This window comes from Molossus molossus, unplaced genomic scaffold, assembly GCF_014108415.1.
Source record: "Molossus molossus isolate mMolMol1 unplaced genomic scaffold, mMolMol1.p scaffold_m16_p_4, whole genome shotgun sequence".
Lineage (NCBI taxonomy): Eukaryota > Metazoa > Chordata > Mammalia > Chiroptera > Molossidae > Molossus > Molossus molossus.
In genome coordinates, this window is record NW_023425377.1 from 47822317 (window position 1) to 47891064 (window position 68748).

The 68748-nt window shown below is 49.8% G+C and overlaps 6 protein-coding genes and 1 non-coding gene across 11 annotated transcripts; 3 read left to right on the top strand and 4 right to left on the bottom strand.

The window, feature by feature from the left end:
- The first annotated feature begins 3261 nt into the window (after nt 1-3261).
- Nucleotides 3262-16954, top strand: RGS14 (regulator of G protein signaling 14). 4 transcript variants are annotated; one of them, XM_036241186.1, is made up of 16 exons: nt 3262-3441; nt 9929-9950; nt 10228-10237; nt 10383-10561; nt 10887-10979; nt 11066-11209; nt 11590-11733; nt 11852-11963; nt 12290-12402; nt 12807-13010; nt 14852-14928; nt 15140-15284; nt 15373-15454; nt 15559-15605; nt 15693-15807; nt 16071-16954. In XM_036241186.1, exons 2-16 carry the CDS (start codon nt 9945-9947, stop codon nt 16271-16273), a joined length of 1674 nt encoding a protein of 557 aa, XP_036097079.1. In that variant the 5' UTR covers nt 3262-3441; nt 9929-9944; the 3' UTR covers nt 16274-16954. The 4 variants fall into 4 exon arrangements, with proteins under 4 accessions (XP_036097079.1, XP_036097076.1, XP_036097077.1 ...); XM_036241183.1 differs by lacking the exon at nt 10228-10237 and having other exon boundaries at nt 16071-16953; XM_036241184.1 differs by lacking the exon at nt 10228-10237 and having other exon boundaries at nt 15158-15284; nt 16071-16953.
- An 11955-nt stretch (nt 16955-28909) lies between these two features.
- On the top strand, nt 28910-39921 carry SLC34A1 (solute carrier family 34 member 1). Of its 2 annotated transcripts, none has more exons than XM_036241057.1 (12): nt 28910-29021; nt 29162-29311; nt 29397-29525; nt 29597-29740; nt 30740-30851; nt 30974-31169; nt 31257-31352; nt 36743-36812; nt 37029-37196; nt 38405-38521; nt 38620-38744; nt 39418-39921. In XM_036241057.1, exons 1-12 carry the CDS (start codon nt 28913-28915, stop codon nt 39919-39921), a joined length of 1920 nt encoding a protein of 639 aa, XP_036096950.1. In that variant the 5' UTR covers nt 28910-28912. The 2 variants fall into 2 exon arrangements, with proteins under 2 accessions (XP_036096950.1, XP_036096948.1); XM_036241055.1 differs by having other exon boundaries at nt 28913-29021; nt 31257-31363; nt 36763-36812.
- Nucleotides 39922-41729: 1808 nt separating this feature from the next.
- On the bottom strand, nt 41730-42143 carry PFN3 (profilin 3). The gene has a single exon (XM_036242152.1). The coding sequence runs from the start codon at nt 42141-42143 to the stop codon at nt 41730-41732; it is 414 nt and encodes a 137-aa protein (XP_036098045.1).
- Nucleotides 42144-43433: 1290 nt separating this feature from the next.
- On the bottom strand, nt 43434-45363 carry F12 (coagulation factor XII). Its single transcript, XM_036282157.1, is given in 9 exon segments — nt 43434-43601; nt 43693-43841; nt 44381-44530; nt 44620-44658; nt 44661-44731; nt 44935-45026; nt 45028-45097; nt 45099-45241; nt 45244-45363. Coding segments are annotated over 9 exon segments (1002 nt in total).
- A 15331-nt stretch (nt 45364-60694) lies between these two features.
- LOC118643762 (60S ribosomal protein L32-like) lies at nt 60695-61346 on the bottom strand. Its single transcript, XM_036282158.1, has 2 exons — nt 61333-61346; nt 60695-61277 (listed from the first exon to the last, which is right to left on the bottom strand). The coding sequence occupies exons 1-2, from the start codon at nt 61344-61346 to the stop codon at nt 60695-60697; spliced, it is 597 nt and encodes a 198-aa protein (XP_036138051.1).
- Nucleotides 61347-62330: 984 nt separating this feature from the next.
- LOC118615303 (L-lactate dehydrogenase B chain-like) lies at nt 62331-63604 on the top strand. Its single transcript, XM_036240123.1, has one exon. The coding sequence runs from the start codon at nt 62383-62385 to the stop codon at nt 63385-63387; it is 1005 nt and encodes a 334-aa protein (XP_036096016.1). The 5' UTR covers nt 62331-62382; the 3' UTR covers nt 63388-63604.
- A 1728-nt stretch (nt 63605-65332) lies between these two features.
- LOC118616578 lies at nt 65333-65439 on the bottom strand. Its single transcript, XR_004956575.1, has one exon. It is a non-coding gene; the product is annotated as a U6 spliceosomal RNA (small nuclear RNA).
- Nucleotides 65440-68748: the final 3309 nt, after the last annotated feature.

The following is a 68748-nucleotide window of genomic DNA, read 5'->3' on the forward strand; positions in this document are numbered from 1 at the left end:
CAGGGAAGGATGCCTGAAAGTATAAGGCGTGCAAGCAGTTTGGAATGGCTGAAGAGTGGTGGGCAAGAGTTTGACTGAGGTCAGAACTCAAAAGGCCTTTAACTCCCAGCTAAGGAACATGACATTTTCCCAGAAGGCAATGGGATGGTTTTAAGCATGGGAGTGACCACTATGGGTTTTTCTTGCTATAGTGAGAAGAGACAGGTAACAGGTAGGGAGATCAAATAGGAGGTCATAGGAGATCAATAGGACCAGATGACAGAAGGCAAGGGCCTGAGCCAAGGAGGTCTACAAAGGAAAAGGGGATCAGAAGTCTCACAGGAAGGCTAGACATCAGTAACTGACCCCCTGTGGGAAGCCAGGGAGAGAGAAGTTGAGAACAGTATTCTGTGGAGTGAAGGTACCCCACCACATCCGTGGTGTGGAGAAAAGTAGATAAGGGCTAAGAGATGGGAAGTCCCAGGTTGTCTGGGGTCCCTGGGGTGAAGATGTGGTCAGAGCTAAAACTGGCATCCATGGTGGAGAGGTAGGGAGAGGTATCTCTCAGTAGCAGGAGAGGATGACCTTAGGAAGGGTTTCTAGGCAGAGCCTGTGATTAGGCCTTTGGGGGAGGAAGATGAACTGTTGGCATGTGGGCTGATGGTGTCCCAAGCTCCACTCCTAGCACTCCAAGCATGCATATTTACAGCTTAGCAGATCTCTAACTTGTTGTTAATTCTCACCAGAGGATATTTTTCCATTGATTTTTAAGGAGAGAGGGAGGGAGGGAGGGAGGGAGAGAGAAACATAATGTGAGAAAGACACATTGATTGGCTGCCTCCTGCATGACCCCAACCACTGCTGGGGATCGAACCTGCAACCCAGGTATGTGCCTTTGACTGGGAATCGAACCTTGACCTTTCAGTGTGAGGGCTGGCGCTCTAACAAATGAGTGACAGCAGCCAGGGCAGCAGATCTCTAATTTGATGTGAAACCTTGGGAAACTCATGTCTCTCTGAGTCTCAGTTCCCTGATCTGTAAAATGGGAATAATGAGAACCACTTACAATGAGGTTGTGAGGATCAAATAAGGTCAGGTTGCGATAAAACCCTATAAATTGTAAAGCCCCCTCTGAAGCCCAGGCCCAGATCCTTGGCACAGCAGACAGGCAGGCAGACTCCACTCACATCACACACTCTATACCCCCCTCACAGGCACATTTACACTATCATGTACCTTATTAAAATCAACATGGACAATACTCCAGGCTCAAAAACAACCCCCCATATTAACACCAAGTCTGAATAAATCCCTTGATCTGGGTAGCCTGGAGTAAGGTGTCTGGAAGGAGGTGAGTCAGAGCTGGATGAATAGGTGATTTAACTTGGATAATGCTAGCTGCTATAACAAATAGACCCTAATGTGTGTAATGGCTTACGTTTATTTCTCATTCATTGTAACAGTCCAAGACTGCTGTTTCTGATTGATGAGTAGCTTGCCTTTGAGCACTAATGCAGAGACCCAGGCTTCTTTATTCTTGTGGCTCCACAATCCCCTAGACTCCTAGAGCCTCATCATCTTCTATATCCAGGCAGCTAAAGGGAAAAGAGAATGTGGAGAGCATATACTACCTCAAAGCCTTGGTCCAGAAAGAGCATACATCATTCCACTAATATTCAATTGGTGGGAGCTAGTCACATGGCCACACCTGACTGCAAGGGAGCCTGGGAAATAAAAGTTTAGCTATGTGCCCAGGAAGAAAAGAACATGAATTTGTGGTGAAGAATTAGTGATTTTCTGCCACCAAAGGTTTGAAGTCACAGCCCTAGAAGGGGGCAGGGTGTAGAGAATAGAATATGGAAAAGGGGGTATCACCTTTTTTCTGTAGAGAGAAATGTCCAAACTGGAGTGATAAGTAACTTAAGGGCTCTAAGTCCATACTTAAAATAGTGGGTACATTCGGCTGCGATTTGTCCCCGGCCTCCAGCACATCCCCGGCCCTGGTTGGGGTTGTGCTGGAGGCAGCCACTCTATGTGTCCCCTTTCACCTAGGTGTTTCTCTCTCTTCCTCTCTCCCTCCCACTCTATCTGAACAAAAATGGAAAAATGTCCTCGGGTAAGGATTTTTTTAAAAAGTGTGTACATGCATGTTTAAGAAAGAGGCAAACTGCCCTGGCCAGTTTGGCTCAGTGGTTACAGCATTGGCCCACAGACCAATGAGTCGTGGGTTCAATTCCAGTGAAGGGTACATACTTTGGTAGCAGTTCCTCCCCAGCCCTGGTCGTGGTCATGCAGGAGGCAGCCAGTCGATGTGTCTCTCTCACATCAATGTTTCTCTCTCCCCTCACCCACCCACCTGCTCCCACTCTGAAGATAAATGGAAAAATATCCTCAGGTGAGGATAGAAAAAAAGAAAGAGGTGAACTGAGGATTCTGGCTAAAGAGCCCAAGTTCATCTGGGACTGGGCCAGGCTGAGAGGACAGGGTGGCACTCTTTAATTGGCAAGGCTATACCAGGTGGCATTTTTATGTGAGCAATGGGAGTGTGAATACATATGTGTCTTTGGGTATAGATGCACCTGATCCATGCCCCTGCCCTGTGTGGGCATACACATGTGCTTGTGTGCAGGTATACCTGTCACATGTACCTATTCACCGGATTGTGCATACATATGACTGAACACCAGGTGGCCCTTATGAGGGAGATACTGTGTGTTTATGACATGTACACTTGAATGGTCTATATGTGCCTGACCATACATGCAAGGTGTCCATCTGTCTGCACACTTGGGTACATGCCTGAGAAGTGTCTGGGGATAGAGTTAGTAACTGCATGGACACAACTGCTGGAGGAGGTGTACTGAGTATACACATGCCCGACATACAGAAGGTGTGAGATAAGTGTGTGCTAAGTAAGGTCCATATGTAGATACGTGCTACACATGTACACATGTCTATGGAAGCCCCTGCCGGTGTGTCCCAAGTTGTCTAGGTGTGTGAGTGTGCACTTCTGTGTGCCCAGACATGACCTCGGGCTCCCTGGGCTGGGCCAGACCAGGCTGAGCTCCTCTCTGGGCACATAGAGGCTTCTGCTGTGTATTGGTGCCTGCGTGGGTTGCTGCAAGGTTGCGTTGGTGGCATGTGTGTGTGTGTGTGCATGAATGTGTCTGTGTATGTGTAGGAAGAGGCCTTCACTCTCTTAGACCTTGCTTTTTTCTGCGGTTCCGTTTCTATAGAGACACTTCCTGTGGCAGAGAAAAGAGGTAGTGAGCTGGTGTTTCAGGATGTGAGGGCCCGCAGGAGTGGAGCTGGGCTCTCCGCCGTGCGCCTGCCACCCTACGAGCTCTGGCCTTCGGCGCTGCCCACAGTCCTCATGGTGGGCGCCCCCCAGGGAGGGCACCGGTGAACAGCAGAGGCATGCCAGGGAAGCCCAAGCACCTGGGCATCCCCAACGGGCGAATGGTGAGTGTAGGCTCCAGGCCAGGCCCATGGGGAGGGGTGGGCACACCCAGGGTGGAGCCCAGGAGCACACTAGGCAGAGCTGGGCAAGAAGAACCTGCGGGCTGCTCATGGGCAGAAGAAATTGGGTACAGACAGCAGTCAGTGGGACCTGGTGCCCTCACCCCAGCACCTTCCAGATTGGCCTGCTGGGGACCTGGGATGACCCCAGGGATCAGACTGGAGCACAGCAGGCATAGGCTTCTGGTTTAGCCCCCACTGCTCCCTCTCCTGCTACCTTGTCACCATCTGGGGCTGCCTGCATGCTAGGCCCTTGCCCCCTGTACACCCCCTTGGTGGCCCAAGCCCCCACATCTCATTTAACCTCAGCCCTCCCTTCCTTGTTCTGAAGCCCATGGTCAAGTAAGGGGCAGCCCTCACTGGGTCACTGCCCTGCAGCTCGTCCTGCTCCAGGCTTCCTGCCAGAACTGGCAGTCCTTGGGCAGCCTGGGATGGGTCAGCAGGGTCAGGCCAGGTTTGTGCAGCTTGTCTGTTCTATTCCAGGGCTACCAGGAAGGGTAAAGGTAGCTGGGCTCTAAGATGCCACTGGCTGCTGCTGATGCCCCACCTCCTAAACACTCTCCCTGCTGCTTGGCTTCTGGGTTAGAGCTACCCTTGGAAGGTATGGCTGCTTTATTCATGCAGCAGATGGGGCAGGCTGTGCTGGGCCTCTCTTATATCTCCAGAATAAGATGAGGCAGGTCCCTAGTCCTCCTAACAATCCCAGAAAGGCCAGACTGTGTCCTAGCCTCCCACCATGCCCCAGCCTAGTGTTGTGGGACAAAACCAATGGGTCTGGGGAGACCTGGGTTTCAGTCTTGGCTCTGTTCTCCCTTACCAGGGGGGGTCCTCTCAGACCCTCAGTTTCTTCATCTGTAAAATGAGGAGAATAGAACAGATCTCAAAGGCTCCATTTTTAAACCCCCCCCCTTCATTATCAGCCCCTCTTCAAGGATTCCCTGCCTCACCAAGAAACTGATCCACCCCCAACCCCACTCCTGCCCCCTAATTCTCAAGATCTCTCTCCATCTCTCCTTCCAGCATCTCTTTATTGCCCAGGCCCAGGCTAGCTGTGTGGGAGAGAGGCAGACTCCTTCAAGTTAGCCTAGTTGCCCACCTTACTGTTTCTATCATCAACCTAACTGAAAGTTCAAAAACCTATGGGCCTCACACCTCTACCCTGGAGGCATGACACTTGGGTGCCCAGGCCAAGGGGGAACATGCCCACTCCCATGCTCACCCCAAACAGCAGCTGAGGGGCCAGGAGACAGGCTCTGCCTCTGCCCTTCCCTCATCGACAATGTTATTTCTTTCCAACATCATTGAGAGCAAAGAGGGCACCCAAGCTATGCACCCAGCCCCAGCAAGCCCACGGGCTTTCCTCTCAGCAACCTGCACACACAGGTTTATCTTTGCCCTTCCTAGGCCTGTTCTCAATGTTCTGTGCCACCTTTGGATCCCAAAGGCCACATATTGGCCACTTGCTGGTCATCAGGAGCTTTCTGAGGCCATGCTCAGCTGAAACAGGTAGAGACAGACAGGCACTGGCATCTGTAGCAGGGATGGACACAGAGAGGCACCTGTGAGCTAGGTGTCTGCTCCTTCCATGAACTACCTCCCAATAAAGGGTCAGAGGAATAAATGACTTTCTGAGGGCAGCCGGTGGATAGAGGGGCCTGCATTTGAACCCAGCTAGTCTGACTCAATGCCAGGGCTCCTCCACCTCCCCAAACTGCCTGGCTCTGTCCTCCTCCACCTTCCCCTAGCTGTCACCCCATCATTCCCTGCAGAAGCAGTTTTATTTGTCAGCCTTGTCTTTCTGCCACTCAGCATGCCAGGCAGTTGCAATGAAACCTGTCACTTGCAGATGACCCCCCAGCCCTCCTCCCAGAGATGTCTTCACACAGCTCCAACTGCCACTTCATTTGTTCACTCATTCATTCATTCAACAACCCCTCCTTAGGGCCTGCTCTATGCCAGCCCTGTCCCAAGCACTCAAGACCCAAGCCCATCATCCTGTCCCCTGCCCTCAAGCAACTCCCAGTCTGGCAAGACACAAAAGACATGGGCACAAATACCAGAATAAAATTAAGGTTGGGTAAGAGTCACTGGTCAGGGATAGAGAAAGCGTAAGTGGGGCCTGGGAAGGAAGAACTAATCTCTTCTCTCACTTGGCACACTGGGGCATGGAAGATACCCTAAAAGTGTCTGGAGGAGGGCATGGCATGGGGAAAGGCCCAGAGGTGGGGAACACGGGGGATGGGCAACGATTGTGTTCTGTCAGTCTCCGAAAGCCTGGTTAATCTTCCACACCCTACAGGGAGACCTGCAGGGCAGAGCCCACTGTACCTCTGCGCCATCTCTCAGGGCCAGGTCTGAGGGCCAGGTGGCCGCACAGAGGGGCCAAGTCTGGGCTCAGCTCCACAGGGCTGGTTCAGGCTGAAGGGCTAGGCTCCTAGTGCTCTCTGTGGGTATCTCTGGGCTTCAGTGTCCCAGACTAGAATGAAATGAGACAATGGTACAGAGTGTCCAGCACAGAAGACACTCAGTAAATTGGCCCTCCCTTTGAGATCTGACCCCTCCAGGGTCCAATGGCTGAGATTCTTTTCCCTGGGATGTCTCCTTTCCACCGTGGAAAGCAGCTTAGTGGGGGGAAGACCTCAGGCTCCAGAGTCAGGCATACTTGGGTTCCACTTTCAGCTCGGCCACTTTGCAGCTGTGTGACTTCTTTGGGCCTAGGTTTCTCACCTGGGAGACGGGAGTAATAATAGCTGCCACACAGCATCAGGATGTGAGGATGGAATGAGAAAGAGGACATATACTGTCAGAGAGTGCCTGTCACACAATTGGAGCCCAGGAAATGCTGGGCCACCCGCACCTTAGTATTCTCAGATACCAGCAGCTCTCCCAGGGCCTATTTCCTAAGAAAAAGTACGGCAAACTGTGGCCCGACCATGGGTTGGAGATGCCACTGACCACCACACCCTTCCTCATCCTCTCTTCCCCTTTTCTCCCCATTTACTCACCACTTCTCCTCAAGCAGATGAGTGGGGCAAGGCCAGCCCAGCTCAGCAGCATTTCCCCAGGCCTGGGAGCCTGGGCAGGTCGGAGCCCAGCCAGTGGCATCAGCATGAGGTCAGCAGAGCCTCTGACCACTGCAATGCTGGCTACTTTCACATATGGGCCTTGTCTGCCCATCACAGCAGCCCCAGCAGTTTGGGAATGCTGAGACACATGCTACCCAGGGGGAAACTGAGGCCCAGAGAAGGGAAATTACTTACTTCAAAATTGTGTAACTGGAACTGGAGTCTATCTCTGCCCCCTCCCACCTCTGGATCTCAGTCCCTATCTTGTCTCAATTTCAACTACGCAGATCGACAACCAGCGGGCAAGAAGAGCTCAGGAAGGTGAACTGCAGGCTGCAGAGATGGGGTATTCAGAGGTGGAGCATCCCTGGTGGGGAAAGGGCTGCAAGGCCACCTTGGAGAGCAGAGGAGGGTTGCCCAGGGCCCTGATGGCTGCTTGGGAGCACTGGGGCAAGGAGAGGGTGCTGCATGGAATGAAGTTCGGGTTGTTTCCCTCCTACAACCCAGGCCTGCCTCCAGGAGCTACCAGACTGATAAGGGAGACAAGCCCAGATATGGCTGCGTAGAAGCTTGGTGGGCAGGGGGATTTGGGCAGCTGGTATTTAGGGAAGACTGATGGGCAGAGATTGGAGAGCCGTTGGGTAGGGAAGCCGGAGCAGATAACAGGCAGATGAAACAGCAAAGCAGGAAGCAGGAGTGTGTAGGGGTGAGGGGAAAACAGAAAAGTTTGATAAAGTGTAGGTTGGGGGGGAGGGGGAGGGAAAGAAGGGAGCTGAAGGGGTTCATTAGTCAGACCTAGGTAGAGCTTCAGCTATAACTCAGCACCTGCTCAGCCTCCCAGGGCAGGGAGTGGGACCTGGGGAGGATCTGGAATCTGGCCCCACCTAAAGACACAGAAAGTGTCAATTTGACCGGATGCAAAGAATAAAATAAATAGGAGTGAGGGCTGGCTCTAGTGGAGGAACCTTTGCCATCTCTGAGGTCCTAGCCTGCTCCAACAGCTATGGGGGCTCTACCCAGGTTGGAGGACAGGTCAGAGAGACGCCAGGTGGGCATAGGAGGAGGCAGGACCAAGTGGTATCCTCAAAGGGGGGGCGGTCAGGATGGTTCCCAGAGACCTGGAGAGAGGGCTCTGGCAGTGGCAATGAGGCTAGGAACGACTGCAGAACAGCCTGGGCAGGCAGGTGCCAGGAAGGAGAAGAGCAGGGTGGAAGGGACTTGTCCTCACACATCTCAGGAGTTGGGACTTTGTCCTGCAGCTGTGGGAGATGACTCAGATGAAACTGTTGGATGGGGGAAAGCAAAGGCAGGAGAGTGAGAGCTGGGTGGGCTGGGGCGAAGTGTGCTGGGAACCGATTCCAGGCCCAGCCATGCCCTGCAAAACATTCCCTCCTCAGCAACGTCTTCTCCCAGTGCTCCAGGTGGGAAAGAAGACCCAGGGAGGAGACCACGGCTATGAAACTAGAAAAGGGCAGGGCTGGGATTTGAAATCCAGTCTGACAGACCCTGACACCTGTGCTCTCTCCTCTGTGGCAGGGCTCACTAACTGAAAAGTGGGAGCAGGGTCAGACACCAATATTAATACAACAGTAATATTGTTGTTGAGTATTTACACATGCCAGATAATATCCCGAGTTCTTTTTTTTTATCCTCACCCGAGGACATTTTTCCATTTTTGTTCAGATAGAGTGGGAGGGAGAGAGAGGAAGAGAGAAAGAGAGAGAAACATCGACGTGAAAGGGACACATCGAGTGGCTGCCTCCCGCACAACCCCAACCGGGGCCGGGGACAAACTGCAACCGAGGTATATGCCCTTTGCGGCATATATCTCTCTGGACCGTGGGCCAACACTCCAATCGCTGAGCCAAACTGGCCAGGGCTAAAACTCCTGATTTTTAAATGTGGGAAACCTCTTCAAATTTAAAAATAAATGTTCTAAGGGACAAGATATTAGTAATGTTCTATATATCTGCAGGACAGCTCCAGGCCACCTGTGTGTGACCTGAGCACCCCAGGTAGAAGTGGGGAGCAGAGAGGGAGGCTGCCGCCAGGATAGGGAGAGGCTTCCTAGGGGTAGGGATGTTTTCAGACCTGTTTCCAGTGGGGATGGAAAGAAGGGACTGGTGGTGGAAGTTCCCATTTCAGGGCCTAGTGAAAATGTAGGAGGTGAGAGGGAGGAGGAATTGAGGATGACCCAAGCCCTGGTGTTGGGAAGAAAGACAGGATGGAGGGAAGCTAGTTGGGTGCCCTGCGGTAGTGGTGGCAGAGGTGGCTTCCATTTGGGACTGGATGAGTTTGAAGGGTGTGTGGGACATTTGGGTGGAGATGTTAGCAGGAAGTTGGCATATGTGTTTGGAGCTGGGAAGACGTGGGTGGGAGAAAGGGCCCAGGACATAGTCAGGTAGGGGTAGATGCTACCTTGTGTGGGTAGGAGATGACGAGGAAGCTGGAGGAACTGCTAGGAAGGTAGGAAGACCAAGCAAGAGTCATTTTGAAAGGAGGGTTTTTCTGTTTCACTAATGGTTGGGATTCCCAGAGAAGTCAGAGTTGTATGTAGAGGGGAGGAAGGAGGATGGAGTTGGCCACTTACAGTGTGGTCTGCGAACCAGCAGTATCAGCATCACCCAGGAGCTTGTTAGTGATGGAGAGTCTCAGGTCCAATCCTAGACCTACTGAACTGGCATCACTGGAGGTGACCCCTTTCAGTCTTCCTAATGCACGCTAAACTTTGAGAACCACTGCTCTATACTATAATAGAATCCTGTGCTCTGCCCAAGGGCGATGGGACCCAAGGGAGATCATAGACCCCAAAAGGAAACAGTTGCCATAAGGAGATCATCAGCTACAGAGGGAAAGACAATAGCAAACATTGATATAGCACTTACCACATGCTGGCCACTGTTCCAGATGCTGCAAATACTTTAAACTGATTTGGTCTTCACAACAGCCCCAGGAAGTAAGTTATTATTATTATCATCATCCCCTATTAACAGATGAAGACAAACAAGTAACTTGACCAATGTCATACAACTAGTAACTGGCAGAGAGAGAATTCAAAGTTCGTGCTCCTACTCTCCATGTTATATACCTGGGCTTACCCAGCAGGCATTGGAGAAGGGAGCCACGGGTGACTGGAGGATACCAGGCATAAGTTCCAGCACAGAGGGGTTGGCACATGATGGAAGGGGAGCTGGGGACAGCCTACACAAAACCTTGAATAAGCTGTGGCCTGGCTGGGAATGCCCAGCATGGCCCTCTAGGCAGAGGAGACCACAGATCCAGTCTTGGGGGTTGGGCCCAGAACTGTGCCCTTCGAGAATCCATCTTGGGCTCTACTCTGATTTTTTACCTCGTATCTCTTGTAGGTTTTGGCTGTCTCAGATGGAGGTAAGTGACAAGGCATGTGGAGGAAGCCTGGCTGGGGGTGTGGTGTGGTGTATGTGAAAATAGGGTGGGGGCCCTGGCCGGTTTTGCTCAGTGGTTAGAGCATCGGCCTGCAGTCCATAGAGACCTGGGTTCGGTTCCCGCTAAGGGCACATACCTTGGTTGCGGTTTGTCCCCGGCCCTGGTTGGGTCATGCGGGTGGCAACCATTTGTTGTGTCCCTTTCACATCGATGTTTCTCTCTCTCTCCCTCCCACTCTATCTGAACAAAATATGCAAAGGTGTCCTCAGGTGAGAATAAAAAAAAAGAAGAAGAAAATAGGGTGGGGATACCCCTGCAAGTTGCTATCTTTTCCAGGGAAGTATCTGTAGATGGGGTGGACTAAGGGATGGGGAAGGCCTCTTGGGTCACTTCCACTTGTCTATCCCCCTGCAGAGCTGAGCAGCACAGCAGGACCTCAGGACCAGGGCAAGGGTCGAGGCAGTTCCCTCAGCATCCACAGCCTCCCCAGTGGCCCCAGCAGCCCCTTCCCCACTGAGGAGCAGCCTGTGGCCAGCTGGGGCCTGTCCTTCGAGCGGCTGTTGCAGGACACACTGGGCCTGGCTTACTTCACTGTAAGCCCTGGGGGCGGGGAGGGCGGATGACAGGTGGGGTTGGGGGCATGGATAGAAATTAAGGCTGGCCAATGGGACTCCTCTGTCATCTGCCTTTTCCACAGTTTTTCTTTGCACCCTTTTCCTCTTCTCCCAGCAGGAAACTTTGCTTCTCTCTGCCTCCCATTTTCCCATTTTCTCTCTGTGCCTCTGGATCTGGCCCCCTCTGTTTCACTGGCACTATCTGTCTGGCTTGGCTTCTTAACCCTATCCCAGTCTCTGGACCACATCCCCTGACTGCAGTCTCTGACTCTTGACTGCCTTCCCCTTCTCTAACCCACCCCAGGAGTTCCTGAAGAAGGAGTTCAGTGCTGAGAACGTGACTTTCTGGAAGGCCTGCGAGCGCTTCCAGCAGATCCCTGCCAGCGACACCCAGCAGGTCAGGGGAAGGGGGAGCTGAGGCAGAGAGGTGGGACCCAGAGCCTGGGCAGTGCCCCTGACCTTCTCCTGTCCCTCCTGCCCCAGCTAGCTCAGGAGGCCCGCAACATCTACCAGGAGTTCCTATCCAGCCAGGCCCTGAGCCCCGTGAACATCGACCGGCAGGCCTGGCTGGGTGAGGAGGTGCTGGCCGAGCCCCGACCCGACATGTTTCGAGCACAGCAGCTTCAGGTGAGAAGGCTTGGCCTTGGAAGGGAACCTCGAAGGAGCAGAGGTGGGGCTAGATCCAGGGGCGGAGCTTGAGTGGCGCAGGGAAGGGGAAGAAGGGTGGGGAAGGGCAGATTTGATTGTGGGCCAAAGACAAATGAGGGGGCGGGGTGCTGTTCAGAGGTAGGTACCAAAGTCTACAGTGAAGGAGGGGCCAGGAGCGGGACCTATCAAAGGTAGGGACGGAGCCTAGAGAGCTGTGACCTGAGGCAATAGTAGGGGCGGGACCTGGACCTTCGAGGTAGCTAGGAAGGGCTAGGGGCTCCCTCCCTAGATTAGGGACCAGGCCAACTCCGGGGACTCGGCCTGGGACTCCAGCTCACCGTCGCGCGTCTGCCCGGTAGATCTTCAACTTGATGAAGTTTGACAGCTATGCGCGCTTCGTGAAGTCGCCACTGTACCGCGAGTGCCTGCTGGCAGAAGCTGAGGGGCGCCCCCTACCGGACCCTGGCTCCTTGGGCCTCGGCAGCCCCGATGCCACAAGGAAGGTGCGGACAAGGGGCTAGTGGGGATGGGGGGCGGGGCCTGGTGCCAATCTGCGGGATTGCAAGGTCTGCATGGGGTCTAGGGCCCAGCCCAGTGCCAGCGTCTTTTCTGTACCCGCAGAAGCCGAAGCTGAAGTCCGGGAAGTCGCTGCCGCTGGGTGTGGAGGAGTTGGGGCAGCTGCCACCCTCTGAGGGCCCTGGGGGCCGCCCGCTCCGCAAGTCCTTCCGCAGGGGTGAGGGCAGGAGCGGGACTCAGAGAAGGGTGGGGCGGAAGTTTAGGCAAGCCTTGAGAACAACCCCTTCCTCATACTTGTCCCACAGTCTACATTTGTGAAAACCGAAATAAATGCAGGTCCCTGTGGCCACCACCTTCCCCGGCGGTTGGGTTTCCAGGCTAGACCCCAGAAGTTTGTGAAGCTCCCTTAGGAGCGATGCTTGCAGGAATCCAAACCACGTTAGACCCATGTAAGAGAGTTCCAACGGGGTCCACTGGCTGGGGAGAGGTCTCAGCCGAGGGGTGAGGGGGGTGTTGCACTGCTCATTGCTCCCTCTCCCCTAGAACTGGCAGGCACAGGGGCAAATTTGGCCTTGCGAAGAGAGTCCCAGGGCTCCCTCAACTCCTCAACCAGTCTGGACCTTGGCTTCCTTGCCTTTGTCAGCAGCAAATCAGAGGTGAGCCTACTGCTAGGGGAAACTAAGTGTGGGCAAGGGCCACTACTCAGGTTCTTTGGTGTGGCCGCCATCATTTCCAGTCACCATTCCTACTTCCATCTATCCCTCTTGCTCCCCACAGCCAATCCCTCCATCTTCTTACTTTCTACCTGTCCTCACCACATTGGGCCCCATGCATATCATGGGTGTACATCCTCTTTAGCCAATGTGTGTGCACACGTGTACACAGTGTGTGTGGGGCCAGTGAGTTGAGCATACATGTGTTCCTGTAAGAGGACAGGTGTGCTCTTGGGCATGTGTGGATGCGTGCACGTGTGCCCCAGTGAGCTTACCTGTCTGTGTACCTGTCTGCATGTTCCTGAATGTATACAGATGGCCTCCCCACGACTCTTGCCCTAAATTAGAGCCATCGCAAGAGCCTTGGGAGCTCAGAAGGTGAGAGTGAAAGCCGACCAGGGAAGTACTGCTGTGTGTACCTGCCCGATGGCACAGCCTCCTTGGCCCTGGCCCGACCTGGCCTCACCATTCGTGCCATGCTGGCAGGCATCTGTGAGAAACGAGGTCTCTCTCTTCCTGACATCAAGGTCTACCTAGTGGGAAACGAGCAGGTGCGAACCTGGCCTGGTCCCCAACTCTAACTCCCTTCCTGATCCTGATCCCAACCCCATTCCCATCTCTGCTCAGCTATGACTTCAACCCCAATTCCATTCCTAATCTCCTGGACCAACCCTAATTGCATCCCATCCCTTATCCTCACCCCCTTCCTAACTCCAGCCTCTCTCCACTCTGCTGCTCTCCCCATGCCCAACTCTAAATCAACCCAGCACCAACTCCTTACTTAAACTCAGATATCCACTCTCAACCTTCAAAAATCCTAGCCCTACCCCACCCCACTCCACCCTGGTTTCCAGTTTCACCCATCATCCTCACTCTTTTGGGATGTAGAGTAGGGAGAACCCCTACTGGAGGTAGGTTTTCCCCCAGCACAGCTAATTCAGGCTGTCCATCCCTAAAATGACCATTTGGGGGAGCCCTCGCCTCCTCTGCCACCAGAAGCAACCAGCTGCACCTAACCCAGCGGTTCTCAACCTGGGTCAAACGACCCTTTCACAGGGGTTGCCTAACACATAACAGTAGCAAAATTACAATTATGAAATAGCAACAAAAATAATTTTATGGTTGGGGGTCACCACAACATGAGGAACTGTATTAAAGGGTTGCGGCATTAGGAAGGTTGAAAACCACTGAAAATTTTCCTTTAAGTGCAAACTAGCATAGCTTTAAAGAGGAATCTAGGGGGAAACTTCAAACTAACTATCCAGTAAGGGAGATCTAAAGGGAGAATGTTGCATCCCAGAAGACATGTCAGGATTTTATTCACCTAGCAGACAAATCCTAAGGCCATGCCAGATGGGTGGGCAAAGGGACCTGGGCCTAAGGTCTGTCTTCCAGGTCCACTGGCTGGAGGTGAGCAGGCAGGCAGTGATCAGGGAGGAGGAGTAGAGTCTCCAGAGGGTTTCTGGAGTGAGGTAGGCATTTCTGATTGGTCCCAGGAAGGCTTCCTGGAAGAGGCAGCAGTTGTGAATGAGGAGGGGCTGTGGGGGGAGAGAAGGCCTGGAAAATGGATAAGAAGTTCAAGGCGTGTTCAGAAGCCCAGAGCGTGGGAGTGTGAAGAGCTCTGCCCATTCTCTCAAGCCTCCAGAGCAGCCTTCACAGCCCAGATGGACTTTCATGTCTGCTAAATATAACTTTACCACCCACACTCCACCTGTCCCAGCAGCACAGCACTGGCATATGGTGGGGGAGATGCTGCCTCCCTGCCCCGGATTGGTGCAGGTAGCAGAGCCTCTGGGAGCAGTAATTACTACAGCTACTGTTTATGTACCTACTTTGTGCCAGGCACTGTGCCAGACACCACATCCTCCAGTCCTCACATTGAACTTGCTTTTTTGCAGTGAGGAGACAAGAAGTGTCCTTAGTAGGTGGGGATGGAGAGAAGTGGACAAATGTCCCAAAAGAGACAAGGCGGGTGGTTGCACAAAGGTTGATGGTGAGGAAGGAAATGCGCCCAGCTGGTCTGGAAGGGTTTCACATGTCTGAAGGGTCAGCTGTCCAGTAGGCAGATCCTGTCCTGGCCCAGGAAGAGGTACCCTATGATACGGGACCTAAGTCTACCCCTTACCCAAGCAACCCCATTACCATTTCGTGCCTACCACACCCCCATGTGTCCCATAACTCCCTTCCTTTTGCAAGTCTATCCAGCATCCTTGCCACCCTTCTCCCAGGCTCCACCTCCAGCCAGGTCTCTAACGCATCCATGTCTGCACCTCTACCGCTCACCCGCCCATCTGCCCTTCCCTCCGAACTAAAGAAGTGAAGGTGGTTCCCTCAGACAGCAGGGATAGCTATGAGTGGGGGGAGGGACTCAGACTCTGCCTGGCGTCTGCAGAAGGCCCTGGTCCTGGATCAGGACTGCACCGTGCTGGCGGACCAGGAAGTGAGACTGGAAAACAGAATCACCTTCGAGTGAGTGCCCCTCTCCCAAGGCTTAGGTCCGGGTCTGTGTTCAAGCTACAGTCTTTCCCTGCAGGTCCCGCCCCTTGTGCTAACTCCTCCCCTTGGACTAACTCCCCACCCCCAAGCTGGTCCTTCTCCCCGGTTCAGGCTCCACCTCCTCCTGGGGCTGGCTAGTGTGGGTTGGGAGGAAAGGCGGGGCCGCCTCTCCGCCCTTTCGCAGCCCGAGGGTCCCGTGCAGGCTCGAGTTGGCTGCGCTGCAGCGCGTGGTGCGTATCTCCGCCAAGCCCACCAAGAGGCTGCAGGACACGCTGCAGCCTATCCTAGGGAAGCACCACCTGAGCCCACAACAGGTTGAGCTGCGCCGGGTGAGCCTCGGGGCCACGGGGTTAGGGTAGGGGCGGGGCGGCGGGAAGCGAGCTGCCTGTCCTGCAGGCTGCTGACCTGACCCCTCAGCCAGGCGAGAAGCAGCCGCTGGATCTGGGGAAGCTAGTGAGCTCGGTGGCGGCCCAGAGACTGGTTTTGGATATTCTCCCAGGTAGGGGATGTTGGCCCGGGGTGTGGTCCCCGGGCCAGTTCCGACCCAGGAGTAAGGGGGGCCAGGTAGGAGGCAAACACTAAAGGTGGCGCTCTCTGCCACAGGTGCGGAGATTTCCGAAGCTGGCAACACATCACCCTGCCTTAGCCTGGTGAGCGAGAGGCGGGGAGCCCCCCAGCCCTCTTTTGCCCCCCACACCTCCCCTCCTGCTAGTGGCTCTGACCCCACGTTCTTGCAGTGTGCCCCACCTGGAACCCAGGACAAGGCCACCTATCCTTCTCCACTACCACTCAACTCCCTGGCTGAGGCGCCCAGTAATGCCACTGGGAAACGACAGACCTGTGACATTGAAGGTACATTGGGGACGGTGGGGCCTAGGGACCAGAGGAGTTGGGACCATTGAGTAACATCAGGGGACTGGACATCATTGGAACTGGACAAGGAGTGCTGGGGGCCACTGGGGTTAGAGGACCAGCAGGGCTGGGATAGGGGGTAGGAGAGGGCATTGGTGCAGGGCTCAGGGAGGCTGTGGCCACAATATGGGCAGCAGGACTGTGGTGGAATCGCATGTGCAGGTCTATGAGGGTGGACCTCCTGACTCTGTGGCCACCCCCAGGTCTGGTGGAGCTGCTGAACCGGGTGCAAAGCAGTGGGGCCCATGACCAAAGGGGCCTTCTGCGCAAAGAGGACCTGGTGCTTCCAGAATTTCTGCAGCTGCCTGCCCAAAGGCCCAACTCCCAGGAGAACCCACCACAGACTGAATCATCAGCCCAGCCCAAGGGTGTTTCCTTGGACTCCACTGCCCACTCTGCCCTTTGACAGCTGCCCAACAGTCCGGGCTGGCTACATGGCACCTAGCGGGCCAAGCATGCCATGGTCCTGCTCTGCATGCCCTGTCTGTGCTGTGAGTGTCCCTGACCCTTTCCTGACATGAGCAGGCATGAAGGAAGAGACAGGAGAGGGTGGAGAGGGGCTCAGAGTAGCCATACACCACAGCTGCCACCACTTGGTCCCTCATAGACTTGCCCACCCATCCCTTGTAGCCAGGCCACTGCCGGGAGGTAGGGCTCCCCTCTTTCTTTCTTCCCACCCCCGTGCAGGCATGTTAACAGTGTGAGCCTCCACACCCTGTGCCAAGCTTCATCAGGGAGCAGGAGGAGGGGCAGGCCCCTCCTCAGGGAGCTGATATGAGGAAGGCCTGGGAGGTATAGGTGGGCAGCCCCTCCCTCTACCCACTGGACTCTACTGGACATACGGATTTTACATTTGGCTTGGGGCAGCTGGGTTTGTCCTGGATGTATAATATTGTTATAATAATAATTATTCTGCCTTGAGGTGTTTCCTTGTGTACCCTGTATACCCCCCAATACGTACACCACACTGCATCCGTCATCAAGGTTACAGTGCCCAGAAGCTCCTGGGGACCTTAGGATGTGCCCCCTGACTTCCTGATATCAGAACTTCTCTTCCTGGCTGCACAGAATATGGGGGGGCGGGGGATGAGAACACACAAGAGGGAGGGAGGGGAAGGAGAAGACCCCTCTGGGGAGCTGTGCTTTTGCTGATGCTGTCCTACTATTCCTTAGTTTTAGATCTGAGTACAGTTTCTAGTTGCTCTCTGCTTCTTTAGGGGACTGTGTCCCTGCAGACATGGCTGTGGTTTCTTTGAATGCATTGAAGGCCCTATAGGGGATACTGGGTATAGTTGCAGGGGCAGGTACTGCCCTTATTTACTTTGACTAGGTGGTCTTCCCTGACCCCAAGCAGCCAGGGAAACCCCACACAGGGAAGGGAAGCAGGGAAGACCTCCCAGAAGGAAGGCCCCAGCTTGTAGGCAGAGAAGCCAGACACAGTCCTGGTTCTGTGACAGAGGAAGCAGGGGGACAGAGGAAGCAGGGGGACACAAGAAGGTGTGGGGGAGTGAGGGGCCCTGCTGACCACCTCAACAGGTTGAACTCTATCCCCACTCCAGATCTTTACACTTGCTGCCCTCTCTGCCAGGAGCTCTAGCACCACCACGCCACACCCCCCCCCCCCTCATGTAACTGGAAGAGATGGGGAGGGGCGCACATTGCTGACCCACTGTGCTTTTCTCTAGAAGTCAAAGCCAAGCCTTCCTGTTTAGGGGGCTTCAGTACTCTGCGCCCTCAGTCCATGTTGTTTGGCTGTATTGATCCCTAGCTGCTGGCATGAGCTCATGACCCAGGCTTGGCCAATTAGTTTAGTTCAGGTATGATCCTCTCACCCAGTCAGAATACCAATCCTTGTCATCTTCTAACATCTCCTGGGGATTTTCAGAAAGGACCTGCAGGGAGAGAGCCTGCTTGGGAGTGAAGGCAACAGAGGAGAGTAGAACTGAGAGATGGAAGGAGATTCCTGACAAAATTATCTAAACGCCTAAATTCATGCATGCCTGAAGTTAGCTACTTCTAGACTTCCTCCTTGGGCAAGCCCATGCACTCTTTCAATGTGTGTATACTTGTCATTCTGCATGGGGTTGCTAAGGTCTGCAACCACCAAGTCCTGCTTCACTGACGATCTTGTCTTAAACACTTCAGAGGAGCCTTCCCCGGTTGCCTCGTTCTGTGGTCTAAATGTGTGCGTGTCCCCCCATTCATATGTTCAAATCCCAACCACCTCAGTGTGGTGGTACTTGGAGGTGGGGCCTTGGGAGGTGATTAATATGAGAGTGGATCAGTGCCCTTATAAGAGAACTCAGAGAGCTGCTTCACCCCTCCCACCATGTGAGGGACACATTGTGAAGACAACTGTCTGCAACCTGAAGAGAGCTTTCACCAGACCCCACCATGCTGGCACTCTGATCTCAGAATTCCAGCCTCTAGAACTATGAGAAATACATGTCTGTTGTTTATAAGCCACCCAGTCTCTGGTGTATTTGTTCTAGCAGACTAAATGGACAAAGGCATCATTTACTAAGTGCTCCCCAATTTTATTATCTACCATTCTACCCAGTTTTTTTCCTTCACAGCACTCAGCCCACTCTGTAACAATCTTATTTATTCTCATTTGCTGACAGTATGATGTAGGTCTCTCATCATATGCAGGGCCCTCATCCCTCTTAGTCACCTCTGTATCCCATTGGCCTAGTGGGCTGAAAAATGATGCCACAACCTCAGATAGCCCCAACTAAAGATGCAGGGGCAACAGGGCAGTGGGGGTCTTGGGCAGAGGACCGCCTAGCACCAGGGTCACCGTCTGTGGCCAGAGATGTGGGTAGGGAGACAACCCATGTTCCTTCCCTGATCAGCTACAGAACCCCTCATACTTTCTGAGCCCTGGGGCTTCTCCCTGTGGCAGAAGACACCTTTCCATGCCCCAGGATAGAGAGGTGGGGACACCAGGTAAGAGATGGGGTATCTTCTCAAAGTTGGCAGATCCCGCAGGCCAGTCCACCCTTCTGCCATTGATAATGCCTGTCAAACTTAGGAACCAAAGAGATTGCCTCATGAGAAAGCGGGTCATGAATCAGGTGGATGAGCTCCCCTAAAAACTGGCCCCTGCAGGGGAGAAATTTACATCTACCAAGGTCCCGGGGTTAGGCACATTCCATCCTTCATCTCATTTTTGTCCTCATAACAAAACAGCTCAGTGAATATGAAACCACTGCTGCAGGAGGGAAAGCAATCAGCCCAGGATTCTGCAAGGAGCTTGCCCAGCCAGCACTCAGGGACACACCCCAGGGAGGCCTGGATGCTGTAGAAACCCCTGATGGGGAGCCAGGGCCCTTTCATGGAGGGGATATTGACATGGCTACTCTGGGGGGCAGTTTGGAAGTTTCTACTAAAAATTAAAAACATGCTTTGTATGACCCCAGAAGTACCACTAGAGAGTCACTTACTCCTGGGCACAAGGAAGCCCATCCCTGCAGGGTTGTTTATGACCTAAAAACTGGCAAACAGCCAAATGTGGATGGGGAAGGGGTGGGGTAACAATACTTGATGGTGTCTCCATGCTCTGCAATGCCACAGCAGGTAAGGAACTGGATACAGTGTGTCCTGATGTAGAAAGTTCTCCAAGATGTGTTATTATTCAGTTAAAAAAAAAAAAAGGAGCAATGCATATATCATGAGACCTTTATATAAACCACAAACACACAGGTACTTGTAAATGTACAGAAAGGACAGAGAATGTTCTAGAAGGATATATACCAAACTGACAGGGAGACGAGGAGGGGACAAGGATTGGGAATAGTGGTCAAAGATTTTCACTTTAGCTTTAATTTGTTTAAAAGGATGCAATTTAAAAATAATGAAAATACAAAGAACTTTCCAAGGCCACTTTTTTTGCCACTGCTGACCCACCATCCCTTTCTCCAGAAATAGAACCCAACTCTTCCTTTGGGGGCTTCGGCCTACCACCCCTGGAGGCATACTTTGGCTGGCTGGGTGTGTTTTTCTGCCACAGTCCTCTCAGTGATCCCTTCCTCCAGCGTGTCCCCTGCAGCAGCCTTCCCTCCCCCCACTAATGTACCTCCCTTGAGGGGGCCTTGAGCCGTGGTGGTCTCAGCCCGCCAGGCCCAGGGGCAGGGCATCAACTGCTCAACCCATAGGCCCTGTTCCAAAGCCACTGCACCAGCTGGACTCCTGGGTGGTTGGGAGAGGCGGCAGAACTGCTTCCTCTTGCCTCATCAGGAGGGAAGCCAAGAGGGGAGGGAGTTCATCTATCCACCTACTACCCAGCAGGAAGGAATAGAGAGAGCACACATTTGCTGACCGCTCTGCAGCCTCCGACATTCCCCTCTTATAGAGGATACTGGCTGAGCCAGCAGGTGTGACTTTCTCAACGACCTCATGGGACCCAAGCCCATATGGCTCCAAGCCTCCGAGAGAGAATCTTGTTCCCTGTCTCTCATCGCCTAACCCCACTTAATGGCTTTGGGGCTGGGGAAGGGGAGGGGATGATGGTATGAGATGGGCACAGGGTGAACACAGGGCACACAATGACCTAGGCTCTGGGCCAGGGTGGGGGCAGGTGGGGACAGTTAGGGGTAAGGGCTGCCCACCTGGAGCCCAGATCAAAGTGCTGATGCAGCTGTAGGCTTGTGCTTCCAGGGCAGCCACCCCCACCCCCAAGGTTGAGCACAAGGTGCACCCTACAGGGGGCCTGGCCTGGTGACCAAGTGACTCTGACTTCTGGGGGATTAGAGGCTGGAATTCAGCTTTCACAAGGAAACACAGGCCCAGATAGGGCGGAACAGTCATGGTTGATTGCACTGAATCAGATGCAGCCCAGGCTGAGTGCAGGCCTACACAGCTGCACAATTTCCAGGGGTGCCATTCTCATCCCTGTTGGTCCTGGGGGTCCAAAAAGAGCTGGGGACATGAATATGTGTATATGTCCTGTGATTCCTGTAGGATCTGGTCAAGGGTTGCTCTCTGGCCAACTCAGCTCCTCCCTCCAGGGTCCTGGTTTGTGGGTAGAGCCAAGGCCAACGCCAAGGAGAAACACCATAGAACCAGCATCCCACCTCCAGCCTAGCCCAGGGTGCTGGCTTCCAGGGTGAAGTTCTGACCAGCTAAAATGGGTGGGGAGGGACAACCCTGTTAGCCCAGGAAACCACCGTCTTCCTGCCCCAGTGCTGAGGGGCTGAAGGAACACAAAGCCCAGATGCAGAACCCAGAACTTGGACCTAGGAACATAGAGTGGAGGGCCTTGAGCTTCCCGCCACAGGCCACACCAGAGTGGGAACCCCAGAAGCAGGAGCCCAGGACCTGAAGTCTAAAGCCAGATCTCAGAGTTTCAGGTCTGGAATCTAGACACCAGAGCATGGACTGCCATCTGAGAGTGTGCTGTCCACAGCCTCATGCTCAGGCCTGGTCCCCAGGGCCAGCATGAAGCCCGGGGCATAGGGCTTGAGAGACATGAGGAAGGGCGCTGTAGGGGAAGAGGTGATTTCTGAGAAGAGTCTAAAGCCGCCTCAGCTCTTTTGGCCACAGACTTTGCCCTCCTCAATCAATGAGTGACATGCTCCTGAGCCACCAGGATTAATCATTTCACAGGGCACTATCCCCCAAACAGAGACAAGACATTCTCAAGTCAGCTGCCCATGCCCTGCCCCACAGGCTCTAATGTACCCTGGGAAAATGGGGCTTGGGTAAAACAATGTCTCAGGGCCCTGACTGCTCTGAATCAGGTAGCTCAGATTGAAGTCCAGGCTCTCCAAGAGAGGACAACATCAAGAGGGCCAGGGGAGGGATCATTCTGTTCCCCAAAGGGAAGTGGCAGGTGGCCCCTACTATATCATCCACCCCACGGGTAGGAACTGGTTTCCTGTCCACAGAGAGGAGGCATCCATGTGTATGCCACGCACACTCACAGCTTGTCCACGAGCAACTCTGCTGGCCTGACTGCCGGAACAGGATGTTCCCTGAGGTATTCCCAATGCATAGCGCTGTGCTGACTTGGTGGGGCTTATATGCTGGTTGAATAAATAAACATGTTGGTGAGAAGAGACAAGAGCTCTCAAACTGTGCTCATGAGGAATCCTGCTGTGGTATTACACTGTTCATTAGCCAATTCCCTCCTAAGTCCAGTTCCCCCCCAAAAAATCCAGTTCCTAGAAAGATGGTCTGGAATGTTAGATTTTCCTCCCTTGATTGTCCTCAAGTTTTAGGTCCTGCAGAAAATGCACCTGCAGCAAACATGTATTTAAGGAGCAATGGATCTTAATGGAGAATTGCAGAGACAGCTGGTGGTGCCCATCTCCACAGCTTGCTTCGTTCCTAAACGCATACACTTGTTCTTGGCATCATTCTCCTCTCCGTTCACAGCCATGCCGCTACTGGGGAAATAATTTTTGTTGATGTGATGAAATTCAATAACTGTCAGCCTGTCACATTCACATTGGCCATGCTCTTTGCGCTTCCCACTCACTGCAAGCTGCCTCTTCCCTCAGCACTGGCCCAGGAGAGCTCTCCTGAGTCACTGTATCTTCTGTTTTCACATTAGCTGCCATCTCAGCAGACCCAGCTGACCAGGGTGTCTTTCAAAACATGGTAACTCTGTCCTGGCCGGTTTGCTCAGCGGTTAGAGCACCGGCCCCAGAACAGAAGGGTTGTGCATTTGATTCTGGTCAAGCGCATGTACCTGGGTTGCAGTTTCAATCCCCGGCCCTGGTTGGGGTCATGCAGAGGCAACCAACTGATGTCTCTCTCACATGAATGTTTCTCTCTCTCTCTCTTCCTTCCTCTTTCCCTCCCACTGTCTCTAAAAATCAATGGAAAAATATCCTCGGGTGAGGATTAACAACAACAACAACAAAAATTAAAAACAACAACAACATGGTAACTGGTTTCTGGGGCACTGTTTTTCTACTGTTCCTCCTGAGCCCAGCTGCAGGCAAGAATCTTTCTTTTGCTGGCCCTTCTTACTCTGACCTCTCAGAAATGTGGGGGCTCCTCTGGGCTCAGCCTAGCCACAGCTCTCCTCACCGTGCATACTCTCTTTGGGGCACCTTTACAGGGGAAGCAAGTCACGTTGGGCCCCCTGGCTGTGACAAATGCTGTCTTTATGATAAGAGGCCAGCAGGAGCAGCTTTGAAAGGGAGAGAGGTGACAGGACAAGAAGTGTATTTTGTGAAGTTGTCTGGCTGCTGTTTTTGGAGACTGGATTGGGAGGAGGAAGGGCAGAGCAGGGAGAACATTTGGGAGGCTATTGCAATAACCCAGGTGAGGGGGTTGGCCCGGAGGTCCTGGGAAAGCAAAACTAGGAGAACTGGGTGATGGATTAGAGAAGAAGAGGTGGAGGAGAAGGGCCTCTCAAAGATGCCTGCTCACGCCCTGGCCAATTTGGCTCAGCGGTTGGAGCGTCGGCCTGCGGTCCAGAGAGACCCGGGTTCGGTTACCACTAAGGGCGCGTACCTTGGTTACAGTCCCCGGTCCTGGTTGGTCGTGTGGGTGGCAGCCACTCAATGTGTCTCTTTCACATCGATGTTTCTCTCTCCCTCTCTCTCTCTCCTCTCTCTCTCTCTCTCTCTCCCTCCCTCTCTGTCTGAACAAAAAATGGAAAAATGTCCTCGGGTGAGGATAAAAAAAAAAAAGATGCCTGCTTGCTTTTCTGCTTGATGGACCAGCCACATGCTGCTCCCTGGGGTCCGGAAGTGCAGGTGACCCCTTGTGGGATAAAAAGCATGTCCTGTGCTTCAGGCCCAGAGATCCCACTGCTCACTCCATAGTTCCTCAGACACAGTCAGTACAGACAGATCTTGGCATCTTCCCTCCAAGACTGCTTCTCCTTCTGGAAGCCTTTTCTCAACATGAGACACCACCAACCACCCCAGCTGCAGACCCAGAGTGCACATGAGCAGATAGGGCAAGAGTCACCATTCAGGGGGACACACAGAGTCTGTCACAGATGGGAAGAAGCAGGCTGTGTGTGTGGGGGGGCACTGAAATGAACAGAGGAGCTGAGAGGCTGGGGCTGGAGTACAGTCACCTTCTCCACTGCTCTCAGGAGTCCAAAAAACAGCTCCGGTCAGCTCCACATGTCAAGGCTTTTTCTAGGGTTGTAGCAGCCCCATCCCCTCCCCAGAATTTTGGAGAATAATTTGGATGTATAAGTCCACAGCATTTTGTACTGATATCTCTTGTGATCAATAACTGCCTCCCTCACTAACCCCTGAGCTCCATGAGAGCAGGGAAGGGAGATGTCAAAACTGTCAAAGATCATAACATTATTTTTTAAAAATATTTTTTCTTTATTGATTTTTAGACAGAGGGGAAGGGAGAGGTAGAAATAGAAACATGGATGAGAGAGAACATCAATTGGCCGCCACCTGCATGCCCCCCACTGGGGATTTGGCCCACAACCTGGGCATGTGTCCTGACCGGGAATCCAACCAGCAACCTCTTGGTGCATGGGTTGATGCTCAACCACTGAGCCAAACCGGCCAGGCAGATCAGAGCCTTATTAAAAAGGAGAAGTATCCAGTTCATAAGAAGCACCTTGGTTATGGCTGCTTCTGCCCAGGGTCCGACCCAAATAGGACAAGAGAGAGGGATAACATGATCTGTGGTCTGGGGTCTCTGGACACTATGTGGGGTGTCAGGTTCTCCCAGGTGGGGGGGTTCCAGCAGCCTTCGACCCATCCCTAATATGACTTTAACAGGGCTTCTGAACTCAAGAACAGTTCCAACACAAGAACTCAGTAGCAACTTCATTTCCATGGTTCAGTAACACCCCTCCTACTCTTTTTTGAATCCCAATCTTACCCAATTCAGTCCATCTAGGTTGAAGAGGTTCCAGGACACCAAGAGGGTTCCTATGTAAATTAGGGTTCATGAGAGAATGTGATGCAACCATTAAAAACCACATCTGCCCTGGCCGGTTTGGCTCAGAGGTTAGAGCATCGGCCTGTGGTCCAGAGAGACCCGGGTTCAGTTCCCGCTAAAGGCGCGTACCTCGGTTGCAGTTTGTCCCCAGCCACTCGATGTGTCCCTTTCATGTCGATGTTTCTCTCTCTCTTCCTCTCTCTCCCTTCCACTCTATCTGAACAAAAAATGTCCTTGGGTGAGGATAAAAAAAACAACACATCTGTTCCTTGGCTGGTATGGCTCAGTGGTTGGAGCGTTGGCCCACAGACCAAAGGGTCACAGGTTCAATTCCCAGTCAAGGGCACATACCTGGGTTGCAGGTTCCATCCTCACATTCGGGAGGAAACCAATTGATGTATCTCTCTCACATCAATGTTTCTCTCTCTCTCTCTCTCTCTCTCTCTCTCTCTCTCTCTCTCTCTCCTTTCCCTCCTTCCCTTCCACTCTCTCTGAAAATCAATGGAAAAAATATCTTTGTGAGGATTAACAAACAAACAAAAAGAAAACCCACACCTGTGCTGAGTGTAAAGACACAGGAAAAGGCTTATAATGGCAGATGCAAAAGAGCAGTCTTTCATAGACAAAAATAAGTCCTAAGCAGGTTAAAAAGGCAGAGAGATTCCCTCCTTAATTATGTATATTAGAAACAGCAACACTGTTGTTCTCCAGAGCAACAGTGAGATCTTGCTTCCCAGCACGTGATCAGTTTGGTCCAAACTCCTTTAAAAAATTAAAAAGCAAAAAGGAAAGGATGAAAGGCAGTGTCTAAACATTACAGTAGTATTTCTGAGAAGCAGGGTTATTTTTAATTTCCTTTTGCTATGAATGGAGACTTCTATTAAGAGTCCCCCAGAATCTCCCAGAACAAGCCATAAGACTATATGGCTCATTGTCCTAAATAGGGCACTTTTCAGAGTAAAAAGGGACACTGGGCTAATAGTCAGTCATACCAGAACTTGGCCAGGAAAATCAGGACTTGTGGCCACTCTACCAAACCAATCCCAGCTGCACCTCCACTCCCCGCCCCCTCCTATCCCCTGTGGGTTTTATGGCCTAAAATGACACAGCCATAATGTGGTGGAGCAGAGATCCATGCTTGCTGTGTTCTCTACTCTTAGTCACTTTGACAGAGAATTTATTCTGACCGTTACTCCACAATGCTTTGCAAATTAAGCACTAACTAGTTAACCTCTATCACATTAAGGGGGAAACTGTGCAGATTTCTATCTTACTTAATGGGAAAAGGCTGGGTCTGTGTCACCCTAAAATATGTTGAATGTTGTTTAGGACTACGGCTCAGGGGACCCTGAGCAAACAGCCCAGCTGGTGAGCCAAATGAAGTTATTGATCTGAAACAGGACTGAGAATCGGAAGGAGGTGGGGCTATTTCCTTGGCCAGGACACTTTAGCCATCCTGGAGACAGCAAAAAGGGCATGAGAGCATGAAGAGAGCAAACAGGCTGAGGGATTCTGTTTTAGGCGCAGAAATGGGTCATTTATCTTATTAAATTCTACAATTCACCAAAAAAGCGGAGTTAATTGCCATTTTATCATTAAAGGATCTAGGGCTCAGGGAGGTGAGGTGACTGGCCTCAGAATTCCAGGCTGATTCGGGGATTGGACCAATGCTTGGACCAAGAGAGAAGCTGACCTTGCCAATCTTGAATAGGAATAGAGTAGGAATTCAACTAATGTGCTTAGGAATACACAGATAGACATAAGCCAGCTGGCTGGCTAGGTGGATGGGTGACAGATGGGTGGATGGATAGGTGGATAGATGAATGCATAATGGTAGGTAGTTGCCCAACTAGGTCTTGAATGAAACCCACCATTACTGGATCTGATCAAACCTTAATCCCTTAGAAAGGAAGTTTCCTTTTCATCTCTCCGTGAAGCTGGTCCCCCACTCAGGTTCCATACTCCTGTGAAAAGGAAACAAGCTCTGAAAGACTTCTTTAGATCCCTCTGATTTTCATATCATCATCAGTTTCCTGATCCAGAAACCCAGCTCTCATATACTTCCTCTCCCTCCCATCCTCCCCATCACCAGTTCTACTGCCCAAGTTTGTCTCTGGGATGTATCCTTGCCTCTCCATCCCTTCTGTTCCCACCTTGGTTCAGACCTCATCATCTCTCAGCCTCTTAACTGGTCTCTCTGCTTCCGGACTCATTCCCTATGGCACATCCCAACCCCACCCCACCCCAGAGGGACCATTCTAAAGTGCAGACAGGCCCTTCTTAGTCTGGCAAGTGGCTCCACATTGTGTTAGACTTCACATCCAGGATCCACGGTTGGGCATTGGAGACACTCCAAGAGTCCACACTACACAGCCTCTCCAGGTTTGTCTCCTGTTCCTTCCTCCGTTACATACTCCCTCTCCTTCCAAGACACAAAAACCCACAGACACCCAGATACATGGCAAGGCCACAGGATGTTTGGGTCACTCCCTGGGGAATCCTGTCAGGTCAAGAATGAGGGGAAGGGACTGGAGCCACAGAGTCCTGAGGGGCTTCAGGGTCTCTGCCTGGGGGTGGAGGATATGTCTGTGGTCTCACTTGGTCTGGGTGGTGGTTCAGGCATCTGTTGGGGGGAGGGGAGAGCCTGACTACAGACTCCTCCCCTTGCAGAGTTGACGATTAGCAATTAACTGGAGGGGTGAAGTTAATGGGGGAACAGAGGGAGGGCAGCTAGGGTACTAGGGACTTTGCCCTTGACCGAAGGGTATAAAGTGGAGGGTCCCAGCTTGTCTTCAGGCCCTTGGGACTTTCCTGAGCAACTGAGCAAGAGCTGAAATACAGAATCCCAAGGTGAGCCCAAGGCCCCCTCATCCCAACCTCATCTCCAACTTTTAGTAAGAAACAGTTCATTACCCCAGCTCCCTCACCTGTGTCCTAACTGTGCCCCACCCCTTTTTTGGTACGTGCCCCTAGTGAGAACCAAACCCGGGACTCTGGTCCGATGGCCAGGCCATCGCTCCAACCACTGAGCCAAACCGGCCAGGGCTGTGCCTCCTTTTCCTGCCACCATAACATCTCAGTACCAGCCTAGCCTAGCTCACTCCGCAAAGTAAAAAGGACTGTGCTCTTCCAGGACTGGGAGTCAACTCAGCACACTCTGCCATCCTACAGCAAGGCCCCTTGGGACAATGTTAGGGATGAGAGTGGAGGGGTTGCTGAAACAGACTGGGGCACTCCCACCCCAACAGCCAAGAATTCCTGGGGCAGTTCAGGGGACAGTGTGGGGGGTGCCTAAAGCAAGCTTGGACTTCCCAGACTAGGAGACAGGGTGGGGGTCCTCCTTACCTAAACTAATTCTGGTCTGAGCCTCACTGAGGGAGAAAGGTAACAAGATTTGTTTATTTTTGAGGAGGTGGGGAGTAGGAAATGGGTGGGGAAAGAAGTTCCCTTGTGAGGAGAACCCAGGCCAGTGGACCCTCCCCTGAGTGCTTGCCCAGCTGGTCCCACCATCTTTATCTCAAGCAGGTGTCCATGGTTCCTCACCGCTCTCAGGACAAGCAAAACTCCTGTGCAGTCCATCCCTGGCCCATCCCTGCTAACATGTTTCCTGGCCCCCTCCAGCTGCAGGGTGTTCTCAGCTCCTCCTCCCACATGCCCTCCCCCTTCTCCTATGAAAGCCTACTGACGGTTTCTCTCAGCTTGATCCCCTTTTCCCTCCCCCAAGGGCCCACCATGGCACTCTGGTGCACCCATGTCTGTCATTAGAACACTTGTTCCCATTGCCATTTTCCATCTATTTGAGGGACTATTTTATTGACACATGTCTCCCCACTATACTTTGAGCTTCCTGGGGCAGGCGCTGTGTCTGTATTTAGTCACCACTGTACCCCAACATCTAGCTTAGTGCCTAGGATATAATAGATGCTCAATAAATACTTGCTGAATGAATGAATGAGTGAATGCCCGAATCTGTGCTGAGCACCTGGGTGTGCATCCCTGGGTGTGGGTGTGGGTGTGGGTGGGGGGTGTTTCTATGGGTGTGTATTTGGGAATCACATATAAATGTTTGTGCAAGTGAGTGTGTTGGTGTGGGAGGCGGATGTGTGAGTGTGCAGGACACAGCAGTTGTCATTCAGTGTTGCTGCAGACACTACAGCGTGTGCCCAGGATGATGTCCTACGGAGAGAGGCTGGGTGGCCCTGCTGTCTCTCCACTCCCAGTCCGCAGGGGGCACATGATGCATGGGGCGACCTTTGCCTATGTGCCCAGCCCTCAGGGTGAGTGTGCTCCCACTCCCAGACCCTGTTTGCCCATAGCTACCCACATCCCCGGTGAGGTCTCCACCCCTCCACCCGCCCTTCCTACCCTCCCTGGGACCTGGGGCCTCTGGGAACTCCTGATCAGCCTCCCTCCCCAGTCCTGCACAGGATCCCAGGGACCTCCACCTATGCCTTCCCCAGCCTGGGCTCTGTGGCCCTCACCGAGCACAGCTGCCCCTTTGGGGAGGTTCTGGAGCTCCATGACCCGCTGCCTGCCAAGCTGACCCCAGAGGAGGAGCAGAAGCCAGGTGGGCCTGAGTGGAGGTGGCAGGGAAATTAGCCGTCACTGCCCCAGCCCTCTGACTGCTGTGCTCATGGTTATCCCATCTCCAGAGCCAAGGCTGGCCCAGAAGCTGCGCCGGGCTGGTGTGATGCTCCTCAAGGTGCCACTGATACTCACTTTCCTCTACCTCTTTGTCTGCTCCCTGGACGTGCTCAGTTCAGCCTTCCAGCTGGCTGGAGGTAGGGCCAGGGGATGGGACTGGGGAAAGGTCCCTGAAGGGCCTTGAACAATTGTGACTCATGCTTCCCAGGAAAGGTGGCTGGCGATATCTTCAAAGACAATGCCATCCTGTCCAACCCAGTGGCAGGGCTGGTGGTGGGCATCCTGGTGACCGTGCTGGTACAGAGCTCCAGCACCTCCACATCCATCATTGTCAGCATGGTCTCCTCTGGCTGTGAGTTGGTCCACCAGGGCCAGAGAAAAAGTGTAGAAAGCTGGGTGTGCTGGACAAGGGCTAGGGGTGGAGCACGTCAGGGATGATGGGCAAGAGGCAGGAGTGGGAGCAGAAAGCTGAGGGCTGAGAGCAGAGCTCTGGCATCTCCCACTCTGTCCTTCAAGGCCTGGCCAGGAGTCTCAGTCAAGAGGGATGCCCTAGGAGCTAGAAGAGTAGCAAATGGGGGGCACAACCTCAGGAAGGTTCACCTCCATAACACCACACAGTTCCTTATTCCATCAGTCAGGGAAAAAAAATCAGAGAAGTCAGAGAGATGGTACCTGTAGAAGATATACATATGATGTATTGCAGGGAATTGGCTTACAGGATTATGAGGCCGGCTGGGCACACTCAAAGCTGGTGTGCAGGCCACTGGGAAGGGCAGGCTGGAACTCTTGGGCAGAAGCCCATGCTGCAGTGCACAGGTGGAATTTCCTCTTCCTCAGGGAAGCCTCAGCTGCGCTCTGAGGCCTTTGATCTCATTGGATAAGGGCCACCCAGATCACTGAGGTTTATCTCCTTTGTTTAAGGTCAACTGATTGTAGACAAAACACCTTCACATCAACATATAGATTAACGTTGGATTGAATAACTGGGTACCATATCCTAGCCAAGCTGACACATGACGCTGATCATCACACTCATGTACACATACCAAGTCTAATTGATTAGTAATGCCATGTACATATTTGCATACAGGACACATGCCCTCATATACGCACACCTCTACATACATTCATGTATGTGCACATGCAGTACATGTGCATTGGTTCACATACATGTAAACACACAGCATGTGCCCACATGTATCTGTCACACTGAGGCTGAGCGGAGTCAGCAGCATGGCAGGAATGCCCACTAGTGGTCAGAACATGGGTAGTGGGTCTGGCAGGAGGTGTTGTAGGAGCAGGAGCTGGGAGGACCTTACCCATTTAGTTAAAAGGTCCTCTCTTCTCCCAGTGTTGGAGGTGAGCTCTGCCATCCCCATCATCATGGGATCCAACATTGGTACCTCCGTCACCAACACCATTGTGGCCCTGATGCAGGCAGGGGACAGGACTGACTTCCGGCGGTAAGGGGGTAGAGTGGTGATGGGCCTGTGTTTGTTGGGGGAGGGTGGTCCCAGGTGCCAGGAGCCCCAGAATGAGCGTATTTAGGCTCTGGCCTACCTTGCAACATCATCTCCCTGCCCAGGGCCTTCGCGGGGGCCACTGTGCACGACTGCTTTAACTGGCTGTCAGTTCTGGTCCTGCTGCCCTTGGAGGCTGCCACTGGGTACCTGTACCATGTCGCTCGACTTGTGGTGGCCTCCTTCAACATCCGAGGTGGCCAAGATGCCCCTGACCTGCTTAAGATCATTACGGAGCCCTTCACTAAGCTCATCATCCAGGTGGGGGCAGGGCTGGCAGGGGGTGGAGGGGGTGGAGGAGCTGGGTGAGCCCCACACTCACTCCCCCTGCCCACTTCTTGCCCCCAGTTGGACAAGTCCGTGATTACTGGCATTGCCATGGGTGACGAGTCCCTGAGGAACCACAGTCTCATCAGGACCTGGTGCCACCCAGACCCCATGGAGGTGAGTCTCAGGTCTGGCTCCAGGTGAGAGAACTCCCTCTTCAGACAGCTAACTGTTAGTATCATTATCTTTTTTAAATGCTCCAGGTAGACCCTAGAGACCATTAGCCTAGAGAGGGCAACTACGTAGCATGTTTACTGTGAGGCTGTGCCTACGGAAGATGTTGTTCATCTCTCCCAGCTTCACACTGGCTTTCGGCAGCCATTACTAATCAATTAGCATTGGCATGTAATCAGTTGTCATGTCCAACCCCATGGCGGGGCTGATGGAGGGCATCCTGATAACCGTGCTGGTACAGAGCTCCAGCACTTCCACATCCACCATTGTCAGCATGGTCTCCTCTGGCTGTGAGTTGGCCCACCAGTGGTTCTCAAAGTGTGGACCCATGGCACCCATACCACCCTGGGAACTTGTTAGAGATGCAAAGTATTCAGCCCTTTCTCTTCACCTACTAAATCAGAAAAAACTCAGGGGTAGGGCCCAGTAGCCTAATTTCAACAAGTCCTCTCGATCTGCTCCATGCTCAAGTTTAAGAACCACTGATCTGGCTCAACCCTCTGGTTTCACAAGTAGAGCAATAGGCTCCAAGAAGCTAAGAAACTTGCTGGAGCTTGTCCTGCCATGTCAGGGCCTCTCTCTTCCCCACTGGGTTACAAGGGTTTACTGTACCAAGTTTTGGGGCCCAGGTTATGTGGGGAGAAGGCAGGGAGAGAGTGCTATAAGGGTGCCAGAAAGCAAGATAAACAAGATACTGGCCCAGAAACAGGACAAGTGGGCCATGTGGAGACCTTACTGGAGATACAACAGCCCCTTGTGCCAACATCAGGGCTCCTCTCCTGGAGACTCACACAAGCATGTGTCCCTTTGTCCTTCTGCACTATTTCTGCTGCTTGCTGGCTTCAATGGCCTAAAATGAAGATCTCTTTGGATGAGTTGAACACTCATGGACTGGCCATTACACCAAGCCAACAAGGAAATAGGCAATTAACACACTTTCTCACTCAGCCGAAAATGTGAAAATATGTCATCAAAACCATAATCCTCAGTACCCACTTCCCCTTGGTTATTACATACAAGAAGTAACTCCATTTAGAATAAGATAGAAAGAAATTCAAAACCCAAGCCTTTCCCCCTCGTCATCTCCTTTTGCTACTTGATGTCACCAAGGCCTTTATCCCGATGTGAACAGAGAGCAACCTTTCAACCTGCCCTGAGAGATTCCCTGGCATCTGAATGGCATACAGCTCCAGCTCAGCCCTGCTGAGTGTCCAAGGCAGTTTGACATAAAAAAGCCCATGCAGGCAGCTTTCATGCTGGCTTTATGACCTCTCTAACAACCTCCACCTCTCACCAGCTTATGGGGCCCTCCCCAAGCCCTCCGAATCATTACAATCCTCTCTACTTCTTAGCAAACCTGGAGGGAGAGAAATCACACACTTTTATCTTTACAATAAAATAAGCCGTGGAAGGGAACTACTTGTGCCCACCTGCATCCAGCAGGTCCCCCTGTAGCAAGTGCCACTGAACATAGCCCTCCCCTGATGACATCTTCACACAGTGCTGGTGAGGTGGACATGAGCATCCCACTTTTCACAAAAGGAACCAGAGATTCAGAGACATGAAACAACCTGCACAAGGTCACTTGTCTGGGGCTGTCTTCACTGCTCCTGTTGCCACCTGCCTGAACATTGGTTTCTTGTCCCAGCTCTTCCAGGAGACCCTTTAAGAGTGTTTGCTTGGCTTGGAGAGTAACTGGGTGGTGGGATCTTAGCTCCCTGTTCTTTCTTTCTCTCTGGGACAGTGCCCATGGGAATGTGGCTCATGCAGCCATGGGCTCACTCTCAGAAGGTGATGTGTGTTAGCAGCTCCTCCTACACCAAAGACTCAAGTTTTGCTTTGGCCACCAAGTCTCCCTATGCTCCCTTCCAACCTGTCCCTGTTGCCTCCAGCTTTCATCAAGCTGGACCCAAACTCGCCCAAACCAGTCTCCAGGGAACCATGTCACCAAGGAGAGAATTGAGAGTCTGAGGTTGTCCAGATGGCAAAAGAAAAACTCGAGGCAGTTTCAGTGTTTCGACACCTCTTGGCACTTTGGGGGCCTGACACTGTCCTGAGAATTACCTTCGTGTGTGGTCACATTGCGGATTGTCAAGCAGGCCTGCCTGGCTCCAACATGCATTTTTTGAGGACTTGCAACCTAAGAAGCAGGGATTATTACGTCCCCATTTTACAGATGAGGAAATTGAGGCTTAGAGAGGTTTGCCCAAGTCTATGCAATTGAAGTAGGACTAAAATCCTGGTGAAATTTGGAGCTTGCGTACCTGAATGTTCATGTCACAGCCTCTTCTAGATGTCAGTCTGGTGCCCCACTATGCGTGTCCATTCTTCACTCTGCGCTTCATACCTGAATGCCACCCAGATGACTCTCCAGGGGTGATAGGTGATGCTCTAAGGAATTCTCCTCTTTGCCACCAGATGGCGCTGCGGACATGGTGATCTCCTGCTTTCAGAAACAAAGACCCTAAGCTCCTCTTCCGCTGGAGGGGAAACGATTGGGCAGGCACAGGGAAAGGATTCTTGGATCCTGACATTCTTTTGTGAACTTAATCATCTCCTTCAGTTCCCAGAGGTGTCTCCTTAATTTGGGATGGCTCTTCAGGCATTTGAATCCCAACTTTCTCTTCCAAGATTCCTCACAACTAGCCCCTGGGGAGAGGTGGGCAGCATAATGGACCTCATGCTGCAGAGGAAAAAATTGAGGCCCTATGAGGTTATGTGTTTGGTCCAGTGTCACACAGCTTGAAGTAGCTTAGCTGGGGTTTGAGCCCATGGCTGTCTGAGCTCATCTGTTCTGTTCTTCCCACAGAGTTCATCACCCCCACCGCATCCCCTTCCCACTCCACCCCATTCCACCACACCTCCAGGCCCAGGAAAGATGGGGGTATACCCCAGACCCTGAGCTTGCTAGCTCATTATCTAGATGGGAGCTTCCACCTTCTCCCTCCTTCTCTTTACAGTCTCTGGATTCCCCCTGAGAGCTCAGCCAGGGCCACACAATCCCAGGCAAGAAGGTCAAGGTTCCAAAACCCCAGAGGTCTTGGCCCTTGCCCTTGTTCTAACCCAACACTGTAAGTAAGCCCCAACTGGAACCCCGGAGAAGCTCCTATCTTCCCCCAGCCTCCCAGGACCCCACAGGCCCCTCCCCCACTCATCTCAAGGGGTCATCTGCTTTCCAGGGATCCCCCAGAAAGGAAGATCCACCAAGGTTCACTTCAACAGGGACAAGATCCTCAGGCATATATGTGGGAACCATTGAGCCTGACCTAGGAAGTCACACACACACACACACACACACACACACACACACACCCTTCTCATCTGATGGACCCAGGGAGGGAAGTGGGGAAGTGGTCTGCCCTTATTTGAAGGCACTTTCATTAGTTAAGTCCTTAGGTGAGCATTTCACACACATTTTCTCCTGTAACCTTTTATTTTTATTATTATTATTTATTTCTCACCCAAGGATACTTTTCTATTTATCATCAGATAGAGTGGGAAGAAGGGAAGGAGGGAGGGAGGGAGAGACAGACAGAGAGCCACATTGACTGGTTGCCTCCCACACAACGCAAGGCAACCAGGGATGGGGATGAATTGCAACCAACCAGAATCAAACCCGCGACTCATTGGTCCTCAGGCCGATACTGTAACCGCTGAGCCAAACCGGCCAGGGCTCTCCTGTAACCTTTTAAACTGCTCTTTTATTGTCCTGCTTTAGAGAAAATAAACTCAGGGACGTGGCATGACATTCCCAAGGTAGTTGTATAAGAATCAGGATTTGAACTCAGTTCTGCCTAACAGCAAACACCTGGCTCTCTCCCTCATTCCTGACTCTCTCCATACTTGGCTCTCTCCCTCACCTGCGTAGCAGTTCCTACCACTTGCTTGGCTTTTCTAACTGAGCCCATCAGAGAATATTTCCTTCTGGTTCCTTGGCCTGCATGTGGGCTGGGCTTGAGGGTGCCCCAAGGCTCTGGTGTGGCTAGCTGGGAACACAGCCAAGCATGTTGCCCAACACAAGGAAGCACATACCACTAAAATAAACCCCGACATAAAGCCAGGTGCCATAAATAGGTCTTATCTTTATCACACATTTTTTGATATCACAGTGTAGAATCAAACCTAATGGAGCTGTAACATCAAAGTGCCAGGACCTCACCTGTGCCCCTGCCCTCAGCCACGGGGGAGGTCGGAGACATGTGAGATGCAGACCTCCAAGGGAAATGAAACTGGCATCCACATTAGCTCCCAGAAGAAGCAGAATGTGTTTGAGGGGAGAAGAGAGAAGTTGTGGCTCTTGCATTTTGCCTGAGTCTCTGGGAGTGGCTGTCTACCCCTCAGGCTCCATGCCCTCTCTGTGAACGGGCAGGTCTGAAGCCCCGCCGCCCACTTTCTCCTTTCATGCTGGGGTCTGAGAGAAAGGGAAAGTACACCAAGTTGTATTTGGAAAATAACTCCTTAACCCAATGAGGTTACAAATCAGTGCTCCCCAGACCAGACTGGACTTCACAGAATTGTAAAGCATGTCTTAAAGTAGGACATTGGGAGATTTCATCTAAAACTATAGAGTTGTGGTCTCTCTTAGAGAACCAGGTCCTTCAGTCATGCTGGGCTGTGTCCCCGGATGGTGACAGTGGCCTGGAGCTGAGTGGCTGATGCCCCTATAGGCCCAGTACACTGCCGCCACTACCTCCAGCCTGAGCCCCTCACTTAGGTTACTTGCCAGACCTTGTGTACTCTAAATTGAGGTGCCTCCCCAGGAATACCCATCACTTCACTGACAGTAAGTAGGGGACGAAAGAGATGTGGGGCCTGGACTCTCTGCCCACCAGTGGTCCCCTACCTCCAACCCTCTCCAGATAAGGAATTGATCAAGAGGAAAATAGAGCTTGGGCTAGGTGCCTCAGATAAGAGGCTAGGGCAAGGATGTCGAGGTTGAGGGGCTACTGAGAAAGAATGATAATAAAACATAGGGAAGAGAGAGTTTTCAGAAGAAGAGAACCATGGACAGCAGCATCATGCCTAGAAGAGGTGGGAAAAACAAGGACAAGAAGCCACTGGATCAGGAGGCCCTGTGAGCCCAGAGAGAGCCAGTTCAGTGGACAAATGGAGCAGGATTTCAGATGGCCAGATTCTTGGGTGGCAAATATTTTCACCCCCATCTCTTCAACAGAGCAGACAGGCTCAGAAATGGCAAGCAAACCACGCAAGTGCACGCAGCCAGGAGGCCCAGTGCCATCCCCCCATGCTCCATCTCTCCCTAATCTCCATCTTAGTCCCAACCCCAGGCTGCATTTTTCTAAATTCCCTAAATCACTCTCCTCTTAATCTAGGCCCCCACCCCCATGCCCAGGGCAGAGGCCAACATCAGCCGGACCCTCAGAAATGCCACCATGAAGAAATGTGAGTGCCTACAGCATGGGAGAGGTCTGGCTTAGCAAGGGCAGAGCCTGGCAAAGATAGGGCTGCCACCCCGGAAGATGGCTGCTAATCAGACCAGCTCCTGGGCTTGGGTCAGGCTTGCTGTTGAGATTTAAGGAGACTGAGGTAGGGCCTTGGGGGAAGTGGCAAGTGTGGGGGGCAGGGAGCCACTCTGCAGCTTGACACCCCTCTCAACAGGCAACCACATCTTCGTGGACACAGGGCTGCCTGACCTGGCTGTGGGGCTCATCCTTCTGGCTGGCTCCTTGGTGCTCCTGTGTACTTGCCTCATCCTCCTCGTCAAGATGCTCAACTCTCTGCTCAAGGGCCAGGTGGCCAAGGTCATTCAGAACGTTATCAACACTGGTGAGCACCAAGTACTGGGTTAGCCGGTCCCAGAATGGGCTCTTCCAGATCCCACTAACTTCTGCCACTGCCTTGCTGTGTGTTCTGGGTAAAGCCCTACCACTCTGAGCCTCAATTTCCCCATGTGAACAAAGAAGAAATTGAACTGGGTGATTTCCAAGGCCCCTGAGATGCTGACAGCCAGGAATCTGTGGCTGCCTGTGGCTGTGGTTCCATTCCAGCAGGTGGCTCCAAAGAGATTAACAGAGGCCTCTGATTGAATCAACAGATGGTCATCAATACCCCACCATGTACCAAGCATGGTGTAGTGTTGGGGAAAGAGAGGAGAGGTGCACAGACATGGATCCTGCCTTCAGGAGGCTCACAGCCTGGAGGGAAAAATGGCAATGAGAAATAAATGGGGGGTGGGGGGCGCAAATAAGCCACTGACAACACAATAGAGTATAGAAGAGGCTGCTTTTGTCCAGTGGTTAGTGGCCTCTATGCAGATGTGACATTTGAGCAAAGACCTAAAGGAGAGGGAGTCAAGATATGGCTGAAGTGCCTTCAGGGTGGAGGGAACAGCAATGCAAAGGCTTGGAGGCAGGAACCGGCTGGGTGGGTGTGTGGCACAGAAAGGTAGCCGGCATGGAGGCAGGGGCCCAGTGAGAGAGGCGGAGAGAGACAAGGAGAAGTCAGACAGATAGGAGGAGTGAATCAGGGCCACAGACTGTGTTCAGAGCCTGGATTTTATTATGATAATGGGGGCACTTGGGGGTTGAGGACAGGGGAGTGACACCATCTGATTTTCATTGTAAGCTTCATTCCGAACTTTCAAGACACTGCCTGGCACAGGCAGAGGCTGCATGACAAATGCTGGAAGAGCGCTCAGAGCAGGGAGGAGGATAAAATAAAGTGGACCTGAGGGCTGGGTACCTGAGGGCAGGCTTACATCAGCAGTGATATCTGCCCTGAAACCTGAGGGTGGACATTTAGGAGGGGGAAGGATATTCAGGCGGAGGGATCAGCCTGGGCAAAAGCATGATAGAGCCAGGCTGAGACAAGCCTTTATTCCGACATCAGAGGGCCAGTAGAAGCTATCGCAGTTGAGCAGGGGACTAACAAAGGTCCCACTTGGAAACTGGCATCCAAGACCTCCTCCTCAAGGAGAGTCCCCGCTCTGGTCCCAACCCCCTCCCCTGACCCTACTGGGATGATTTCCCCTGCAGACTTCCCCGCCCCCTTCACCTGGGCCACAGGCTATTTTGCCATGATGGTGGGCGCCAGCATGACATTCATTGTCCAGAGCAGTTCGGTGTTCACCTCAGCCATCACCCCACTCATCGGTGAGTGCCCATGATGGGGGTAGGGGGGCTGGGTGGCAGGGAAAGGGCTGAGGGGGGAGCTGGGGAGACCACATCTTCCCCTCTACTCCTGCCACCAGGCCTGGGTGTGATCAGCATTGAGCGCGCCTACCCCCTCACGCTGGGCTCCAACATTGGCACCACCACCACAGCCATCCTGGCTGCACTGGCCAGCCCCCGGGAGAAGCTGTCCAGTGCCTTCCAGGTGTGCCTGGGAGAGTAGCCTTGCCAGAGAGGGGACTGGGTGGGCACTGGGGTGTGACACTGACCCAGAGTGAGATAATGTGTAACAAATGTTTTACTGCTGACTAGGAGCCACCTGCTATGCCAGGCTCTGTGGCAACCATACGGGCAAAGTAGAGCTGATGCCACCCTTAAGACCTTGGTGTCAACCAGGATGATTTTAGAGTCACACCAATAAACAGCGGGTGGGATGTGCACTCTGGGAGGGATGCACTCAAGAGGGGACCTGGTCCAGTCTGGAGGATCAAGGATGAGTAGGGGAGACAACAGAGGGGTGGCTGTTCTAGGAGCAAAGGAGTAATGACAAGCCAGGATCTGGGGTCAGGGTACAGAGACATCAGGAGGCCAGAGTTGCTGAACCAGAAACTAGGAGGAATCTTTCAAATGCTGGGTTTGGGCAGGATCTGCTAGGGAATTCATGGGTGAGGGGTTTGTCAGGGAGATGTGGAGACTTCAGGGCAGTGGTTATTTGTCAGCTGACCCAGAAGTGTTTCAGTATTTTACTGGGGGCATGTTAACCCTAATGGTGACCTTCCTGCTACCCAGACCAGGCAGGCCCCTATTATCTGTTCCCACTGTCCTGACTCAGGAGTGGGTCTGTGCCCACCTCAGCTCCTTCACTCTCTTCTCTGCAGATCGCCCTCTGCCACTTCTTCTTCAACATCTCAGGCATCCTGCTGTGGTACCCAGTGCCCTGCATGCGCCTGCCCATTCGCATGGCCAAGACATTAGGCAAACGCACTGCCAAGTACCGCTGGTTTGCCGTCCTCTACCTTCTGCTGTGCTTTCTGTTGCTGCCCTCATTGGTGTTTGGCATCTCCATGGCAGGCTGGCGAGCCATGGTAGGTGTGGGCGCACCCTTTGCGGCCCTGCTGGCCTTCGTGGTGCTCATCAGCATCCTGCAGAGTCGCAGCCCCAGGCACCTGCCCAAGTGGCTGCAGACTTGGGATTTCCTGCCCCGATGGATGCACTCCCTACAGCCCCTGGACTGGCTCATCACCCGCGCCACCCTGTGCTGTGCCAGGCCTGAGCCCCGCTCACCCCCACTGCCCCCCAGGGTCTTCCTGGAAGAGTTGCCCCCTGCCACACCCTCTCCCCGTCTTGCCCTGCCTGCTCACCACAATGCCACCCGCCTCTAGGCTGAGGCTCAGACTGCCACTTGGAGTGCCTGGTACCCAGGGTGGAAGGGCAGAGGGGTGTGTGTCTATGTACCCTGGGTATGTTCCTGTCCTTGGGCAGGTCCTCAAAGGTGTAGGCTGTGTGACTGAGAGTTGGTTTGTGAGCCTGTGTGTGAGCCTGCACATGTGTACACATGGTGCACCTGTGAGGGCTCTATGCAGGCTGCAGGGTCCTGGGTATGACTTCCTATCCTTTGCCCATTGTTTGGAGGCTTGTGCTTGTGTCCACACAACTCCACCGGGGCTGACTTGCATCTGTTTGCTCAGGCATAGATGCGGTCAGAACCAGAGTCACTGGCCAAATTCTCACCCCCTCCCTGCCACTTTCCTTCCTCCATAATACCAGTCTCCTCATCCTCACCCAGCTTTCTGCATCACAGCTACAACCCCATTTCCCAACAGTGCCTGATTAAAAATTTAAAAAAAGAAGGAATTAAACTTTCATTAAGCATTTGAAAATCTGTTTGCTCTCATTTTGGGGGAGAGACCATGGTTTGGGATTCAGCAGCACTATCTCCCCTTTCAAAGACAGCCCACTGTGCCCTGGAAGAGCCAGCCTGTAAATTCACCCCCAATAATCCTCCTCATTAGAGTCCAATCCACAGCTTAGACTCCCTGAAAGTCCACCAGGCTTGGGGGCCACCACCAAGGCAAATGTTAGCAGGGCTCTCTGCGCCTCCACCCCAGCCCACCAGGCTGACCTCCTCTGGGTTCTCCTGGTCCCTGGATTCACCTACCTCACTAACTCCTTCCCTCCCTCCCTCTTTCTGGCATAAGATCAGTTCTCCACAAAACAAGTGACAGGTGGGGCTTATCAAGGCCCCTGGCTCAAAAGGTTCCAGATGGACAAGAGAAGGCCTGCCCTGTGTTCCAGCATACAGGGGGCAGGGACCAGCCACCCTCCCTCCTCCTACCTTTGTTCATCTTTGACAATAAACCATGCTTCATTTAAACCCACTCAAGTTTTCAGTTCCTCTCCTCCATAGCCTTCCCCCAACCCTATCTAAGGCCTACAAGGGGAGGGAAGGGTGAAGGAGTGGGAGGTGCCAAAGTTCCTCCCTCTAGTCCAGGGACATATCTGGAGCCTTTGGACCCCAAGGGGACAGGAAGTCTGTAGGTCCCAGACTCAGACCCAGTTGTGATGCTCTTGAACATATTCCTCCACCCCACCCCTCTCTGAGGTATGTGGGGGAGATGCAAGGGCCTGGAGCCCCAGAGATGCTCCCCAAGCTACCAGCCACACTCTGTCACCCACTCACAACCCCTGCTAGTGCTCCCTCCTGCCAAGTGGAGGGGGTCAAAAGTACACTGACCTCCAACCTGAGGGGAGGAGAGTAGGAAGGTGAGGAGGAAACTCCCTTATGATTCATCCTACACAGCTGTGGAGAACGTTTTGCGAGAAAGAATACTCGGGGCTGAGCTAGAAGGTTTGAGAAGGCTGCTCCCTGGGACTTTTGCTCAACTTTGGTGTCCCTAGGACCCTGGGAAGTCTTCAAGGCCCCAGACCCCTGATTCTGGCCTGGGGAGTCAGGTCAGAGACTTCTGCAGGGCACTCATGGGAGGGCCGTCTAGGGCACAGGAGAGGGTGGGAAGCCTCTGGACTCATAATCCCAAACCCACCAGGTAACCTTTCTGCAAGGACCTTCTAGGAAACCGTGACCTCTTCAGTACACCCCCACCCCCCACCACCTTCGCCAACGCAACCGGAGAATGTCTGTTATGCCCAGGTCTGACTTTATTTTTGGCTCCGCTGCCACCTGGCTATTCTGCTAAGTGCCTTGAGTGCGCAGCCAGTGGATCAGCTCATGCACGGTCTTGTTGAGGATGCCCCCATGCACGCCCCGTCGGCCCATAAGCACGAGAAGCGCGCGTGGCGTGTGGCCCACGCAGATGGCGCGCCCATCCAGCCCCCTGGTGCGTGCGTCCAGCACTCCATCGCCCTCGGCCAGCAGATGGTCTCTGATGACGCAGCAGCGGCGGCCTGCCACGCTTAGGCCTGTCTGCAGAAAGGTGCACCGGTCCAGCCCCGTGAGCACACCCACCTCTTGCGGTGAGATGGCTGCCAGCAGGCCCCCGGGCCGCGATGCCCACACGCAGCGATTGTCCGAGTGGCCCACAATGGCTACATCATCAATGCGCTGGTCCCGCAGCACCGCACTGATATAGCCTTTCCACTCGCCCATTCTGTCTCAGAGTATGACCCTCGCCTTGCACTTTCCAGGGATGCCGGCTGCTCCCGCCTAAAATGCCCAGGGCACTGTGACGGATGTGAGGGCGATGTTGTGACGTTGAGGCAGGCTGGAGAATGGGGGCGGGGTTGTATCTTACACCTGGTGCAGTTCAAGTTTCCTTCAGTTTAGCCTGAAGGAAAAGATCGCTTGAGAGTGAAAATAATCCTTGAAAACCAATTTAGATGGTCCATTAAGCACAATACACATGGGTTTAAAAACAAAAAGATGCCAGCCCTGGTCAGTGTGGCTCACACCAAAGAGTTGCGGGTTTGATAACCGGTCAAGGGCACCACCTGGGTTGCAAGTTCAATCCTGAGCCCTGGTTGGGGTCATGTGGGAGGCAACCAGTTGATGTGTCTCTCACATTGATGTCTCCCTCCCTCTGTCTCTCTCTCTCCCTCCCCCCCCTTCTCTCTCTCTCAAAATCAGTGGAAAAAATATCCTCAGGTGAGGACCAAAATAGAAAAAATAAAGATGTCATGTCTAGACAGTCGGACCTCTACCCTGGTCCCCAGAACTGCCTGGAAAGCTATTAAACAGATTGCTGGGCCCCAACTCAGAGTTTCTGATTCAGTAGTATGGTGTGTACCCTGCAAATATGCATTTCTAGCAAGTCCCCTGGCACTGCAGTTGCTGCTGGTCTGAGGAGCAGACTTTGAGATCCACTGCCCTGTCTGTACAGGTTGGGAGGAGGTGAGGGACTTTCATGTCAGTCGCCAGCCTAAGTCCACACCAGTTTTAAGGTTAAGCATTTCTAAACATGGTTCTCAACCCCAGCTGCACATGTAATCACCTGGAGAAAGTTTAAAACATACCACTACCCATGCCCCATCGCTAGAGATATGTGATTTAATTGATCTTAGGTAGATCTTGTGCATAGGTTGAGAACTTCTCCATAAACTTAAAATATTAATGTTTCACACGAGAAACAATATGTGGAATCACTCTTCACAGGTCTCAGTCCACGCGGCTCAGACATGAATCTGAATCTTGCATAAGCTCTCAATAGATCTGTTCTCTGAGAGCTGTGGAGAAGCTTTGCACTGGTTTACTGTCTCAGCATTTCCCAGTGGGACCCTTAAAGAGCTGTGCCTCTCAAGCATTTCCAAAAGCACTTTCTGTTTACGCTATTCCCAGCACCGGGCTGGCAGCGCTGGAATACAATCCTTTACGTGCAGGATCGTGTCCAGCCATCCTCCCATTCCAGAATCACCGAGGAGGAAAAGATGAGTTCCTGGGCGGTCAGGAATCGGTGTGCTGCCGGATCCAAGTCAAGTAGTTGGCCACAGGCGTGTACACACCCGGCTTGTTGCAGGCGCCACAACCCAAGCCCCAGCTGACGATGACTCACAGGATGAGCTGGAGCTCTTCAGCATCACCCTCACACACCAGCGGAGCCCCGAAGTCACTCTAGGTCGAAGATACTCGGCTCAGCACCCTTGGCCTGGGGTCTGCACTTGACGGAGTCGGGGTAGGGCGCGAAGGGGTCCCAAGGGCTCACCTGGCACGCATCGGTGCCACCCTCGGAGAAACTAGCGCAGAGCATGCCGGGGACGAAGGCGGTGCAGTGCATATGCTGGGCGGAGCAGCTCTCCCTAGGGATAAGAGGCACGTGCGCCTTCAGCCGAAAGCTGAAATATTCCTCTGCCCCTGCTAACCAAGAACATTTTCATCCCACCCCTCCGGACTCCGCTAGCCGCCTGGACCGTGGAACTGGCTGAGCCTGGCTCTTCCTGACACACTGATCGATCACGCGCCAGATCTCGCCCCGAGCCAGTGGTGGAGGGAGTTGCCGGTAACCCTATTTTTTAGACCGGAGAACTGAGGACCGAGACTATCGGGAGGTGAATGGGCGGGGCGAAGCAGGGCTGCTTTGGAAGTCCACTTCCTTCCCAGACAGTACCTCAGAACCTTAGCTACCCACCCTGTTCGAGCGAGTGTCCTAGTTAGCCTTGCAGCCCAGTGCCCAGTGGGAACCAAGAGAAAGTGTAATTTTCCCCGTACCCCTCAGAAGTTTGGGGGCCCCAACAGTGAATCCCAGGCCCTGGGAGGGGCTGCTGCAGAGACAAGGGCTCTGCACATTCTCACAAGCCACCAGGTCAGCGCCTCCTGTCCATAGTGTTGCCAAAGCTACAGGTTTATCTTGCCTACCCCGGTGACCAGAGGTCTTCCTCCAGCGGTTCTCCTGCCCTCGAATTGATGGCCCCGGCAGACTACCTCGCAGAGAGCGGCCTTGGGTTCGACAGACTGTGCAGCGCTGCTCCGAAGGCAAACGGGTCCAACGGAAGGCGAAGGGCGCGCGCAGCTGCGGTCCTTGCTTTCTTGCAGACGCAGCAGCGCTAACCTGGGCGGGGAAGAGCGTGAGGCCCGTACGCTGGCCTCGGAGCCCTCACAATTTCCCTGATCCCCGAGGGGCGTCCCCACGCACCCAGGTCGTGCTGGTAGGTAATGGGTGAAAAGGCCTCGTCTGGCTCTGTGCACAGCTTTGGTTATGGCGATCCTGGCCCAGCACCACAGTCAGCTCCTCGGGTGCCGGCCTGCTGGCAGGGTAGGGAGAGGATGCTCACTCAGAACCGGCCACCGGCGGCCTGAAGAAGCCCTCTGTTCCTGATCCCCTTACTGGGTTTAAGCTTCCTTCTGGGAAGCTCTGGAGGAGAAAGGAGAAAGATGGGGCATGAGTTTGAGTGTTGCGTGGGCACAGAGGAAAGGAGCTGAGTCTGAGCTGGCGCTGGGCAGGTGGTACTAGCCGAATCTGCAGGCATGAGCTGCGGTCAGCATCCAGCAAGGGGCGATGAGGTTGCCGGCACAGAAATTGTGGCCCCAGTACAGTGCGGACGATGTGGGGGTGCGCGCCGGGCAGCGCCACTAGTCCCCCGACAACGCAGCTCAGTGAGGACAGCGGTTTCCCCAGGCCCAGTCATGGTCAAGAGAGTCTGCTGCTCGGGCATTGCGTGCGAGGCTGAAGACAGGGAAACCTACTAGTGACTGGAACGAAGCTCGCCCCGAGCCCTCTCTGCTTGGTCTTCCTGCCCCTTCCCAGCTACCTGTGGTCGGTGGAGGATTGAGGCGGGGTCTGGGTCGTGATCTGAGGCTACTGCAATGCTGAAAGCGAGGGCAAGGGAAGGCCCTGGCACCCAGGGAGTCCCCGGGGTTGAAACGGGAACTGGGACATTGTTGGAGTGGTTGGGGCTTGGCACCACCCTAGGCTGCAATATTCCCAGTGCAGCCAGTCGCTGCTCCATATGAAACACGGGTGGATGGCATTGTCCAGGTTCCTGTAACCACAGGAGAGGGCACTGTTAGAGCTTGGGGGAGCTCTAGAGGGCCCAGGAGAGGAAGGGGACACCCTGCCCTGTTCCACTCGGAGTACTGGTAGAAGGCATGGTCACCCTGTCCCCAATTCAGTGTTGCTTGCAGTCAGATTCCAGCAAGTGACCTCCGAGGCCCACGGCTAACACCGTGCACCCGAGAGCGTGATCCCAGTGGCCCCTGGGTAACTGAACCCACAGTGGTTTTAGCAGCTGGTCTCTGGGGAGAGAGGAGGCTCCCTGCAGCCAGGTGTCGATATGTTATGGGCTTCCACCACTGCTTTTTTTTTTTTTTTTTTTAATCCTCACCTGAGGACACTTCCATTTTTTGCACAGACAGAGTGGGAGGGAGAGAGAGGAAGGGAGAGAGAGTGAGAAACATCGACGTAAGGGGACACATCGAGTGGCTGCCACCCGCACGACCAACCAGGGCCGGGGACAAACTGCAACCGAAGTACGTGCCCTTAGCGGGAACCGAACCCGGGTCTCTCCGGACCGCAGGCCGACGCTCTAACCGCTGAGCCAAACTGGCCAGGGCTCCACCACTGCTTTAAGCCCCTCTCTAACCCTCTCTGTCCCAAAGCACTCCCCACGTGGAGGCGGAGCTTCTGCCTTCCGCTATTCCAAGACTCACAAACCTCCCGACAACTGCGCAGGTGGTGGCCCTCCACCTTTAGGCAGCTCCCCAAGGAGGCACGGGTTCTTGGAGTTGTTAGGGCAGACTGAGAAGGAGCCTACACCATCTGGCTTTTGGCCAGCTTCAACTGCCTCCTCCCGACCTTTGACCCTGGGCCCTCCTCCCAGCCAGCTCCCAACTGGAAGATTATGGATTATGAATGACTTTTTCTTTTGCATTTTTGTAGTTTCTAAAGTTTTGAGAATACAAATAAATTGCTATTATAATTTTTATAATTCACATTGATGATGTGAAGTATTTTCTTTTTTAAAAAATATGTTCATATTGATTTTTTAGAGAGATAGAAACATCAATGTGAGAGAGAAACATTGATCAGTTGCTTCCTACATGCCCCTCACTGGGGATCGAGTCTGCAACCCAGGCATGAGCCCTGACCTGGAATCCAACCAGGACCTCTCAGTCCATGGGACAACACTCAATCCACTGAGCCACACTGGCAGGGTATAATTTTAAAAAATAGTTTAGTCAAGCCTCATAACTCATAGATTCTGTATTTGTAAATTTGCCTTCTTGGTAAAATTTATTTGTAAACCCCAAATCAATTCTACAGGGACTTTCACAGTCATTCACAGACATGCACAGGGTGGTGAAAATTTGAGTCTCTAGAAGCCAGAAGTATACATTCCCAGCTGAGGTCAAACCAGGTGATACTGCTGCTTGTTTCAACGCTCTTGCTGTAAACAAGTGTGCTTTTCACAGTCTATTTAGTGCCACATTTCCCCCATTTTGTGCTTTTGCTGTTGAAAATGGCCCCCAGAGTGCCGAAGTGCTTTGTTCCATTGTGCAAGTGGGCTGTGATGTGCTTTATGGGGAATACATGTATCTTCAATAAGTTTCATCCAGGCATGAATTTCAGGGCCACTGCCTGTGAGTTCAATGTTAATGAATCGACAATACATATTAAGCAAGGTGTCTTTAAACAGAATCACACATATAACAAGGTTATATATTAGCAGTTGATGAAAACCTTGTGACCAGTGGTTCATAGGAACCCAACTCTATATTTCCTCTAGGAGGAATGGTTCAGTATTTGCTAATTCAGTGTTCACAGTGACAAGAATTGGCTGTATCTGTTTCAGAGGAACATTGTGAAGTTTAAATGAGATAGTGCCTATAAAACGTTTAGCACAGTCTGACACATAGTACCTGCTCAATACGCATTAATTGCTATTTTGTTGTTAAAGGCACAGTGGCACTTGCTGAAGGCCAAACAAGCGACAGGACAGTAAAGGGAGAGAGAGGGGTCTGAGATGGACTTTTAAGAGGCAAATGGGATGAGCAGAGAGGAGCATCTTAAGTAGGTGATTAGGCAAGGACAGAACACTGGGCTGGATCAGGCAAGAAGGCAGAGAGCAGTTCGGCTGGGTGTGGAGTGATAAGAGGACGCTGAGGCAATTAAGGTTGTATGTGATAGGCCTCAGTGCCATGCTAAGGGGCTGGGCCTGACCCCACAAGGCCAGGCTCACCAGGGCAGGAGCCATCAATTCACAGCTCTAGGTGACTATTTAGTACCTAGAAGAATGAAGGCAATGGGAGAAGAGAGATGATACACAGCCCCACTTAAAAGGGAGCTTATTTAGAAAAGTAATATACTTTAAGCATTGACCTTGCACCTGACAATGAACTGAGCACTTCAACATGGATTTATGACTCATTTCTCCTTCCCAACAATCCTAAGATGTTTACTATAACCCTGGTTTTACAGATGAGGGAATTTAAGTTTGGAGAGGTCAAGTCACTTGCTCAGAGGCATTTGGGCTCCAGACATCGGCTTTTGATCCTTCTTTGCCCATCAAGGACTTTAGCCTCTGTGTGGCATGACTGATGCCTGTGAGATGCATCAAAGAAAGGAAAAGAATGAGGGAGGCTGGGGAAACAGGAAAGCTGGCAGATGCTGGACTGGGCATTCATATACAGCCCAAACCCTACCCCCAAGAAGCATACGTCTCACCAGCAATCTGGGCCTCCAGCATCCACCAGCATAGACCTGCCACACAGCAGGCACTCAGGTCTAAATGCCAGCCAGATAACACTGGGGATGATAATGATGGTTGTGTCCAGGATCCTGTCCCTCACTCCAAGGACCTGAGATTGACCATTGGCACACTCCACCCAAGGGTATCATAAGAGGCAGAGCCAGGCTACTTACCCACTGTGTGTTCTTCTGCTATGTGCTTATGTACCTTGGGGTCTTTCCAAGGTGGAGTCTATAGGAGGAGAGAAGAGGTTAGGAAAATTTCCCAGAGGTCATAGCCTGCCTCTGATCCATGCTAGTCCCCAGCTTCTTCTCACAGCTCAGAAATGCAGAGATTTTCTCACAAGACCTGGACCCCTTCTTCCATCTCTCTCCTCAAGGAACCTCTCCTCCAGAAATTCAGGTTATGTCCTCATATCCATAGGCTCTGGTGTCTCCTCCACCTGGGCCTTCTGGGCTGACCTCACCTTTCCACACAGGCCTTCCCATCACCTGGACCAAGAGGTCACAGGGAGCGGCCAAAGTTGTGATGGGGACCCCCAGGGCCATCCCAGCACAATTCTTCTGGCTCCCACAGCCCTCACTAAAAGCGCTAACTCCAGGCTCGCTAGCAGGGGCCCCAGAAGCAGCAGAGCCCTCGTGGTGCCTATCTGTTGGTCCAACCACCTGCCCTGGAGTCCAGGTCAATAGAGTTGGCCAAAGGTCTCTGAAGCCTGGGAAGTGAAGATTGGTTGAGCTGCCCTTCTAGGCCCGGAGGGGCACAGGCTTTTTGTGGAAAGCCAAGGGCAGACAGTTGGCAGCTGGGGGATCGGGATAGAATGATGAGCTGGGTTCCTTCTCTCTTTCCCAGACAGTGAGACTGGAAGCAGAAAGAGAGACTTCTTGTGTTCTGGGTCCCATTGGGGATGATGTTAAGGAGATCCAAGAGAAGCTCTCTACTATAGGGATCCTACAGCCCTTTGGGAAGTGTATTTACCTTCTATTGCTTCCTAAACTGAACCATAAACTTCACAACTGAAAACAATATCAATTTATTCGTTCACAAATTTGTAGGTTGAAAGTCTGGCACTATGTGACTAGTTTTTCTGCTCAGGTTTTCAAAAAGTGAGACCAAGGCTGAGTTCTCTGGAGGCTCTGGGGGAAAATTCACTTCCAAGATATTCAGATTGTTGGTAGAATTCAATTTCTTGCATTTGTAAAACTGAGGTCACGATTTCTTTGCAGGCTGTAAGCCAGGAACCACTCTTAGCTCCTAGAACCCGCCTGGATTTCTGGCCATACGGCCCCTCCATCTTTTAAGCCAGTAGCAGAGTCTCCCCCTTGTAGACTCTCTTTCATGCATTGAATCTCCTTTACCAGGAAGAACATTGTTCTTTTTAAGGACTTACCTAATTAGGTTGGGCTCACCAAGTATAACCTCCCTGTCTTTTATTTATTTGTTTGTTTGTTTGTTTATTTATTTATTATTTTTATCCTCACCCGAGGACATTTTTGCATTTACCTTCAGATAGAACAGGAGGAAGAGAGGGAGAAAGAGAGAGAGAGAAACATCGATGTGAGAGAGACACATCAGGTGGCTGCCACCTAACTGGAGCCACCTGAGGGACAAATTGAAACTGGGGTACGTGCCCTTAGAAGGAACCGAACCCAGGACTCTCCCATCCACAGGCCGACGCTCTAACCGCTAAGCCAAACTCACCAGAGCTATTTATTTATTTTTTATTAATTTATTTTTGTTACAGAGGTATCTCCTCTTTCCCCCATTGATACCCTCTTCCCAATCCTCCCTCCCCCCCAGCATTGTTGTCTATGTCCATTGGGTATGCATATGTGAATATAAGTTCTTTGGTTTATCTCTTTCCTCCCCACTGTCCCCCTCCTCTGAGGTTTGTCAGTCTGAACCCTACTTAGATATCTCTGGGTCTGTTTTTGTATTTTGTTCATTATATGTCACAAAAAAGTGAGATCATGTGACATTTTTCTTTCTCTGACTGGCTTATTTCACTTAACATAATACTCTCCAGGTCCCTCCATGTCATCTCAAAAGATAAGAGATCTTTCCTTCTTACAGCTGCATAGTGTTCCATTGTGTAAATGTATCACAGCTTTTTTATCCACTCATCTATTGATGGACACTTGGGCTGTTTCCAGTAACCTCCCTATCTTGAAGTCAACTGATCTGGGACCTTAATTACATTTGCAGCATTCTTCCACAGGAACATCTAGATTATATGTGGTGTGTTTTCTGCCTCTGTATGGCATCACTAATGGGGTAATATTTTATTGGCCTAAAGAGATTAAATACTTAATATAGGTTAAACAGGATCCTGAGGTCTGGACAAAATATTTGAAAATAAAACTGGCTTAAATTTCACTGATGTATTTTAGAGTTATTACCATAAAATATGTGGTTTTTTTTTACCTAGATTTACAAAGAGTTTATGTCATGATCTTTTGGTTAAGTACATTTGACAATCTTCCCAAAGTTTAAATTTTAAGAGACTTTCTTTAACTGAGAAATGACTTTGATTTATTCCTATGAGCCCTGGAATACCTCAAGGATTTATTTTCTCTCCTAAGTTTTTAAAAATTAATTAGGCCTATTTGATATGCTTATAAAATTACATGGGAATCTTTGCCAAATAAAATAATAATAACTATGTTCTGTTTATATACATATATTTTATTAAAATGGATGTTCTAGAAATTTCAGTCTGCTCTAGGAAGAAACTTGTAAAGATTCAGAGCCAAGTTCAAACAGGAAACCCTCAGAAGCAACAGGTATCCTGTCAGGGACACTGGGCAAGCCAAGAGTGGTGGTTCCCGATGGGAGGCATCTGGCAGTGGCACTCCGGGATTTGTGATCCACACATTGGGGTGTTTATAAATTGTTTTCAGTGCTCAGTGCACACTTCTAATGAGCCATGTTAAAAATCTTGCATATTATTTGTTCTTTATTTTTTTTAACATTTTTAACGCATCTTTATTGTTGAATGTATTACAGATGTCCCCCCTTTTTTCCTCCTTCTCCCCAATCCTGCCCCCCTCCTGCCTTCCCTACACTATTGTCAGTGTCCACTGGTTATGCATATATGCATAGAAGTTCTTTGGTTTATCTCATCCCGTCCTCCCTCCCCGCTTCCCTTTGAGGTTCATCAACCTAACAACCAATTTGTACTTCTTTTCTCTCTTTTTTTTTAATCCTCACCCGAGGACATTTTCCCATGTTTTGTTCAGATAGAGTGGAAAGGAGAGAGAGGAAGAGAACGAGAGAAACATTGAACATGAAAGGGACACATTGAGTGGCTGCCACCCGCACAACCCAACCAGGGCCGAGGACAAACTGCAACTGAGGTACATGCCCTTAGTGGGAACCGAACCCAGGTCTCTCTGGACTGCAGGCCGACACTCTAACCACTGAGCCAAACCAGCAAGGGCCAATTTGTACTTCTTAATTCCTTCATCTTTTTCACCCATCCGCCCAGCCCCCACCCATCTGGCAACCAACAAAAGTTCTCTGTATCTATGAGTCTGTTTCTGTACTGCTTGCTCATTTTGCTTGTAGATTCAATTGTTGATAGATATATATTAATGCCATTTTATTGTTCACATTTCTGTTCTTCTTCTCCTTCAAGAAGACCCTTCAACATTTCATATAATACTGGTTTGGTGGTGATGAACTCCTTTAGCTTTTTCTTGTCTGGGAAACTCTTGATATGTCCTTCGATTCTAAATGATAGTTTTGCAGGATAGAGTAATCTTGGTTGTAGGTCGTTGCTTTTCATCACCTTGAATATCTCTTGCCACTCCCTTCTGGACTGCAAAATTTCTTTTGAGAAATCAGCTGACAGTCTTATGGGAGCTTCTTTGTAGGTAACAAACTGCTTTCTCTTGCTGCTTTTAAGATTCCCTCTTTGTATTTAACCTTTGGCATTTTGATGATGTGTCTTGGTGTGGCCTCTTGGGGTTCATCTTGTTTGGGACCCTCTGTGCTTCCTGGACTTGTATGTCTGTTTCCTTCACTAAGTTAGAGAACTTTTCTGTCATGATTGTTTCAAATAGGTTTTCAATTTCTTGTTCTCTCTCTTCTCCTTCTGGCACCCCCATGATATGAATGTTGGCACACTTAAAGTTGTCCCAGAGGCTCCTTACACTATCCTCTTTTTTTTTTTTTTTTTTTTTTTTTTTTATTCTTTTTTCTTTTTGCTGATCTGATTGGGTGTTTTTTGCTTCCTTATATTCCAAATCAATGGTTTGCTTCTTGGCTTTACCTACTCTACTATTGATTCCTTATAAATTATTCTTTATTTCACTTAGTGCATCCTTCATTTCTGACTGGTCCTTTTTTATGTTGCTGATGTTCTCACTAAGTTCCTTGGAGGTCTCCTTAAGTTCCTTGAAAGTCTCATTAAGTTCCTTGAATGTCTTACCAAGTTCCTTGAGCCACCTTATAACCAGTGTTTTGAACTCTGCATCTGTTAGATTGCTTATCTCCACTTCATTTAGTTGTTTTTCTGGAGTTTTGTTCTTTTCTTTCATTTGGGACATGTTTCTTTGTCTCCTCATTTTGGCTGCTTCACTGTGACTATTTCTATGTATTAGGTAGTTGCTATGTCTCCGCGGCTTCGTAGCATGGCCTATTTTTGTAGTTTTCCTGTAGGATTCAGTGGCACAGCCTCCCTGATCACCCCAGCTGGGCCCTAGAGGTGCACCCCTAGTGTGGACTATATACCCTTCTGTTGTAATTGAGTCTTGATTGCTGTTGGCACGTCAGTGGGACAGATTTACTCAGGCTGATCAGCTACAAGGACTGGCTGTGCCCACTGACCACTGGCCTCTGACTGCCTTGGAGGATCAGCTGTGGAGGGGCCCACCACACAGAGCAAGACTTACTTCATCAGGACTCTGGTACCCATTGAGTCCGCTCATTGAGTGTATCACTTGTGGAGGTGCTTGGGTGGTGGTGTTTTGAAGTGGTCTGAAGCTGTCCACTGGGTGTGCTGGCTCTGGGGCAAGGTCATTCACTGCCTGTGTTCTATCTGGGGCCACCAGGCATAAGCTACACAGTGATCTGCAGATGGCTGCTGCTTGTGCTGGGCTTGGAGGTGCCCAGGAAAGGCCAAGTTGGGAACCAAGACTGGCTGCTTCTAGTGCCAGGCCTGGGGCCACTTAATGAGAGGTATAGGGCTCACCGAGACCAGATGCTGCTTTTTTGAGAGAATTTAGGAAACTCTGAAGCAGGATCCAGGACAAGCCAATCCTGGATTGAAAAAGCCTATGGTAAAGCCTTTGGAAACAGCTTGGGTGGGCCCGAAAGTTGGGTGGGCAGGGCCTCAGGGAATCACCAGGGCGGGGCAAACAGTGTGAGCCAGGTTGCTGGAGTCCCAGATATGGCTGCCGTCTGCCTGACCTGTAAGGGAAGGGCTCACCAAAGGAACATCAGCCTCTGCCAACATGTCTGTCCAGGAGAGAGCTGCTTCTCCAGCCCTCGTCCCATGGCCAAACAGCTCAGTTCTTCCCCGTATGTCTCTGGTGCCCCTCAAGCTGCCTCCCCTCTGAGATTAGAGAGAGCAAGTCTGAGTAAGTGCATGTGCGGGCCCTTTAAGAGGAGCTTCCTGGGGCTCCAGCAGCCTCAGTTTCCTTCAGCCTCAGTTTCCTTCAGCCTCAGTTCCTGCTGGTTTTTAGCCAGAAGTTATGAAGACTTCTTTTCCTGGCACCGGGACCCTGAGCTGGGAGCCTGGTGTGGGATGGGGACCCCTCACTCCTCAGTCAGGACCTTTCCAACTGAGGTGTCCCTCATGATTTTTATCCGCCACACGTGAGTGTGGGACCAGCCTGTCCACGCCTTCTCCCCTCCTACCAGTCTTGGTGTGGCTGCTTCTTTTTTGGTTGTTCAGATAGAGTGGGAGGGAGAGAGAGAGAGAGAGAAACATCAATGTGAAAGGGACACATCGAATGGTCGCCACCCACACGACCCAACCAGGGCCGAAGACAAACCACAACTGAGGTACATGCCCTGAGTGGGAACCAAACCCAAAACTCTCTGGTCCACCGAACGATGCTCTAACTGTTGAGCCAAACCGACCAGGGCTGTTTTTATTGATTTTTTAAAGAAAGAGAAGACAGAGAGAGATAGAAACATTGATGTGAAAAAGAAACATTAACTGGCTGCCTCCTGCTCGCCCCCTACTGGGGATCAAGTCCGCAACCCTGGCATGTGCCCTGACTGGAATTTGAACAGGGACCTCTCAGTCCATGGGACTATGCTCAGTCAGTCCACTGAGCCACACCGGCTGGCCTTATGTCATTTCATAATAATTATTATTTACCAAGAAATTGTTATCTTGGAATAGTATATCTTACAGAAAAGCAAAGTTCTTTATCAATTGTATTATAATCGAATCTATAACATGTCATTTTATGTTTTCTTTTTGTCATTTACAGACCGTCACTGTTTTACTCTGCTGCATTTGCAAAGATGTTACATCTTCTGAAAGATCCATGGAAAAGACTGACTTATTTTACATATGTCTGGGAATAAATTTTTAGATAATCCCCTTGAACTGGATGGAAATTACTAAAACTCTGGGAAACATCTGTATTTATGGAAGCACTGGCAAGAAAAATTAGGAGAAACAGAATTTGATTATGAGACTGAATAAACTGAAAATAATTATAGTTTTTGTAATTCTTTTAAGTGCTGCTGATTTTTAATCTTTTCATTTTCTAGACATAGGGAAACTTGTTCCTTAAAGCAAATTAGTACATTATGCTTTCCTAAGCAATACTGAGGCATTTATATTTTTCTTCCTACTTGATTCCTCTGGAATTTGGACACTTTTTTTTTTCCTCACCCGAGGACATTTTTCCATTTTTTTGTTCAGATAGAGTGGGAGGGAGAGACAGGAAGAGAGAGAGAGAGAGAAACATTGACGTGAAAGGGACACATCGAGTGGCCGCCACCTGCACAACCAACCAGGGCCGGGGACAAACCGCAACCGAGGTACAAGCCCTTAGCAGGAACCGAACCCAGGTCTCTATGGTCCTCAGGTTGATGCTCTAACCGCTGAGCCAAACCGGCCAGGGTGGAATTTGGACACTCTTAATGAGTGAGTATTATTATTCTAATGGCAATATATATATTTGCATAACTCCAATAAGAATCTGATTTCTTCATAACAGGACATATAAAGCCAGTTTCTAATTGTGGTTTTATTAACCAAGATTTTGACTGGAATGTCATGTCTGAGAGAGGCATGCCAAGACTGGATGTCACCAGAAAGCTTTAAGGAATGAAGATCAACTTTGAAGCCGAGAAAGCCCCTTGGAGACATGACCTGGTACCTTGCTTGACCACGTGGTTCATGGCAGTCTTTCCAGGTAAGTAATGAAGGTTGCTTTTCTGAAAGACAGCAAAAAGAAACCAGTATCTTTGGGAACCTCAAGGACTTGAGGACATGGCCCAAATCTGCAGGTATTCATTCCAGGCAGCACCTGATGGCAACTGGGGCTTTGACTTCTTTGCTAAGTGGCTGACTCTTCACTAGAGCTCAATCTAAATAAACATTCCTTATAAATAACTGACAATTCAGCCAAACAAATTAGAAAAAGCCTGTATGATCAATTTGATCTATTGATACTCTTGTGTTTATGCAAATAACCAAGCCAGAACAGAACTAGATTTAATAGTCTGTTTAATAGGAGGGTACTCTTAGGGAGAGAAAAACAAATGTGCTTCTCCCGGCTGGTGTGGCTCAGCGGATTGAGCGTCAGCCCATGGACTGAGATGTTCTGGTTCGATTCCCGATCAGGGCACATGCCCGGGTTTTGGGTCTGATCCCCATTAGGGGGTGCGCAGGAGGCAGCCAATCCATGCTTCTCTCTCACATTAATGTTTCTATTTCTCTCCCTTCCTCTCTCTCTCTCAAAAAAAAAATCAATAAAAACATATTTAAGCCCTGGCCAGTGCTCCGTGGTTAGAGCATGGGCCTGCAGACCAATGAGTTGCAGGTTCGATTCTGGTCAGGGGCACATACCTCGGTTGCAGTTTGTCCCCGGCCCTGGTCAGGGTCACGTGGGAAGCAACCAGTCCATGTGTCCCTCTCACATCGGTGTTTCTCTCTCCTTCCCTCCCTCCCATTCTATCTGAAGATAAATAGAAAAATATCCTCAGGTAAGGATTAAAAAAAATATATATATATATATATATATATATATATATATATTTAAAAAAAAAAAAAGAATCTCCAGCCCTGACTGTTTTGGCTCAGCAGTTAGAGCATTAGCCCAAAGACCAAAGAGTCACGGATTTGATTCTGGTCAAGGGCATGTACCTCAGTTGCAGTTTGATCCCTGGCCCTGGTTGGGGTCGTGCTGGAGGCAACCAATTGATGTGTCTCTCACATCGATGTTTCTCCCTCCCTCCTACTCTACCTGAAGATAAATAGAAAAGTATCCTCAGGTGAGGATTAAAAAATAAAAATAAATTAAAAAAATAAAAAACATACCTCTCTAACAAAGTACTAGACATTTATTAACAGCTCCAGAGTTATTCCACAGCCCTTTTACAAAACAAAAGCCAAAAGCAGGCAAACCCAAGACTTGTTAGCAGTGTTTTAGTATTTCATATTATTTCAAAAAATCTAGGTATTTAATTACTTTTATCAAATTTATTAATTTAGAAAGGAATAGCTTCAATAAGTTAAATTGACTTGCTTAGATGGCTAAAGTTTTATCCTTTGAATAATGATTACCTCCCAGAAACTTGCATTTTAAAAGAAGGCCCAGATAAGGTTTGATGGGCTTTGGATTGTTTCTGGAACCACATCTCTGCCCTGTACAGACTGCATTGTAAAGCAAGGACAGTTTCTTTCTTTCTTTCTCTCTCTCTTTCTTTCTTTCTTTCTTTCTTTCTTTCTTTCTTTCTTTCTTTCTTTCTTTCTCCCTTTCTTTCTTTCTCCTTCCTTCCTTCCTTCCTTCCTTCCTTCCTTCCTTCCTTCCTTCCTTCCTTCCTTCCTTCCTTCCTTCCTTCCTATGCCTCAACAACAGAGTAACAAATCTATTCACCCATTCTTGGAGTGTTTCTTCCCATTTGGGTATGTTTTTCTAATTTGCAGACAGCACATAGCTTAGGGTTGCCTCTGAAAGCCAGAAAAGCTTGGGTATATGAAACCTCTGCCCATATCCCTTGGGAATGGTAAAACAGGTCTAGCTGTAGCATTGGCTAAATAATTTCCCTTTGCATTCATGGTGGCAGCTTTAGAATGTCCTGGAATTTTTATAATTTCCAATTGTTTAAATTTTTTTAGTGACATCTAATAATTCTTCAACCTATTTTCCATTCTTGAGAGCTTGTTTGGAGGTTCAAGCAGGGGAGCGCAGCTACTCGTATACCCTTGACCAAAGACCGGTCCTCCTCTACCGAGCCTGAGCGCGCAGCTTGGGGAGGGATGCATATGGATCAGTTGAGGGAGGAGGGGGACACCTACCTAGCCATCCAGATCAGCTGAATCAACCCTGGTGATCAGTGGGGTGACAGATGTCACAGCCAGATTGCCCTCACATCCCTATTTTCCATTCTTTATGGGTTGCCTTAGAAAATTAGGAAGCCTTGCTGCTTCCACAACATTCTAAAGCTGTGAGCTACACCAAAGACATAGCTATCAGTGTAAATATTAGCTATTTGATCTCTGGACAGTTGACAAGCCCAAATGAAAATAATTAGGTTTGTGGAACAGATTTTATTCAGGTAAATAAGAACCTTCAATTATGTCCCTTTATAGCTAGCTGTTGTAATAGGTATGTTGTGTCCTATTGTGAGTTTGGTGATTTTCTAGAGCATAAAACTAAATCACCCACATAGAGAATTTAGAGTGAAATATCTGGGAAATGTAACATTATTTAAATCTACTTTTGGTATTTAAGACAATAGGTTGGGACTCCTCATATATCCCTGGGACATTAATGTCCAAGTAAACTTGTAATCTTCCCAGGGGAAAGCAAAGTATTGACTGTCTTTTTCTACTGAAATGCTGAAAAAGCCACTACATTAATCTATTACTGAAAAATATTGGCAGTCACAGGAATAGCTGATAATAAGGTATGTGGATTTGGAATTGTCGCCAGAGAGAAAAAAGGGCCAGATGCCTCCGACACTCACAGGCAGGAGGCTCTTATGACATCTTTAGAAAATGAACTTTCGCCCTGGCCGGTTTGGCTCAGTGGTTGGAGCATTGGCCTGAGGTCTGGAGAGACCCGGGTTTGGTTCCCACTAAGGGCGCGTACCTCGGTTGCGGTTTGTCCCCAGCCCTGGTTGGGTCGCGCGGGTGGCAACCACTCGACATGTCCCTTTCACATCGATGTTTCTCTCTCTCTCTCTCCCCCTCCCACTCTATCTGAACAAAATATCAAAAAATGTCCTTAGGTGAAGATAAAAAAAGAGAAGAAAGAAAATGGTGTGGAATTACACTTCTGGGGTTGTAAAGTCCCATGTCCCTCAGTCCAGTCCTGGAAGAGGGGCAGCCATGGGTTTAGCAATGCCAGAAATAAGCTGGTGCTGCTGTATCCAGATTAGGATCAGTCCAGATTCGATCCATTCGTCCATCATGTGGGTCCCACAGAGCTTTGGGCTACATGGAGAAATGCAGGGTGTGGGAGCCCCACAAGCAGTCCCAGGAGGGCAGCAAGAGAGAGAGCAAAAGAGCTCCTTTGTGTAGGAGATAAAATATTCAGGTTTGCATACTTGCAGTGGCCACACCTATTTTGGCTACTGACTTGTTCCCAGGTGTGACAAACAGGTGGGCACCTCCCATGTCACTCAGACTTACTGTGCATGCATCTAGACTGCCTTTGTCCAGACCCTCCCCCTACTCAGGGAATAGACCTGGAGAATTAAATTAGCTAATTTTCCCTCTACTCCTTTCATGTTGAATAATAACCAGGTTATTATGCCAGTAACAGGACCACATGATGTCTGGGAATACCTAGCTTATTTATAACTCCAATATTTTTGTACAAATCTCCATTTTTTTTAATTTGGTTTCTCTCTCTCTCTCTCTCTCACTCTCTCTCTCTCTCTTTTGTTAATCCTCACAGAGGCTATTTTTCCATTAGAGTTTTAGGTAGAATGGAAGGGAAGGATGGAGGGAGGGAGGGAGAGAGAGAAACATCAACACGAGAGAGACACATCAATTAGTTGCCTCCTGCACAACCCCTATTGGGGCCAGGGATTGAACTTGCAAACCAGTATGTGCCCTTGACCCAGGAATCAAACCCACAACCCTTTGGTCTGCAGGCCAACACTCTAACCTAACTGCTAAGCCAAACCAGTTAGGGCTCCATTTGGTTTCTTTACTGGAAGAATTACACGGGCTCGTACATGGAATAATAAACTTCCCCTTTTTATGGTAATTTTAGTTTCTCCTAAACTATTAATAAGGAGAAGGGGCCCTGGCCACTTTGGCTCAGTGGTTGGAGCATCGGCCTGCGGTCCAGAGAGACCCCGGTTCAGTTCCCGCTAAGGGCACGTACCTCGGTTGCAATTTGTCCCCGGCCCTGGTAGGGGTTGCGCGGAGGCAGCCACTCGATGTGTCCCTTTCACATTGATGTTTCTCTCTCTCTCTCTCTCTCTCTCTCCCTCCCACTGTATCTGAACAAAAAATGGAAAAGTGTCCTTGAACGAGGATTAAAAAAATAAAATAAAATAAGAAGGGGAACTCTTTGTCTTCTAGAGTCAGAGCAACCCTGTACTAGTTTCTTTTTGTTTGTTTGTTTGTTTGTTTGTTTTCTAAATCTCATTTCACTTTCCTATAATCTTTAAAGTAGACACTTCTCTACAGGACTTTTCTTACAAACCTTATTTAGTAATTCTGTTGTTTTGCTCCCAGAAACCAGTAGGTATATTAATTGGACTAGGTTAAAACAGCCAGGATTACATGCTCTAACAGTTAAATTTCTCTGTGAACCCATCAGGGTCCCAGAGAAAGTCAAGAACAATTGCTGGTTCCTCTCTGGCTCCCTTTCTCCAAAGGGAGCTGTTAGAATTCCTATTCTCATTTTCCCATAGGGAGTGGTAGTGGAGGAGATAAAAGGGAAGGACAAATCCGGACAAGGAAGCTCAGAGAGCAAAGGATATAGTGGGGGAGCGATAGGACAGGGAAGAATGGGATGTAGCCATGTATTAGCTTCCGAATAGTTCAGAGTAGTCTCTAAAATTTCTTATTTATTCCTTTACGAATTTATCTGTGCTTCTCCTTAGAAGCTTCTAATTTCCAGGTCAAGATACGTTTTCCATTCATTTATTCAGTTTAATTTTAGAGCTGGCATTGTTCTAATTTTTACATGCAAAAATTATTTTCGGCACCAAGACAACTGCATTTTGGCCATTTAAGTTTATATCATTTCTAATTAAATCTTCCCATTTCTGTAAATCATTTGCAAAGAAAGACTTCCTATCAGGAGTATTTATTTTTTTGGTAGAATTTTATGGTTTTGTTAACACAAATACAATGTGTACACAATCTGTCTATTCATTTTCTTCGCTGTGCAGCCTGGCATTGGGATTGGTGACTCTGATGGCCAGCTGGGCTGCTCTTTCCACAATGGATTTGTGGTTCTTTGAGGAGACATTGAGAGCAATCTCAGCACAGTAAGATTTGTTGCATATCAGCAGCACTTCAAGCTCCTTGACGTTGTGGACCAGAAACTTACGAAAACCACTGGGCAGCATGTGTTTTGTTTTCTTGTTGCTCCCATAACCAATGTTGGGCATCAAGATCTGGCCCTTGAACCATCTGCGCTCTCTACTGTCAATACTTCTAGGTTTCCGCCAGTTCTGCTTAATTTTGACATATTGGTTTGACTGGCGCCGGATGAACTTCTTGGTCCTCTTTTTGACAATCTTGGGTTTTACGAGGGATCTGAGGGCAGCCGTGGTGCCGAGTAGAAGATCGCTGCCAGCTCCGTAGGCAGCGCCGAGGAAGAGGACCAGGAGTATTAATGGGGGCTGGAGTCTGGGAGTTTCCAGCCTTGGAGGCACTACTTCCCATGTCAGTTTTAGAGTTTGTGTTTTGGATATCTGCAGAGTCTGAGCAAATTTTCTAGGGGTGCTATGTAGCGGGTCGAAGTGTGCGGCTCAGGGGTTCAGCTCCATGAGGCTCTCACCACTTGAGTCGCATTCAGCCCTCTTTTGTGAGTCAGTTTCTCTCCCAGCATCTAAAATAACTGAAAGGGCCCTGGCCAGTTTTCTCAGTGGTTAGAGTGTCTGCCCGTGGACCAGAGAGTCCTGGGTTCAGTATCCGCTAAGGGCACGTACCTCTGTTGCGGTTTGTCCCCAGCCCTGGTTGGGGTCGTGTGGGTGGCGACCACTCAATGTGTCTCTCTCACATCAGTGTTTCTCTATCTCTCTCTTCCTTCCTTTCTCCCTCCTGCTCTATCTGAAGATAAATGCAAAAATGTCCTCGGATGAGGATAAAAATAAATAAATAAATAAATAAATAAATAAATAAATAAATAAATAAATAAAACAACTGAAAGGGCTAGGGTGCTTGTTTACCAAACCTTATGGGTGCCAGTCAGTTAATTACAGTGGAGTTGAAATTCTCTATGGGGCTCCTGCATGTCATGAGGAATGGCCTCTGACACCTCTACAAATGTTCTTAGTCTCTTAAGAACACCTGAGATCTGGGCTGGAGGGAGCGCTTGCCCCTTATCTTTGGAGTTGAATTATTTCAGCTCTCATTTATACAGCAAAGGTTTTTTTGCTTAGACTCTCAGAAAACAATTCCAACTGAAGAGCCGAAATCAAAACCAGCCACCCATTTTTCTTCCTGTCTCACCTTAAATTAACCTGGATTCTGTCAACCCTTAACCTCTAGGATTTAAAAATACAGTTCGCCCTGGCCGGTTTGGCTCAATGGTTGGAGCATTGGTCTGCGGTCCAGAGAGACCTGGGTTCGGTTCCCACTAAGGGCACATATCTCGGTTGCAATTTGTCCCCAGCCCTGGATGGGTCGTGCAGGTGGCAGCCACTCGATGTGTCCCTTTCATGTAGATGTTTCTCTCTCTCTCTCTCCTTCTCTCTCCCTCCCACTCTATCTAAACAAAAAAAAAAAAGGGAAAAATGTCCTTGGGTGAGGATAAAAAAAAATACAGCTCAGACATTGTCTTCTCGGCCGCTCGTACTGCGCTCCGGGAAGCCTCCCCCTGGGCACAATGGCAACTCTTAAGGAAAAACTGATTGCACCGGTTGCAGAAGACAAGGCAGGAATCCCAAACAATAAGATTACTGTCATGGGTGTTGGACAAGTTGGCATGGCATGTGCCATCAGCATTCTGGGAAAGTCTCTGGCTGATGAGCTTGCTCTTGTGGATGTTTTGGAAGATAAACTCAAAGGAGAAATGATGGATCTGCAGCATGGGAGCTTATTTCTTCAGACACCTAAAATTGTGGCCGATAAAGATTACTCTGTGACCGCCAACTCTAAGATCGTGGTGGTCACTGCAGGAGTTCGCCAGCAAGAGGGGGAGAGTCGTCTCAACCTGGTGCAGAGGAATGTTAATGTCTTCAAGTTCATTATTCCTCAGATCATCAAGTACAGTCCTGATTGCATCATAATTGTGGTTTCTAACCCAGTGGATATTCTCACATACGTTACCTGGAAGCTGAGTGGATTACCCAAGCACCGTGTGATTGGAAGTGGATGTAATCTGGATTCTGCTAGATTTCGCTATCTTATGTCTGAAAAACTTGGCATTCATCCCAGCAGCTGCCATGGATGGATTTTGGGAGAACATGGCGACTCAAGTGTGGCCGTGTGGAGTGGCGTGAATGTGGCCGGCGTTTCTCTGCAGGAACTGAATCCAGAAATGGGGACGGACAATGACAGTGAGAACTGGAAGGAAGTGCACAAGATGGTGGTTGAAAGTGCCTATGAAGTCATCAAGCTAAAAGGATACACCAACTGGGCTATTGGATTAAGTGTGGCTGATCTCATTGAATCCATGTTGAAAAATCTATCCAGGATTCATCCAGTGTCAACGATGGTGAAGGGGATGTATGGCATTGAGAATGAAGTCTTCCTGAACCTTCCATGTATCTTGAATGCTCGGGGATTAACCAGTGTTATCAACCAGAAACTGAAGGATGATGAGGTTGCTCAACTCAAGAAGAGCGCAGATACCCTGTGGAACATCCAGAAGGACCTCAAAGACCTGTGACTTCAGGCTCCCAGGCTGTAGAGATTCAGAAACTACAATGTGATTAACCACGAGCCTTTAGTTCCTACCCATGTCCATGGGTCACAGTTTGCTTCTCTCTTCCTAAATATGTGAATCTGGGCTCACAGAATCAAAACCCATGCTGGGGTTAATGCTTGCAATATGAGTCCTCGAACAAATAAAATTAACTATCGTAGTGTGAAAAAAAAAAAAAAAATACAGCTCAAATAAAGTCAGACCCTCTACCACAAGCAAGGAAAGGTCCTTGATCCAAGAGACAACTCACCCAAGTTCACCTGATAGGCTAGGAGCGGGCAGGCTCGATGGGCCCTTTGCTGGATCCTACCACTGGATCTGGGTCTGGGTCTGGGTCTGAAGGGTGGTCCTGGGTGATCTTCTTTGTAATCCTGCTGCACAGTGCCAAGTAAATGTCAATGTAAAAAACATTCAAACCTGTGAAAAATTTTTATGAGTTTATTTGAACCAAAACTTTCAACAATTGCCAAGAAGCGAAATCTCAACAGATTGAGATAATGCTCTAAAGAATGACAATTTTGCACCTTATTTCATACTTTACAATAAAAAGAGGAGACATAAGTGGGTTACATGAAATCCATTGGTGATAGATTAGGGAGGTGGGAGAAAACAAAGCAGGGAAACCTCTGGGATTGGATGAAAAGTAAAATGATAGACACGTGCATATTTTACATAGGTGGGTACAGGATGGTTAATAGTCAACAACTAACTCAATAACAATGAGGGGATTTATGGTCCCCACAGAGTGGTGCCTCTGCTTTGAGGGGTCAGGAAAAAGGAAAATTACTTTGACATTCCAAAGATATGGTAGATCGCCCCGCCAGTGTGGCTCAGTGGTTGAGCGTTGACCCATGCACCAAAGATATGGTAGATGAAAAACACAATAGACAGGCTCAATTTAGGTAAGAATTGACCTTTGTCATGGAAGGTGGCCGCCTAGGACATGAGTACCTGTCATAAACTGCTTTTGTTTGTTTACTTATTTATTTGTTTGTTTGTTTGTTTAATTCCTCACCCAAAGATTTTTCTATTTATCATTAGATAGAGTGGGAGGGAAGGGAAGAGAGAGAGAGAGAGTGACAAAGAGAAACATTGATAAGATAAGAGACACATCTACTGGTTGCCTCTCGCACCACCAAACCAGGGTCGGGGATGCACCACAACCAAGGTATGTGCCCTTGACCAGAATTGAACCCATGACTTATTGGTCTGCAGGCCGATGCTCTAACCGCTGAACCAACCAGCCAGGGCATATTTTTTTATTAATTTTAATACATCTTTTTTTTTTATCCTCACCCCAAGGACACTTTTTACATTTATCTTGAAATAGAACAGGAGGGAGAAAGGGAACAAGAGAGAGAGAGAAACATCGATGTGAGAGAGACACATCAATGTGAGAGACACACATCGAGTGGTTGCCACCCACACGACCCCAACCAGGGGTGGGGAAAAACTGCAACCATGTGCCCTTAATGGGAACCAAACCCAGGCCTTTCTGGTCCATGGGCTGATGCTCTAACCACTGAACCAAACCTGCCAGGGCGATTTTTATATATCTTTATTGTCAAAAGTATTAAACATGTCCCTCCCCTTCCCCCATTGATATCCCCTTCCCCACTCCTGCTCCCACCCTTGCCTTCACCTAGTTGTTGTGTGTCCATTGGTTATGCATATATGCATATCAAGTTTTTTGGTTTATCTCTTTCCACTCCCCATTTCCTCTGAGGTTTGTCAGTCTGTTCCCTATTTCCATGTCTCTGGATCTGTTTTGTTGAACAGTTTATTGTGTTCATTATATTCCACAAATGAGTGAGGTCATGTATACTTGTCTTTCTCTGACTGGCTTATTTCACTTAGCATAATACTCTCCAGGTCTTTCCATGTCATCCCCAAGGGTAAGAGATCTTTCAAAAACATGGAACGCTTCACGAATTTTTGTGTCATTCTTGCGCAGGGGCCATGCCAATCTTCTCTGTCTTGTTCCAATTTTAGTATATGTGCTGCCAAAGCAAACACCATGAACTGCTTTTAGTTAAAAAGTTTTAATTTCAGACCATCCTTTGTGGTTAACTTTAGGTCTTTGAGTCTTCAAGGATGCCACACGGGTCTCCCCTGAGCTTGTCAGGTTAGTATGTGGCCCCTTTTTGTCCACAGGGGAGGTCACATCTCCCCTATTTGTGGTACAAGGGTAATTTCTTTATTGTTTTTTAATCTTATTATATTTATTTATTTATTTTATTTTTAATTTTATTTTTGTTACAGATGTTTCTCCTTTTATACCCCATTGACAGACCCCCCACCCCCGGTCCACGGCTTTGTTATCCATGTCCATTGGTTATGCATACATGCATATAAGTTCTGTGGTTTATCTCTTCCCTCCCCCCACCACCTCCTCTTCTGAGGGTTGTCAGTCTGTATCCTACTTTCATGTTTCTGGGTCTACCCTATCCTCAGATTGTTATGTTCATTGTATTTCACAAATAAGTGAGGTCATGTGGTATTTGTCTTTTTCTGCTTGGCTTGTTTCACTTAGGATAATACTTTCCAGGTCCCTTCATGTCGTCTCAAAGGATAAGAGATCTTTCTTTCTTACAGCTGCATAGTACTCCATTGTGTATATGTATCACACCTTTTTTATCCATTCGTCTACTGGTGGACACTTGGGCTGTTTCCAGATCTTAGCTATTGTAAACAGTGCTGTTATGAACATGGGGATACATATATTCTTTCTGATTGGTGTTTCAGGCTTCTTAGGGTATATTCCTAGAAGTGGAGTCACTGGGTCAAATGGAAGTTCAATTTTTAATTTTTTGAGGTAACACCATATTGTTTTCCATAGTGGCTACACCAGTCTGCATTTCCACCAGCAGTGTACTAGAGTCCCCTTTTCTCCACACCCTCACCAACACTTGTTTGATGATTTGTGGATGGCGGCCATTCTGACAGGTGTGAGGTGATACCTCATTGTTGTTTTAATTTGCATCTCTCTAATGATTAGTGATGTTGAGCATTTCTTCACATCTGTTGGCCATTTGTATGTCCTGTTGGGAGAGGTGTCTATTCAGCTCCTCTGCCCATTTTTTAATTGGGTTCTTTGTCTTCCTTTTGTTGAGTTGTATGAGTACTCTATATATTTTGGAAATTAACCCCTTATCTGATGTATCATTGGCAATGACGTTCTCCCATACAGTGGGTTGCCTTTCCATTTTGATGGTTGTTTCTTTTGCTGTGCAGAAGCTGTTTAGTTTGATGTAGTCCCATGTGTTCATTTTCTCTTATGTTTTTTTTTTTTTTTTTGCCTTAGGTGATGTATCAGTAAAAATTCTACTGCATATGATGTCCGAAATTTTGTTGCCTACATTTTCTTCTAGAATTTTTATGGACTCACGGGTCACATTTAAGTCTTTTATCCATTTTGAGTTTATTTTTGTGTATGGTATAAGTTGACGGTCTAGTTTCATTTTTTTGCATGTAGCTGTCCAATTTTCCCAACACCATTTATTAAAGAGGCTGTCTTTACTCCACTGTATGCTCTTGTCCCCTTTGTCAAATATTAATTTCGCATAGTGTCTTGGGTCCATTTCTGGGTTCTCTATCTGTTCCACTGGTCTATATGCCTATTCTTGTGCCAGTACCAGGCTGTTTTGATTACAGTCGCTTTGTAGTATAACCTGATATCTGGTATTGTGATCCCACCTACTTCGTCCTTCTTTTTCAAGATTGCTGTGGCTATTCCGGGTCTTTTTTGGTTTCATATGAACTTTTGAAGTATTTGTCCTAGTTCTGTGAAGTATGTAATTGGTATTTTGATGGGGATTGCATTGAATCTATAGAAAGCTTTGGGTAATATGGACATTTTAATGATGTTAATTCTTCCAATCCATGAACAAGGTATATGCTTCCACTTCTTAATATCTTCCTCTATTTCTTTTTTCAATGACCTGTAGTTTTCTGTAAATAGGTCCTTTACTTCTTTGGTTAAGTTTATTCCTAGGTGTCTTAATTTTTTTGCCACTTGGTCATGATGAATAATTTTTTTGATGTATTGCTGGATCCGATTTGCTAGTATTTTGTTCACGATTTTGGTGTCTACGTTCATCAGAGATATTGGCCTGTAATTTTCTTTCTTTGTAGTGTCTTTTTCTGGTTTTTGAATTAGAATTATGCTGGCATCATAAAACGAGTTTGGAAGTCTTCCTTTTTCTTGAATTTTTTGAAATAGTTTGAGGAGAATAGGTGTTAGTTCTTTTTTGAATGTTCGGTAAAACTCCCCCATGAAGCTGTCTTGGCCTGAGCTTTTGTTTGCTGGGAGAGTCTTGATTACCTCTTCAATTTCCTTAGTTGTTATTGGTCTGTTCAAGTTTTCTATCTCTTCCTGGTCCAGTTTTGGGAGACTGTGTGTCTCTAGAAATTTGTCCATTTTGCTTAGAATGTCGAATTTGTTGCCATATAATTGTTCATAGTAGTTGTTAACGATCTTTTGTATTTCTGTGGTGTCAGTTTTTACTTCTCCTCTTTCATTTCTGATTTTGTGTATTTGGGTTCTCTCTCTTTGTTTCTTGGTGAGTCTAGCTAAGGGTTCATCCATCTTGTTTATCTTTTTGAAAAAACAGCTCTTTGTTTCATTGATCCTTTGAATTGTTTTTTTTTTTGTTTTTTTTTTTGGTCTCTATGTCATTTATTTCTGCTCTGATCTTTACTATTTCTTTCCTTCTACTTGCTCTGGGGTTTTTGTTTGTTTGTTTGCTTTCTAATTCTTTAGGTTGTGAGGTTAGACAATCAATTAGAAATTTTTCTTGTTTTTTGAGGTAGGCCTGTAGAGCTATGAACTTCCCTCTCAGAACTGCTTTTGCTGCATCCCATAGATTTTCTGTTGTTGTGTGTTCATTTTCATTGGTTTCCAGGAAGATTTATTTTTTTCGTTGATCTCCTTGGTAACCCATTCATTGTTTAATAACATGCTGTTTAGCCTCCATGTGTTCAAATGTCTTTTCATGTTCTTGTTGCAATTGATTTCTAGTTTCATGCCATTGTGATCTTGAGAAGATGCTTGATATGATTTCAATCTTCTTGAACTTGTAGAGATTTAGTTTGTGTCCTATCATGTGGTCTATCTTTGAGAATGTCCCATGTGCACTTGAGAAGAATATGAATTCTCTAGTTTTGGGGTGTAACTCTCTGTAGATATCTATTAAATCCACTTGGTCTAGTGCTTCATTTAGAGTCTCTGTTTCCTTGCCAATTTTTTGTCTAGAGGATCTATCTAGTGGTGTCAGTGGGGTGTTGAAGTCCCCTGCTATGATTGTATTGCTGTCGATTTCTCCT

Excerpts from the sequence above, each read along its gene's own strand:
- RGS14 (XM_036241182.1), top strand. The coding sequence starts at position 3,397 with ATGCCAGGGAAGCCCAAGCACCTGGGCATCCCCAACGGGCGAATG. Across the intron at positions 10,980-11,065 it reads CTGCCAGCGACACCCAGCAG|CTAGCTCAGGAGGCCCGCAA; the intron begins GTCAGGGGAAGG and ends CTCCTGCCCCAG. Across the intron at positions 13,011-14,851 it reads ACCTAGTGGGAAACGAGCAG|AAGGCCCTGGTCCTGGATCA; the intron begins GTGCGAACCTGG and ends TGGCGTCTGCAG.
- SLC34A1 (XM_036241057.1), top strand. The coding sequence starts at position 28,913 with ATGATGTCCTACGGAGAGAGGCTGGGTGGCCCTGCTGTCTCTCCACTC. Across the intron at positions 31,170-31,256 it reads TCACTAAGCTCATCATCCAG|TTGGACAAGTCCGTGATTAC; the intron begins GTGGGGGCAGGG and ends TCTTGCCCCCAG. Across the intron at positions 38,522-38,619 it reads AGCCATCACCCCACTCATCG|GCCTGGGTGTGATCAGCATT; the intron begins GTGAGTGCCCAT and ends TCCTGCCACCAG.
- PFN3 (XM_036242152.1), bottom strand. The coding sequence starts at position 42,143 with ATGGGCGAGTGGAAAGGCTATATCAGTGCGGTGCTGCGGGACCAGCGC.
- LOC118615303 (XM_036240123.1), top strand. The coding sequence starts at position 62,383 with ATGGCAACTCTTAAGGAAAAACTGATTGCACCGGTTGCAGAAGACAAG.